General features: G+C 41.0%; 1 protein-coding gene across 1 annotated transcript; it reads right to left on the reverse strand.

Annotated features, from left to right (window-relative positions):
- Nucleotides 1-11,252: 11,252 nt before the first annotated feature.
- LOC147464534 (uncharacterized) lies at nucleotides 11,253-17,111 on the reverse strand. Its single transcript, XM_086509564.1, has 5 exons — nucleotides 16,778-17,111; nucleotides 16,406-16,552; nucleotides 12,248-12,389; nucleotides 11,781-11,863; nucleotides 11,253-11,708 (listed from the first exon to the last, which is right to left on the reverse strand). Exons 1-5 carry the CDS (start codon nucleotides 17,060-17,062, stop codon nucleotides 11,493-11,495), a joined length of 873 nt encoding a protein of 290 aa, XP_086365690.1. The 5' UTR covers nucleotides 17,063-17,111; the 3' UTR covers nucleotides 11,253-11,492.
- Nucleotides 17,112-72,089: the final 54,978 nt, after the last annotated feature.

Consider the following 72,089-nt stretch of genomic DNA (forward strand, 5'->3'; position numbering starts at 1 on the left):
TTGTCGTCCCCGACAAGACCCTATGTCTGCAGTGGCCTTGACGAGTGCTTCATGTTTTGGTGTTGGTTGAAGCTTTTGTTGTTGCAGTTGCTTCTACTAGATGCTTTGTATGTTGTAGAGTTACCTTTTTCTTGTACATGTAGTGTAGTTGAAGCCATAGCTCTCCCCCTCCAATTGGTTGTTGGATCGTGAATAGGTTGAGTGAGGTTTGTTGTTGCAGCAAGTCTTTATCTTGGCAGCTCTATATTGTTTGTTCTTTGGGAGTCACCCTTCATGTGTACCTGTAAACTTGAAGCCTTTTTTAATTTTTTCTGGGCCGATCCCCTTTGATTTTCTAGTTGATGAGCATGTAGTTGTTTGGGGATGTTGTTGGTCTGCTTTTCTGTGTTTATATAAAAAATAAAATAGTAAAAATAAAATGTGGTGTATATTACAAAATGAAGGTCTTGGATACCTGGATAGGACTAAAGGGAAAAACCCAGTGGGAAAAAAATGCCTTTAGTCACAATTAAATGTGAGGCTATATGTACTTATGTTTTGATGTAACCGAGTTTTGTTGAGTTAAAGTACTTACGGCCATATGGCTACTATTATTGACTGGATATACATTGGATAAGTGTTAGTAGCTTGAAGTCAGAGTCGTTGTTGTTGAGCAAATGCTTATGAAAACTGTTACCGCTTCGTCATCGTCATTTTGTTGTGTAAGTGCATGGGTGGAACACAAATCGTGTCAAATGCAAATGTCCAATGATGGGACATTATATATGCTTGCACAGATAGATGCATGGGAAACAATATGTTGTGTGAGAAGAGTTTGAATGTGTGCTTCCAGGAGTGAACGTAGCTATAGAAGCAAAAATATATTTGACTTCAAGAGCTGCCGTTACTCACAAGAAGGGTTTTTGATGCTCGAGGTTTTTTCACTCTCCTCACTGTTTACATGTGCGTGAGTTTTGTGGATTACTCCGCCTCTCCACCAAATAAAATTGTTAGACTTTGACTCTTCTGCTCACCTATCCAGCATAAGCGACTCAATTTTACAATATGCTCAACTCTTCCAGCGTGGTAGACTTAGTCTCAGAATTCCAAAATTTGTATAAACCCACATCCTCTTGATCTAAGTCAACCACATATAGCTCGCTTAACCTTCTACATTTGGCATTATGAATTTCCGGTGGTCTCTCCTCCGGCTTGGCATCTTCCAATGCTTCTTGAATTTCCACTTGGGCTCCTAAAAAGGACATTGCTTCTTGTATAACTGGACTTCTTAATCCCACTCTTGAAGAGATAGGGTCTCTTTGTTGAGTTTTAACTCCCCCCATCCGAGAGGGTTCCATATCTAATAATGGCCTTTGGTTATTGCCTGATGATATGACTTGTTGTGCTCTGTTAAGTAGCTCTTGAGACAGAGCTAGTTCTTTTTGAAGTTGTGCTATCTTCATAGCTGGTACTTTCGGTGTATTCCTTGTTTGTGCAATTTGGTGTGTTTGTGCTTTGTCTTGTGCTGGTATGGTGCACGAGACTTGTGCCATGTCTTTCCATGTGGTGTCTTCTGTTGTTCCTTGTTTTGTGTCATGTGGTGTGTCACTCATTTGTGTAGTGACAATTGTAGGTGTCAATTCTTCCAGGTGCGTAGTTAGAGGTAAACCCATGACGAGATGGTATACATTACCACCTTTAGACATGTAGTCTTCTCCTCTTGAGCCAAACGCTTCTGCTGCAAAATAATGATTGTTTTCTAGAGGAACTTCATGACTTGTGACAGCCCTGTAGTATCGACCGTCTTCGTCTCCATAGAGGGTACCGATTTTCCATTTTCCATCTTGTGCTTTGTACAAAAAACTACTTGGAGGATATGTGTAGATATCTATAAGTTGATCTTTGTACAACATTTCTATCTCATTGTCGATGTATTTTCCGTGCCTCATGTAAATTGATCCCAGACAGTCTTCCATGAAATCTAGATGTGGGTGTAGTGCATTCTTCGCTGTTTCAACTTCCACATATTGAGATGTCCGAGTTTCCTCTGTATCTTTCTTTGTCTTGATGTACAAATTCCGATTGACATCCTCATAGCATGGAAGTCCTTTGTAGTGGCCAATCAGATAGATCCAAATTTGCTCTCTTGTAATTTCTGCGGATGTACTTGAAGCTTCGTCTCAGCTAGTCTGATTCCTTTGAGACGCCATTGCTTTTGTCTTGACTCCCTTGTTACCTGTTCAGCGCTAGCTCTAATTGCTTACCTCAATGCTAATAAAAATTATTAGCACCCTTGTGTCAGTCTTTTTCGCTTGAGGTCCTTCAGCTTTTGTGGATGCCTTAATCTCTGAGTTTTCTGAACTGGGCTTTGCTTGCACTGCTTGAACTTCTTAGCTCCCTTGCTTTCCAAGGCTGATACTGACTTGTCTGGCTGCTTGCTTTGCCTAGAGCTTTTTAGCAGGTCTTGATCTATTGGAAGCACTGTGATAAGTCATGCAAATTATCACTATACTACAACGATTGCTCCCTTCGTAGCGATTCTTGAGTCGAGCTAACCTGTGTTCACTTTAGCACACAATCTGCAAAATTCTATTTAGCTGGCAAACTTTTTCACAATGAATACAAAAATTCTTGATGTGCCTTTGACGGCCACACTTGTTCCGTGGGCTCGGAAGTGAATTTCAAATTCGCTTTTAGCTGAACTAAACTTAAGCTAGCACAAGAGAATTATGCACAAGTTGCAGTGATTTGCTAGCAAAAATCTTGTGTTACATTTCTCCAAAACTTGCGACTATTATTGTAAAATCAAGAGTCCTTGTGTATGGTCTTACTGCTACCAGATTTGTGTATGGGCGCTCAAATTTTACACTGGGTCATAGTTAACTTTTACACCTTCCCGCGGGTGACCAATGGTTTTCCCAAGAGATAATTTCAATCTGCTAACTTAGCAGTCTTCAATGGTCAATTAGAAGGCCTAGAGACCAAATCTGGTTTCAAATTTCAGCTTTTCGATGATGAAAATCTCACATGCACTCGTGTCCGCTCTAGGTCGATTTGAGCGATCTGTTCCAGAGCCTGGGTTGACTCTAGCCGATGACCTCGCTTATGGCTCACTAGCCCCTCTCCTAGGGAAAAGTCAAAACTATGTTCAAAACCGTGATCGTTTTCTCACAATTCTTTCGAACTGTCGCTTTTAGACACACCTGACTTCCGGATGCATTTTGAGGCCTTTTTTTCAAAGTTGACCTAAATGGTTGCCAAAGTCATAACTTTAGTTCAAGTTTTGCTCTAAGATCTGTAGTGTCGCTCTCAGGCTACGTTTTGATATAAAAACTTTTCCAATCCAATACCGTTTGTGAAAGCTATGGACAAAATAGTGAAATGCAGTTTAAAATGGTCAAAATGAGTCCAAATTCAATTTTAAAAGAAGATTTGGGATCTTTGTGACACTTTGAACACCCCTGTATGGTCAAAATTACAGTTGGACCCTAAAACTGGCCTAGAGACATCCTACGCCCAAATTTTTTTCTGCTCAGAATTGAATAAAATTTGGTCTCCCCTTGGTGTGTTGAACCCATAGGTATCCTCACTTTTTGTTTCTGACACCTCTAGGATGGTCAAATGATCAAGTATCTGTTTAAGAAGCTAGATGTCCGATCTGGTGAATTTTCAAGTCAAATCAGCTCCAAATTGGACCAAACTTGACTAGCAGGCTTATAAAAGGCTATACAACACTATGGTATGCTCATAGTAGGGTTTTGGCCTCAAAATCATGCAAGAGACATCCTATGGGTAGGATATCTATTTGCTCAGAATTGGGCCAAATTTGAACCTAAGACTCTCCCTGTGTCCAGCAACCCAATGGTATGCTCAGATTTGGATTTGGATGCCAAAAGCTCCCAAGGCTGGCTATTCTTGCCTTTGTCTAGTACAAAACGCTAAAATTCGCTTAATCTTCAATTTTACTCATCCAACTGAGATGAAACTTGTCACATACACTCAATACAACATTTAGAACATGCATATGATGTCAACTTATGGTTTGGTCTCAAAATCACCCCTTGCACACAATTTGGGTAGGATGTCTGGTAATTCTCGTCTTTTGCCTTTAATCTATCAAAATAAGGTCAAATTCCTGGTTTGAGAGTGTAAATAGGTAAAACCTACCTTCTAAACACTCTGATGACCTCAGAATTGCAAAATTATGCCTAGATCACCCTGTAGACATCCTACGGGTAGGATGTCTACTGCCTATTTTTTCATATTGAAGTGCTCCTAATGCTTCCTTATGGTCACAGCAAGTGCTAGTAAGCTCCACAAATGAAAAAAAATGTGCAAAAATCACTCACTTCAAGCAATTTATGAATTTTTTGCTTTCTGACTTCGCCTTTTGACTTTGGGACATCAAAAACATCGGAAAACACTCAAGTCAACATGTTCCTCGGGTAAAACGTACTCTTTGAACACACTGATGGTCTCAGAATTCCCAAATTCCTGCCCAAAAACCCCCTCGAGACATACTGCGCCCAAATTTTGTTATGCTCAAAATGAAGCAAGATTTGGTTCAAAGGTTTCCCTTGAGTTTAACAACACCTTGGTATGCTCAAAATTTCATTTGAATGTCAAAATCACTCCAAACAAGCAATTTATGAATTTTTCTCTTTCTGACTTTGCCTTTTGACTTTTGGACATCAAAAACATGGGAAAACACTCAAGTCAACATGTTCCTAGGGTATACCTACCCTCTAAACACACTGGTGGTCTCAGAATTCCCAAATTCTTGCCCAAAAACCCCATGGAGACATACTACGCCCAATTTTTTTTCTGCTCAAAATGAAGCAAGATTTGGTTCAAAGGTTCCCCTTGAGTCTAACAACACCTTGGTATGCTCAGAATTTCATTTGAATGTCAAAATCACTCCAAACAAGCAATTTATGAATTTTTCCCTTTCGACTTCGCCTATTGACTTTTGGACATCAAAACATGGGAAAACACTCAAGTCAACATGTTCCTAGGATAAAACCTACCCTCTGAACACACTGGTGGTCTCAGAACTCCCAAAAACCCACTGGAGACATACTACGCCCAAATTTGTTTCTACTTAGAATGAAGCAAGATTTGGTTCAAAGGTTCCCCTTGAGTCTAGCAACACCTTGGTATGCTCAGGATTGCATTTGAATGTCAAAATCACGCCAAACCAAGAATTTATGAATTTTTCGCTATCTGACTTCGCCTGTTGACTTTTGGACATCAGAAACATGGGAAAACACTCAAGTCAACATGTTCCCAGGGTAAAACCTACCCTCTGAACACACTGGTGGTCCCAGAATTCCCAAATTCCTGCCCAAAAACCCCCTGGAGACATACTACGTCCAAAAATTTTTCTGCTCAGAATGAAGCAAGATTTGGTTCAAAGATTCTCCTCAAGTCTAGCAACACAGTGATATGCTCAGAAATTCAATTGGATGTCAAAATCATCCAAAACGAGCAATTTATGAGTTTTTCGCTTTCTAACTTCGTCTTTTGACTTTTGGTCATCAAAAACATGGGAAAACACTCAACTCAACACGAACTTAGGGTAAAACCTACCCTCTGAACACACTGGTGGTCTCAGAATTCCCAAATTCCTGCCCAAAAACCCCCTGGAGACATACTACGCCCAAATTTTTTTCTGCTCAGAATGAAGCAAGATTTGGTTCAAAGGTTTCCCTTGAGTCTAGCAACACCTTGGTATGCTCAGAATTTCATTTGAATGTCAAAAATCACTCCAAACAAGCAATTTATGAATTTTTCGCTTTCTGACTTCGTCTATTGATTTTTGGACATCAAAAACATTGGAAAACACTCAAGTCAACATGGTCCTAGAGTAAAACCTACCCTCTGAAGACACTGGTGGCCTCAGAATTCCCAAATTCCTGCCTAAAAACCCCCTACAGACATACTACGCCCAAATTTTTTTCTTCTCAAAATGAAGCAAGATTTGGTTCAAAGAGTTTCCTTAAGTCTAGCAACACAGTGATATGCTCAGAAATTCAATTGGATGTCAAAACCATCCAAAACGGCTCTTCCGGACACAATCTTTCCAAAAACGCTAAAGTCCACTTCACCCAAGTTTAAGTGCCCAAATGAGATGAAACTTGGTAGACACTCTTAGAAACACTTTTAGAACATGTGTATAAGGTCAACTTGTGGTTTGGTCTCCTTTCATTCATCAAACGTAAGATGGGTAGGATGTCTGATCTTCCCCTTCTTGTACTTTTTTGAGGTCAAAATAAGGTCAAAATTGTTGTTTTAAGGTGTACTTGGGGTAAAACCTACCCTTTGAACAATCTGGCAACCTCAGAATTATCAAATTCCTGCCCAAAATGGCCTTGGAGACATACTACGCCCAAATTTTCTTTTTCTCAGAATGAAGTAAGATCTGGTCCAGAGGTTCTCCTTGGTGTGTTGATTCCCAATATGTCCAAATTTGGTGATTTTGACAACTTTGAGCTAGTCAAACACTCAAGATTTTTCTTCAGATTCTAGGGTTTCCTCAAGCTGTTTACCCATTCAAATGATTTCCAATTTTGTCCAAACTTGGTGTGAAGGCTTCTTTTATGCTAAGAAACACTTTGGTTTGGTCAAAAATTGGTATGGGCCCCCAAATCTAGCCTTGAGACATACTACGGGTAGGATGTCTATCTGCTTCAAATGATCCAATTTTTGTCCCACTTAATCCCCTAGATCCTGGAAACACTCTGGTGATATCAGTTTTGTAAAATGTTGCCCCAAAATGGCCCTAGAGACATCCTACGTGTAGGATGTCTCTTGCATAATTTTCCTGACTGGAGTAGTTTTTATACTTCTTTATGGTCTTTACGCTTGATATCATTCACCAACGACACTCAAAAGCACAACAATCACTACAAACAAGCACTTTATGAATTTTTCTCGCTTTCTAGCTTCGCCTTTTGACTTTTGGACACCAAAAATATGTAAAAACACTCAACTCAACATGTGCTTAGAGTAAAACATACCCACTGAACACACTTGTGACCTCAAAATTTTTCAAATCTTCACAATTTTACCTCTAGAGACATACTACGCGTAAGATGTCTCCAATGACAGAATTGTGATTTTTTTAGTTCTAAATTTCTCTTAAGCTCTGCCAACCCCTTTGGACTACTCACAACATTTATCAATCATCAAGCAAGCATCCAAATGCAATTTTCCTTTTTCCTTGATTTTATGTTTTCACAACTTTGATGAGCCTAGTAGCAAATATGACATGCATGATATGCTCAAGATCAAAATCAGTACGTCCTACTTACTCTACTCCTACTCATCACATGGGATGGTGAAATTTTTTATGCTCAAGTCGCTTTCTAGTCTCACACGGACTCTCTAGCCGACTTTTCACCTTTTCCACCTCACCAACTCCCCATCAATTCACACCTATCTCCTACCTAATACTACCAAGTCGAAGGATCTAGGCCAGACACACGCTCCCTAGACTCCCTCTAAGACCAAAAGAGTCCACCACTCTCCGATCCTATCTAAAAGAATAAATATACTCTGGCAAGCCAGAGGGACCTCTATCCTCAAGGACTACTCTTGATCACCTACTTAGGGTCCTCTTCCCCGACAATGGCGCCAATGTTGGCGGATACGCCGCGACGGATGTCAGCATACCGAGAACTCACCTAACATATAATGTCAACTGAGGAAGAATTTCGACCCGCAGGCGCGTGGAAGCAAGCAAAGGGTGTCAACCTCTACTCGATCGACTAATGACTACTTCCTATAGAGATATCAAATCTGCATGCCATAGGTTCTGTGAATGTGAGAGTCTCCTATAATGCTACTGCAAGCCAAAAGCCCATCAAACGATCTCAAAACTTCACAAAACTCAAGGGAAGTCCTACACACACTGGAAGACCGCTATCCCTTAGGTCTTTGACCACAAATCCTAACCCAATACCTTCCGTGAAAAAAAACGCGTAGTATGTATGGCGGATTTTACAGGTCACTGTTTCTAACATCTAACATGCTTAATGCGTAGCTCTACTCGCTCTGATCACGTGGATATGATGAAATGCAAAAACGGACACCTTTTTTTCACCAAAACTCCCAAAGTAGCTCGCGAGTGAATCTGCCAAAACACAGACGAACGCACGTGATGTAAGCATCAACACGTAGCTCTCCTCGTGGGCAACACGTTGCTGCTCTCTGTTTGGGATTCCGACCACCGTAGCTCTTGTAGCACACACACACACTCTCTCTCACTCTCTCGCGGTCTCCCAATTGACATAGAAGATAAAAATTATTAGAAGTCTCCTTTACAACGCTTTAGGTTTTGGTTTATATACTAAGCCTTAAAAAACCTAATGTCCGGCCAAAATGATCTGATTTGTCCCTAGGCTTCTATAGAGCTTAATTACAACACCGTGAGCTGGCTTTGCTCATCCAACAAGCATCTGCGACCAAAATACAATTGCCGACTTAAAGTATGAAGTTCTTGTAAACATTACAAAAGTGACCGTAATGGCTCAAAATGATAATAACGGGATATTCGATGATGTCCATGAGCTTGTATCTTCACATTACAGCATCATTCTTCATCTTCATCACTTCATCAGCATCTTTATATGGAATCTTTAGAGAATCTTTGAGGAATCTTCATGGAATCTTTGTGGAAGCGTTGTTGAAAGGTTGGTCTGTCAACAAAGGGCTAGTGTGCATTTGATTTTGATAGACAATTTAATAAAATGAAAGTTCCCAACATTTAAAGATTCTTTGGCTTTAAACACTTTGATGGTTTTGCAAATAATGAATGTTGTTCATGTTCACCCAGGTATGAAGGTAGGGTTTTTAGAGTACTGACCTTGAAATTTATGATCTTTGTGAATCCCAATCTCCATACAATGACTGCATATTCACCTCCATGGGTGGATCTTTTAAATACAACTCTTCAAATTGAGAAACCCTAAAGTCTAACTTCCATCATTAGCATCTCTCACAGCATCCCAAACATGATTAAGCCAATCTTCCTACATGGGCCGAATTCTGTCCAAGCCACCTTTCATAATGCACAACAAGAATTGGTTCCCTTGTTAACTCTAGTTCTTTTTCACCTTCTTTGTTGGACACTTTCTCACTAGTATCTGTAGGGCGGTCCCTTTTCAAAGTGTGTATCATATCACATGAATGAACTAGAGTGGATTATTTTTAGTCCTAAATGTACACTTATATGTATACATTAGAGGGGTTGATGTAAATGTAGCATGTATAATGGGGTATTATTAATAATATCTTGAATGCATGTGATATAGACAGCTTTTGATGAGTGAACATCCCAGGCTAGTATATATTGGTCTCTTTGTTTTGTTTCTACTAATGTTGATGGTTCTCTCTTCTGCATTTCTAGGATTTCTTATGAAATTTGTACTAGCTTCTAATATGCTTCTACCCTATGTGATTCTAGCTAAGGGGTTGGGTGACTTTTCCCCTTGATTTCCAAATTCTACTTACCTTGTAACCTCACTTTCATTTTCCACTAAGACAGAACATCCAGATTTTTCAATGATTATTTTATCTTAGTTGAGATTATTTTGGCTCTCTTTTCTAGAAACTCTTCATATTTCTTAGCTATGGCATTCTTGGTTCCATTTTCTTGGAATGGTTTGTGTTTTTTTGGCTTCTCACTGAATGAAAAGACTGTTTGCTTTTGGAGCTTGGCTTGAGCTGTTGTTATGACTTTTATTGGTATTTTTGGTTCACTATCTAATGAAATAAAAGGAATTACTCCCACATGTTAATAGAAGATATACTCTTATTATTAGGACAATTCGTAGGAAATTCTCCACCCTTCTTACCACAATCATAACAATAAATTTTTGGTGGAACTAGGTTGTTGTTAGGACATTCTTTCTTCCACCAATGATCCCATGCTCCATAATTGTGGAAACCACTAGTGATTGGTCTTTTCTTAGGTTGTGGATATTTTTTAACCGTAGGTAGTCTAGCCCCTATATTTGCAATAAAATATACTAATAAAACCTCTAGGGGTGCATAGGAGGTAGGTTTCACCATAGGTATATGTTGTGGTACATACCATCCCTCTTGTATTGGTAGAGATGAACTACTTTCATATGTAGTTATGGGGACTAGGTTTTCTCATCCAAAGCTCTTCAAGTTGCAGTAATTCATCAAGAATGGCATTATCTCTTGGAAATGAAGGTTTTTGGCCCACAACAACTTGAGATATCTTCAATCCAACTACAGGTTTTTGCAAGTGAGCCATCTTTGTTGACGGATAACTATAGACAAGTTTCCCTTGATATCTCAATGGCATGCCCGTATTGCAACATTTCCTCATACTTAGGTATGTAATATCACACGTGTGTTATGATTTTTCCATTTATCTTCTACGACACCATTTTTTAAAACTTAGTTATCCCACTAGTTGAGCTACTAGTAGCTTTTGTTTTATTGCTCTCACTGGAAACAATCTTTTCAAACTGGTTACCATTCATTCAACTTTTTCATTAGTTCCTCATATTTAGATATAGGGTTGGAGTTGTAATTGTGGTCCCACTTGATTTGGCAATGTACCTACCATTCTATCACTCTTACTTTCATTATTGTTTGACCTCTTCCTCTTCGTAGATCTCACAATTGTTTACTAAGTCTATGGCATTTAGAATTCAATATTCCAAATGTTAAAAGCCCTTCCAAGAATATAAAAACCAACCTTTCTTCTTTTGGTTTTTCCATTTTAGGACATCTAACAACATATTGCCTCATACATCTAGCACAATCTCTCATTGTTTCCTCTTGTTTTTCAATCTCAAGACACGATACTCAACAATGGTATACTCAAAAATCTTACCTTATTAAAAGTGTGGGGTTCAAAGTTACAAGTTTGAACTTTATATATGGCCCATGAACAAGAAAATACAAGAGTCGAGATAACAAAATAATAAGGCTGATGTCATTATAATGAAAAATTAGAAAACATGTGTGACATGGTCTTCAATAGACTACTCTTGTTAGCCTGGTTGTAACATACATAGTATCAAAGTGTCTATGAATTGTGTATTGGAAAGATATACAAGAGCATAAGGAAATAAGTTGGTATGTCATAACTTTGTTCATTAATGCTATGGCACCTTGGCATCCTATGTGCAAGCTACATGCACATAGTAATGCATTGAACAGAGATAAGATACAAGAACACAAAGAAATAGGTTGATATGTTTACAACGTTGTCTCTCATAAACCAACAATGATGGTGCAACAAACTTAAAAAAATGTAGTGTATGCTTACAACCAAATTATAATGTTTAAACATGAACATTCATCGTCCTTGTATACGCGATACACCTAAAGATTGTCTAGCTTTGTAAGCCATTTCTCATTCATGGTTTTCATCACCTAGAGTGGTGGGTTTGAATACCTTTCATTTTAAAGGTGAAAATAAGTAGTTAATGACTAAAGTTAGCTTGTACTATACAATGAATGTCTAACAACTACAACACTCCACTATTTGTAATGACTATAGGATGCATTGGCTTTCCTGATTCATCCACAGTGACATTGTTGATTTTATAAACCACGTCCATTCCTTGTACCACCTCTCCAAACACCAAATTTAGCCCATTTAGCTCGGGAGCAATGTCCATTGTAATGAAAAATTCATATCCATTCTTAGATGGCCCTGAACCTACCAAGGATAACAACCCTACCTGCAAAAATTAGTATTCAAATTTTGAGTACTTTAGCTCCATCACAGAATGAAAAACATCAATAGTAATTACCTTGTCAAAAATGTCATGCTCACTTTCAAATTCTAAAGATGAGATATCAATGGCATCTATCTCTTCATTTGCATCTTTGCCTCCTGTGATACAAAGCATGATGTGAGGTCGTGTTATTCTCAAAGAAATGTGAAAAAGGAATTTTAAATATAAATATTGAATGTGTGTATGCAATAGTGTGTATGTGTGTGTTACAAACATACCATAAATCATATAGAGGTTTGTTATTTCTTAGTCTAGCTTTAAATGATCATCAATGAGATAAAAATCCCTTGTATCTTTTATCGATTTGTAAATATAGAGAATGCCACACAAAATGCATATGGATTTTGACAAGCCTATAAAACAATAATAGGTAAGTGTGACCATCCCGGGCCAAAATCTCTATGTCTTTCATGCATATTTGTATGGATATAGATGTAGGTGTTTTGCATGTAAATGCATGCATCAATGATCTTCAAAATTACCATATAAATCTCCACCCTGGATTAGAACTCCATGAACCACCCTATTGATTGTAGTGCCCTCGTAATGGAGACGTATCCCATCTGATGTATTCCCCTTCTCGCCAGTTGTAAGGGCTATAAAGTTTTGTACAGTATTTGGTGCCTAAGAGTATTACACATACAAAACTCCATGTGCATCAATTTGATAAGAAAATCCTCATAATTGTTATTGGTTGAACAAGTAATGGTTTTGTAACATTATCAATATTAAACACAAATACATATTTCATGATTTGAAGATTCTTAGACATAAAATGCCTCAATAAACAAGAAAACCATTCAAGATTATCGGCCAATATGCTCTCTCTCTCTCTCTCTCTCTCTCTCTCTCTCTCTCTCATACATATATATATAAGCCATGAACATACGCAATTTAATCAATAAATATATGTACGAGGCATAGAAGCACCTTCTAATGATGCATATACTTAATTTCAATCTTGATAGGTAGTGTAACAAGAAAAGTAGACGTATAATGTCCTTGCATGGGTTACGTCTTTGTGTTCGATGTGTAGACTCGTACACCTATCCACTATGCACTCAAACTAATGAATGCAAGCAAAATAAGTATTCCATGTTGAAATCAATGCTTATAAATAAAAGTAGAATTCCATTTTAAGACAAATTTAAAAGCTAAACAATGAATCAATAAAATCTTGTTAGATACATCACGAGTGCATAAGGTTCCTACATAATGACTTGGGACAAGCTTGGTTCACATTTACCTAAATGAGGGATATGAAAGTAATAAGGAGTAAACCAAAACACGTATTAAAACTTAACTTCCTAGAAACATTTGCAAGAGTTTGAGAAAATTGTGCACGTTGGAACGGTGGAGCAAATGGAAATAATGACTAATATTCACCATTAAGAAGAAATTTTTGTAAATATCTCTAACTTTAACAAAGATGTCACATGATAAGTAGCTGATGGCTAAGCAATGCAAGTTTAGATACGTCGTATTAACTTGTAGGTATCACTTACTGGCACAAAGAATCATAAATAGGTGCTCTGTTAAGTATGGATCCTGATTTACCCTTGTAATTTTCTGTGGTAAAAGAGCACATTTGTAAGGCCCCCATTATGAGGAGAAGCCATCGTGCATGAAGGAAAATCACTACCGGAAACCAAAATTTTCACGGATAAGAATCAAGGGCAACTTTAGAGGCCTCGGGGACGGAGGCCCCCGAGACTTTTTTTTCGCCGAAATATTATGGCCGGACGACGGCCGAAAAGTGGTCGGAAAACAACCGGTCGGTTGGCCGGTGGCCGGAAGTCAATGGCCGGTGGCCAATGATCGAAAGTCAATGACCGGCGGCCGGTGGCCGAATTCAAAAGCGGACTTGTCTTCTCAAGGCCGGCCACACATGGACGGATTGGAAGGTCCGATTTGGACTTATTCGCACAAGGACAGCTACACATGGCTGTCTCTCATAAGAGAGGGCAGCCCTTTTGGCCTATAAAAGGAGGCCATTTCTACACACATTTTATAGTGTGAAGTTAATGCAACAAGGTGAGTGTGAGGTGGTGAGAGTGAAGCAAGGCGGGAGCTCTATCAAGGTTTTAATCCCTTTGTAAACTACTTCTTCTTTTGAAGTGCTAAAGCCATTGAGTGACTGCTTTCCCGTGGACGTAGCCCGCATTGGGTGAACCACGTATATCGTGTGTACTCTCTCTCTCTCTCTCTCTCTACTCTATAATCTCTTGTGTGTGAAATCTATCTCTCTCCATTAAGTAATCTACTCAAAAATCTATTTAGCTACGTCTTATTTCCTAACATGCTCTACTTGTATAAAAAATGTGATTTGAGAACATGTATGATTCATAAAGTCTATCAATTGGTTATGTGAGCAACGATCAAAGTCATTGTTTTATAAATGCAATGTAGATGTTGCTTGAATGCAGAGTGAGTTGCTCATGCTTTGCATAGATTATGCACAATCCATGCCAAACTCCTATTAGACCAGTATTGTCATTTCTAAGAATCAACCTTTGCACGCTCATTCTAGAGTTATAGCTTACCATTAGAACTCTTCATTGAAGCTCCATATGTGGACCATATTGTACACTGTTGCTTAATGATGATGGTATTTTCTAATACAAAATATGTCACGTTAACAGGGTATATGAGAATGTGAACACATCGCCTAAATAAAAAACATGAGGAGAATATGTTTCAATAATAGATATTTCAAAGAAAGAGAACGTATGTTTGATTTAAAAATTTAGTGAAAAAAAGACTCTTTTTGGCTCATTAAATGCATTACTTTTGGCCAAAGATCGTTGAAATGTCCTCTCTCTCTCTCTCTCTCTCTCTCTCTCTCTCTCTCTCTCTCTCTCTCTCTCTCGTTTCTTTAGTTTACAAAATTATAACTCACTACTCATCTTACAATTATAGCCCCACCCTATTCTTTTTCAATTATTGCATCCCAAGTTTCCAACGGTCCATCCTGTTGAACCATTTAGTCATTATATATAACTTCCTTCGTAATCTATTCTAAAGTTATAATTTGAGACAATCGGGTTATGTGCACACACAAAAGAAGTCTCTAAAAAATTTGCCAAGTATTGGCATTTCTGCATTGGTAGCATTTCTTCAATGGTAGCAACTTCCAAGGAAACAATATAGAACCTCTTCTCACATCAATTTCTTTCACAATTTCATAAGATTGTACAATTTGTGCAAACATTTCTATACCAACGTCAATGATGAATAACCTTGTTATTACTTCAATATGTAAGTAGCCACAAGACACAAAAGGGACGCCTTAATTCCATACCTTGGATGAAGGACGTATTAGCTAATGCAAAAAAGCATTAGCTATTGGAGAAACATTTTCCTAGAGCAAGAGTGGAAAAAGAGAATCAATTTCATGGTGATTTACAAAGTACGCAAGGGTTGTGTGTATATCATGTTCTAAAAGAGAATGGACAATAAATAGTAAACAAAGAGTGATTTACATTAAAGTACGCAAGGGTTGGGTGTGTATATTGTCCATTTTCTGAAAGAGAAAATGGGCAATATCAAAGAGAGACTAGAAGTCGCACAATAGTCTCTAAGGTGCACAAGAAAAAAGAATAGTCAGAATAAGGCTCTCCTTACTTTGATGTTTTCTAATGAATAATATGTCGGGCTACATAGAGACACGAGGCACACAAAGAAAATTGAGGTGGTACAAGACTACTTAGAAGTATATTAGGTGGTACAAGACTACTACAAAGAATCATGATTCACATCAAAGGGTGGTAGGGAGAAGAGCAGATGATAAGACAAAAAGACAGTTGAATACAAGGTCTTGTGAATTACATATATAAGGCAAATGTCTTCTTGTTTAGAGCATTCACCCATAAAAGACAAGTAATCATGGTCCTCATATAGGAGAATACATTCGTGCAACCCTAAAATATATGTTTAGCCATCTTTTGAAGAAAGTTTTAAAGAGAGCTTCCATTTAACCATCTCTACACATTGAGTTAAGCCTAGTTTATTCTCAAAGACACCCTCTATAGACGTAGATGCCTAGATGACATACCCATGTAATACGCATGCACTCCCATGTGTTCAACTCCAATTAGAATGAATCACCCCATGATATATTCTATGATACAATTGAAGATTCCTCTATCTATATCTATATAAAAGGCAACAATATTAACTACTTTCATAGTAATGCAATCACCATTCTATCTTTACCTCTGAATAATCTTTTAGTTACCATAAGAGCTTTGTTAGAGTAGGGTGAGATAATTTCTTGGAGCCACTACCCACTTGAGTTTATTGGCTTTGAGTAGAGTATGTTTATGTCAATTTACTAGCAATTGATTAGCCCTTAATTTGTTTACATCCATCCTCTTTGCGTCAGTGTTTGCTTGCTCTTTTGTCCCAATTGCAAAACCCAGTTTGTATGTATAAAGAGTCTTTTGCACGAGCTTTCGAACAGTCCAACCTCACTCAATTTGGACTTCATGTGCACTAGTTACACTCTCGCTTGGAAATTTGCAAAAAAAGAACTAATTGAGAGCTTTTATTGGATCCCCAAATTGCCCTAATTGGATCAATAAAGAAAGATGAAAGATGTCTGTGAACCAGCAAAATGAAAGATGCATGCCCGTACATACCTTGTGATTGTAGAGCTGTAAGACAAGACGCTGCGACGGGGCCGATGCTATGGAGACCTCCAAGAAGGCGCAAGGGTTGAAGGTACAAGGCATGGATGCCAGCTTCGAGAGGCTCAAAAGGCTCTCATAGTTGGAGGCAAGGGCCCTCTGCACCGCCCAAAACAAGCCAAATCCCATCACTTGCAAACCCAACACAAACATCATCAAGGCGACCACCACGCACATCAGAGAGCGCTGGCTGCTTGTGAGCGCCATCAACCGAGGTATGCGTATGCTGTAATGTATGCCCTCTTGAAAAACTTTCTCAATCACAGTACTTTCTCATGCCGTTACGGTAGGCATGTCACTAGCATCAGAGCCCACCATAGGTACCTGGCAGTGCCCAACCCTTATAGTGCCCTCCAAAGCTGCCTCCAGATTTAGCTGGTGCCCACCAAAGCTACCTCCAAAGGAGAGCCAACGCTGAGCAGTGCCACCAGCATCCTCCTCCAAGCGTTCGCCCTGCGGGAGTAGCCAGTGGCTCTTACCAAATGTAGCGCTGAATGAGCAAGGAAGCCCCCATGTTGGCGAATCGACTCGCGTCGTCCACGAGATGATATTCTGCTGCACCTGTTTTTGCCCCTGGATCTGCGCTACCTTTCGCTTGGATTGTTGCATAGGCTACTAGAGACTAGAGTAGTGCATGCGAGTTCCAAAGCGAGAATCGTGCGCGTTGCCTGCATTTCGAAAGGAACGTGAAGAGGGCGTGAACGTGCTCTGTGCACGTCTTACAAGGCTTTAGAAACATCTGTTGGTAAGAGTGTGGTCACGCGAGGCTTAGTTATCAGTTATTGATAACTATGTAGACTGTGCACAGACAAATCATTAAATGAATAACTAAGCCTCTTGCATGGTCAGGTGAGGCTTATTTATTCATTCTTCCTCCCAACTATGCCTTGAACTTCACAACCATGCCAAAATCGGCATAGTTACAAAGGGTAGGCTTAGTAACTCATTTAATGCGCATGTGACCAAGAATGAGGCTTAGTTATTTGTTCAAATAACTGATAACTAAGCCTTGCGTGACCATTGCCTAAGCCTAAGGCCTGGTTGTCAACTCATTCCAGATGAGTCTCTTTATGGGTGGGTCAAATCCTCTAATGGGTGGGTCTCTTTATGTATCTCAAATGTTGGTTGTCAACTAATTCTAGATGGACAAATATTTAGACTACTTGGAATTCCTATGAGGTTTAACGTAAGCTTGGAACAAAGGTGGAAGTGGGTCCTTGATAGGTTCTGAAGAAAAGTGTTCTCCTGGAAAATTATGCGGCTCAATATTTTAGCTAAAACCTTTGTCTTGAATCATTATCTGCTACCTTCTCAAAATTACTTTTTGTCTTTCTGGCTACCTTCTAAATCTCAACTCAATCAAGCTTTCAAACTGTCAAGAAGGTTTCTCTAGATAGGTGATGATTTCTATGCTAAAGTGCCCAAGGTGTCCTGGAGGACCTGCTATCTACACAAACAAGAGGTGGACTGAGTACATTCAACCTAGAGAGCCTAGCAACAAAATTGACTGCAAAATGGGTGGTAAGGTCGCTATCTTCCACTGACTATTGGACCTACCTTATCAAGAGGCATACCAATAGATTCTTTCTTTCGGACTACACATCTTGGAAAAATCTCTCCAAATGGGACATGCTGATTGCTCCTACACCCATTAAAATTCCAAACTCTTCCATTTCAAGTAGATTCTAGATTTCTTGGTTTGAAATCAAGAAGCATTGGAAAGTCCTTTCTTCAAGTTTTTCCAAATTTGATTTCTTTGTGTAGGACTCAATTTGATATAAGCATGTGCCCTCCAAATTTGGTCTTAAACCTAGTATCAAAGTGCATAAATGTTTCAAACTCGAGGTTTAAACAAGGAATCAAAACTTGGAAGGACCTACTCATCAATGAAAGGTTGATGTCCTCTGAAGAGATATCTAACTCCTTTCACATATTTGCTGGTTGTTTGAAGGAAATCCTCTCCACAATAGAAAAGTTCCACCTTTTGACAAAGGGACCAGCTAGAAGAGGGAAATTTGATTTCATTCTTCTAAATTTTTCTCAAATAGTATACAAGAAGTTCTCTAATCTTCTTGACTTTGATGCCTTGCTCAAAGTTTGCCTCAATGCTAAGTGGAAGGTGCGATGGAGCACAAAGTAGTAGATTTACACGTTTAAATTTACGTTGAGTTTCCCAATCCCCTTCAAAGCACTCTTTCTTGAGTTGACTACTTCTCCACCAAGGGATATGGACAGGGGAAACAACTCCATGATCAGATATTGGCTCAGGAAAATATCCAAGATGTTCCCAACAAGAGGATGTTATCCATTTGTTTTTACAATGCCCCAAGGCCAAGGGCCTTCTCAATTATCTTTTGAAAACCTGCATGTCTGTCCATCCACAATCCTTTTCTATCAAAGACTTTTTGTTGGGAGAATGTAGATTCATGGATATTCTACTATGGAATATGTGGAGGTGCTCTTACCTATGGCTCCAAGCCCTATACATGACTACCCAAGTACATGTCGAATTCATTTTCTCTTATGAGCTCAAAAGAATTTCAGAGCTTTGTATTCATTCTATGAAAGAAGTCTCTCAGGTACCATTGTATCTTGTTTAAAAGTCTCAGCGTGGAAAAAATGGGGCATTAAACTTCTAGCATATTATGAAGAAAGACTTTTTATGAGCGAGGAGTGTATGAAGTTGTGATTTTTCTTTTTGGGACTGCTCTTTCCCTACCTGTGAGCTTATACTTTTTCCTTCTTTTAGTATATTTTTTTGTCTCATTGAAAAATTAAATGACCACTTGGCATGATCTAGGCCATGGCCCTCAAGCCCAGTCTTATGGCCAGCAACAAATTTAATTTAATTGTCAAAAAGTAGCTATTTTGACACGCAGACGCAGAAGGGTGACAATGAGAAATATATAGAGTACTTGTACCTTGTTTTGCAGTGTTCAACAAAGCTAGAACCAAGCATCATAGCAGAGTTCCTCATCGACCTTGCCAAGAAGAGATTGAGAAGCAAGTTCCAAACGTTTTCCAAAAGCCTTACTAAAGAGAATGCCACCTAGATTCCTGAGTACTTCGTCAAAACTTTCATCATCGTCATTCATGTTGCTTTTCCCAATTTTTGTGAGATTCAAGAATTTAGACCTATGCCCTTACGCTTTCCTTAATTGCCCTAATTTGCATTATGGAAATTGAGCCTTGCCCAATAGTAACGCCATCATGAATAGCTCTAGCCTTTGATATCCTACATCATTTCCCCCCAATATTTGATCAATGAATACAATGCTTTCTACAAATGTAAGCATTGAGATTCAGCCTTCCCTAAAGATATTAGAAAGGAGCTTCAACATGAGCCTAAGTTCAAAGAAGAGGAATAGCACATAAGGAGTGGGGATGGTAAACATGATAGCAGAAACAAACACGACATTTGACACAATGATAGAAGGCCCAGAAGGGATGATGGGGTGTATGCATGATAAGGTGTACCCACTTTCAGCAGTCTCCCTCAATAGAATTACCAAAAAACAGTATATTTTTTCAAACTATTATGTATATTTGACTTGCTTACACGTACTTTTTAGAGGCAAGATTTGGTGGCCACACAAAATACATAGTATCTAACATTATAAAAAGTTTTGATCTTCAATTTTTCAAACCAAAATGGAAATTCTATTGTGCAAGAACTACTCTGATCTAGCCTATCACGCCCTGTCACAACAATGTGACCTTGATGAACAATTGTCTATATTTTTAATATATTTTTATATGGATTTCTTTATTTAACTTTATATGGATTTCTTTGCAAATATATATATATATATATATATATATAGGCTTTTCTTTGTTAGAAAAGTTATTTAAAAAAGCCTTAATTTTTTACACCAGATCTCTAATGATGTATAGATTACTTTGTAGATATTATGACCCGAAGAATGTGACCATGCAAAAAAGTAGAATCTTTAACAGTTCATTTTTTTTAGATCTAGCTCGGAGGATAACAAAGACTACTTAGAGGACCTCGAAGGAGTTTTTAAGAAAAAATATAATAAATAATGTACATTGCCACTCAATTTGATTTTCATGTATCTTATGACTTCATCATAAACTACTCATGGGAAAAAAATAAAGTCAATTTGAGTTAGAGAAAGGCACTTTCCAATGTTCTAATTTTTTCCACTTGCACAATTCACTTAAGGTGTGTCTCCTTAGGTTTGGTAAAGTATCAAGCCTAGAAATTTTGACACTTGTCCATATACCATGGTTTGGTCTCTCTCTCCCAATCCTACTTGTCTATTCCACCTCATGCAAGGAGGCTGCCACATCACCAAAAGTCCATGTCATCACCCCATATATCTGTTACGGGTTTGACCATACGGGCATCCACCTGGCCGGACACTTAGGTGGACACCACATTTGTATTCTTAGTATTCTGTCAAGATAGTGTAGTGATACTCTGTGTAGATCCTTCATCCAGAGTAGTAGGTCAATTTTCTTGATTTGTAACGATGTCATGATAATTGTAAAGGTCCGTGTGAGGCGGTAACTGGCCATTTAGAATGCCCTAGGTATAAAGGTCAATAACTTTAATGTAAAAAGAGGCTTATCTTTGAGAGAAGAAAGAGCTCTAAAAATGTATGCTCAAGCTACGAAGTTGCTCCAATTTGTAATCATCGCAACTAATAATTGGGTAATCTACTTTCAGCTTTGAAACTTGCATTGTGTTCCTCTTTCCTTGCTCTTTCATTCAAGTGTAAGCATTGTCAGTTTTGATGTCGTTCATGACTACGCATCTTTGATCTTTGATTGAAAATTTGAGTACTTAAATCATTATTTTTTACGTTCTGACCATAGGAGAGTGTTCTTAGACCATAGGGCGACATTTCTGGATAGTTTTGTTGCACTTTTCAGGACATTTTTCATGATGGATTGTGATTTTGGTACCTTGTCGGATTGCAACATCTAGAGTTTGTAGGATAGTGCCTCTAGGTGTCCTAAACCTCCTCCTAAAGTTCCGTTGCATTTTGAGTCCATTTGAGTGCCCAAATGGCGTGATGACTTAGAGCGGTGAGAAAGGACATAGGCAAATTTCCTTGATCATTGAGTGTTGGTTTGCTTGTAGATTTGTTGTGTTAGCTTGTTAACGTTCACTTCTTGAGATTGACAACCTCCAAGAGTCTCCGTGCCCCATCCGAGTCACTTCCTTTGAGTATTGACATTATATTAGTGCCCAATAGCTATGCTTCAGACGTCCGTCGGTGACATGCCAACATTGTTGTCGTTGTTGGGGATATGATCCTTAGATGGTGAGTGACCTAGTGCATATTTAGAGTGCTCTTTTTCGAAGATTTGCCTTCCATTCCATTTACACCTTAGCAGTGAAGCAACTAGACACGGGGTTTAGTGATTCGTAGAGTTTAGGAGTCGAGGACTTGCTAGATCTATTCTCGAGACGTAAAGAGGATTGTGAGTGAGATAGCCAAAAGCATTTCATTCTTTGATTTTCTCTATGCTTTCAGAGTGCTGTATCATCAGTTTCGACTTTATTTTGTACCGTTTTGTTTGTTTTTGTTTCATGTTTCATTTCAGCACTTAGGAGTAGGGTAAGTAGGAACTATCACCATCAAATTTGGGCTAAAAGATTGAAAAAAAAGAAGCTCCACACATCCATAGATCATTTTTATGCCCTAACCATGCTGGCAGTTTGGACCTTCCAACGTAGCTGAATCAAAATCTTCCACTGGTGTCTGGTTCACATCTTTGTAACTATGGTCTTTTAGGTATATTTTGGTTGTAGTCTCCCTACGCCTGAGGTATATGTGGTCATAACCCCAATCTTGTACCATCTTTAATTGTCTCATGAACGGTCTTCCCAAGATGATCTCGTAATTGTTCTTTTTGACAAAATCAACTATTGCAAATGTATGCACATACTTGATTCCGCAAGAGGTGACAATTACTTTTTCTAAAAGTCCTAGAGGCTTTTCCATGAACCCATCTGCCAGTTGTAATTTCATTCTGGTTGCTCTCAAAGCCGGTTTTCCCCATTTTTTCCAGGTGGTGATAGCGACTCCTGCTCCACTATCGAGGATAGCCTTGGATACTACTCCCTGGAATTCTACTGGTAGTGTGGTATTCCATCTTCTCCCTCATAATATTCTCCAACTTTGTTTAAAGGTACATGCCTCGTGTTCAGTTGAGGCTTGTCCAATTCTCTGATCCCTTCTTGAATCCTCGAGGTAAGGTCTTTTACTCCAAAGTTTTCTAAGCATTTGCCTACGGTGGTCCACATGTTTGGTCGTAACCTCAGGAGTTCGGCTAACGTGATTGTGCATGCCACAGGGGTGGACAATAACTCAATCAACCCTTGTGAATCCATTACTCTGCTGGGAGAAAGTCTTTGAGATGGTATTGCTCTCACTTTAGACTTAGCTTCATACTCCCCTAGGTAAGAGGGTAGAGTTTTTAGCGAGTCAGGTTGTTGGCTGTGCCCCGAGCTAATTGACCCCTGGTCCCCCCCTTGTGAATGCATATCAAAGTTCATTTGTGATCTTGCCTCAAATTCTTCAATGGGAGGTAAGATCTCATTTTTCTCCTTCTCAGCGCAATTTAGTTGGTAGTTTAACCCATTAGCTTCATTTGCTTCCCCTATTTTCTTCCACAGGTCATCTAGACTGTCACACTCTTTACCCATCCCCGCCGATGTTTTGGGTTGGAAACCATCAAATGTCCATCTGTTGTATTTGACACTATGATAGTTTCCCACTTAGACTCTGAGGCGATTTAGTTGGTAGTTTACCCCATTAGCTTCATTTGCTTGCCAGATTTTCTTCCACAGGTCATCTAGACTGTCACACTCTTTACCTATCCCCATCGATTTTTTGGGTTGGAAACCATCAAATGTCTCATCTGTTGTATTTGACACTATGATAGGTTCCAGCTTAGACTCTAAGGCAGTCGTGAGTCCCTCCTTTGTGTCCGCTTGTTTCTCTAGAGTTGGTGTGGTAGGGGTTGGAGCTGGCACCTTGTGCCAACTTGCAGGTTTACTAGGTGGGTTTGCTTTCAAGGATTGGGTTGTTTCAATCATCTTCCGACACATTTCCAACCTCTATTTTTCTATTTCCGCATATGGATAAGTCATCCATATTTGCTCTTGGTTTTCGTTGTTTTTGAGTCTGGCTTCGTATGCTTTTAAAAGTGCGACAAGCTGCTCATTTACTTTTTCTACCAGTACTGATCCTCCCGATCCTACACTTTTGGGTTCCACTATTTCCTTGGGTCCTATAATCTATTCTTTGTGTGTTTTAGCTCCTCGGATAGAGCCGTTTGCTCTCGTTCCTTCCTGGCTTTCATACGAGCCTTTCTAGCTTTCCAAGTGCTTTATTGATTTCTCATTTTTGCACTAGGGGCATCGGTCTTTGCCTCTTCAATTATGAGTTCATTTGTCCTTCTTTGAGCTTGTGCCCGTGTGACTACCTGAATAGGTATTACTGTTTCATTTTCTAACCCCCCACTGGATGGCACTGCTTCCAGCATTGTTAAAGTGGTTTTTGCTCCTTTGCTCAGGTCTTAGGGCATTTGGGAATCAAGTGAGAAATTCCACATTTGGTGCAATACTCTTTGACTCTAATGATTTCATTGTGAGGACAATCCCTTAGCTAGTGATCTCCGCCACACTTGTAGCAGGGTCCCATAGGTTGTTGAGGTGCTCCTCTCTGTTGGTAAGCATGCCTCTGCCCACCCATGTCTCCGTTGGCTATGAACAATAGTGTTCGTTAATCCACGTTGTATTTTGTTTCTCCTGCAGCCTGGGCAGCTGTTGGTGGGCACGTACTTCCAATCATGCTCCAAATGATTCTTGTGTCTTAGGTTCTTTAGGTGGATAATAGACAGGATTTGCTGCATATCCATTGGAATCTTCGTAATATGCATACATGGGTACCAAATCCTTCTCTTCTGGTTCCTTTACCATCGGTGCATACCTTATGCCAACCGGTCTTACTCTTGGTAGGGGTGGTTGTTTCCCTAATACTGGTTGTGGTCTTTCAACTCCTATAGGTCTTGGTAGGTTACCTGATGATACCTAGGCATCGGTGGGATTTGAGGAGATGCTACTTGAGCTTGGGGAGCATAAGGTCACTCTCTCACATATCCCTTGTTATAATAACATTCCTCCGTCACATGGTTTGTCCATTTTTGTTCAATTGCACACCATTTCGGCTGGGCTGCTTAGCCTGAGGCTTGGCATACATACTAAATTTTTTTAGCACTTCTTCCACTAGCTGCTCCTAGCTTACAGCTACTTCTCCTTTCTGTGCTGACTTAGCGGACTTGCTTCCACTTTGTTGTGAAGATGAATCATCATCAAGATCCTTGAATTCACCCTCCTTGTAGACCACACAATTGTCTACAAGGTAAAGAGCTTCCTTAGTTAACTCATTTAACGTTGTGCTCCTCTTCATATGTAAGTCCTTCTAGAGATCTGCGTTTCTCAGTCCTTGAATAAATATAAGCATAAGTCTAGACTGGGTTGGTAGTTCTTCCACATGGTAGAACTTCACATATCTCTTTAGTCGTAGGCCTGCCTTTCGCACAGATTCCCCCTCCTTCTGTTTGAATTTATGGATTTGTGAGACTGTATTATGAGCTATCCCCCTTTGTGAGAATTTCTCAATAAACTCGTCAAAAGCCTCCTCCATAGACTCAAAATCTCTACGCTCCACAGAATCAAACCAAGTGGCTGCATCCTCTTCTAGGGTAAGTCCAAACCCTGCAAATTGAGTAGGAAAATCCAAAACTTCTTCAGTTCCAATTACACGCACGAAGGTTGCCTTTTGCATAGATTCCCCTTCCTTCTGTTTGAATTTATGGATTTGTGAGACTGTATTATGAGCTATCCCCCTTTGTGAAAATTCCTCAATAAACTTGTCAAAAGCCTCCTCCATAGACTCAAAATCTCTACGCTCCACAGAATCAAACCAAGTGGCTGCATCCTCTTCTAGGGTAAGTCCAAACCTTGCAAATCGAGTAGGAAAATCCAAAACTTCTTCAATTATAATTACACGCACGAAGGCTGCTACATGATCCCTAGGATCTCTGTTTCCCGAGTATTTCTTGTTTACCCATTTTTGCACCTGAGAAGGTCTAATTCTACGATGGTCTACAAATCTCATCATTGGTTCTCCTCGTCCTCTTCGATATGCCTCTTTTGGCCTTCGGTAGTGGGAGAATTCCTCTCCCAGAGGTGCTCCTAAGCCATAATTTCTGACGGTTCTTGCAAGAGGTGGTTCATCTCTCTGAACTGGTTCTCTTTGTTCTCGTTATATGGGTTGTCTTCCGGGCTCTGCCGACTCTTGAGTTTTCGGCTTACTCTTGCCTTGATAATGTGAATGGAGTGGTGGTTCTTGTAAATATCTTAGCCCTCGTGCGGTTGGATAACCACCTCTATTTAGGTCTTGTTCGGATGTTGCATTTTGTTGAAGCCATGCGTGCAATGATGGTTGGGTTGCCTGTTGGTTTTGATAGAAAGTCTGCTGCCATTTAGAATGTGATGTTGCATCGTACTCTTCTGAAAATGGATTTGTAGACTTGCTAGGGGTATAGGTGGACCTTGGTACTTCTTTGGGGGCATATGTTGATGTTTCTGGAACTGTTGCCTTATCTACCTCCTTTGGCAGAATTCGTTTGTATTCTCACCCATACTTGTCAACAAAAATGATATCCTTCCCAATAGCAATTTCATAAGAGAACTAGTAAAGAACCTTGTCATCGCTTAATTCATTTGGGTAGGGTTCTTTGCATGAAAAGTAAGAGACTACTCCCTTGCTCTCATGCTTGTAAATTACCACATTCTCATTATAGGTAGAGACTCTGGTTGTTTTTTTATCATACATAAAAAGAGCTCCAGGTCAATCAATTTTAGGAGGCGGCTCTTGAGTTTTTGAGACCATTTTTCCTTTTGCCACGTTATCTCCATACCTGTTGTAATCCTCAGGGTTTCTAACTATCAGATAATGGTTCCCCCTTTCATCTCAAAATCTATCTCCATCATCATAGACACAAATTATCTCCAGTCTCTGAGAAGGTCGTTCCTCTATACAAATACACTTGCATCCCCAATAGTCAGAATAAACTAGGGCTCCCCGAGAGTTTGTTCCTTCTAAGAAGCTTATAGTGAAATTGGCGTTGTTCAAAGGGTTTTGGGAGGTACTTCCTCCTAGCATTGGTCCTTCACTGGAGAAGCCTCCTGGCTGTTGACTAGCCATCATGAAGGACTTGTCTGATGAAGTGTCAGTATCACTACCTTCCTCAATGATTGGGGCTAATGGATCTAGACTTGCCTGAGTTACACTCTCCTCAGTGGGGATACTAAGCTATCCTGATCACATGCCACTTTTTGGTCTCTTGGAATGTGTCTTCCTAATCTTAAATTCATCAAACTTAGCAATGCAATTTATCACAAATCCAACCACTCACCTGGCAAGGGAGCAGTTTCTGCACAACTTCTTGCTTTACTGCTGAATATACCCGTACACAAGCGTTTAATTTCGGCAATCGAATCAAAGAATTTAACTGCTAGAGGTGGTCTTAGTAATGATTGGTATAACTGGAGTGTTAATCCCAACCACTATTGTACTCTATACACTTTTGACGTTTTTGATTAGGTCGACTAATCTTGAACTGTACACCACCTATGTGAGGTAACGTCTTAATTCTCGTCTTTGCTCCCTAAATAGGTCAAACAAAGTCCAATTTCACTTCTAAAAGAAGTTATGGAACCCTTAAGTCAACTAGAACCTCCTTGTATGTCCACAGTATAATATTATCCTAAAAATGATCCTATAGACATTCTACACGTAGGATGTCTAGTTGATCTATTTTAGATAAAATTTTCACTATAGCTTTCCCTTGATGTGATGAGCTCACAGATGTTCTCACTTTTTGGTTTGGACACTTATAAGTTGGTCAACTGATCAGAAATCTATTCCAGAAGCCTAATGTCCATTCTGATGAATTCACCAGTCAAATCAACTCCAAATTGGACCAAACTTGACTAGGGGGTTTGCCTAAGGCTATATGAGAGCCTGACATGTCTTAATTATAATTTTTGCCTTTTAATCATGCATTAGACATCCTACACGTAGGATGTCTTTTGCATCAAAATTTAACCCAACTTGGCCCACAAATTTTCCTTGATGTGCTGATCACCCTGGTGTGTTTAGATTTGTGTTTGAATGTCAAAAGACCCCAAACTTAGCTATTCTGGCCTTTTTTTCCCGCTAAAGTTTGTTTAAACCCCAAGTTTCTCACCCAATTGAAATGAAACCTTTCACATGCACTCAATCAATCATGCACATGAAGACATCCTATGGTTTTGGTCTCAACATTATGTCTTGGCACAATTTGGGTAGGATGTCTGGCAATTCCTGTCTTTTGGCCACAATCTATCAAAATATGGTCAATCTTCCACTTTCTAGGTAAAATAAGGTAAAACCTACCTTCTAAACACTCTGGTCAACTCAGATCCTCAAAATTCCGCCAGATCACCCTGTAGACATCCTACGCGTAGGATGTCTATTGTCTTAGAATTTAATTTTTTTCTGCCAGTGGACTTCCCTATGCTCTGTAGACCTCCCAACAATAATCACAAAAACTTTTGGACTTCAATTCAGCTTCTAAACACAATTTACCGTCTTTTATATTTCTTCGATGAGCCTAACAACAAATATAACATGCATGAATTGCTTCAGATCATAAATCATGATGTCCTACTAACCCTACTCCTACTCATCATGTGAGATGGTGATTTTGGTGCCTCGGTTGCTTCCTGGCCTCACACGGATTCTCAAGCTATCTTCTCACCGCATATACCACTCGAACTCCTACTCTCCACACCACAACCTAACTCCTATCTAACACTACCTAAGATGGACGATCCAGGCTAGCCCTACGCTGCCTAGACTCCTCCTAAGACCTAGAGAGTCCACCACCCTCTGATCCTATCTAAATGTAAAATAAGACTCTCGCAAGCCAGAGAATCCCTATCCTCGAGGACTAGTCTCGGACACCTACCTAGGGTTTTCGTCACCGACAGTGGCGCCAATGTTGGTGGATATGCCGTGACGGATGTTAGTACAACGAGAACTTACCTAACAAGAATTGTCAGTTAAGGACGAAGCTCGACCCATAGGCGCGTGGAAGTAAGCATAGGGTGGCAACCTACGCTCGACCAACTATTGACTACTTCCTATAGCGGTCTCTACCCAATGTCTAAGTTACAGCCTACTATTGTGCACAGGAGGAGATTTCCTAAAACGCTTCCATGAGCCAAATACCCATTAGACGTTCTCAAAACGCTACAAAACTTGAGGGATATCCTATTAACACCAATAGGCCACTCTCCCTAAGGTCTGTGACCCAAAACCCTACCCATAAACACCCAGTGCAGAATCATGTAGGATGTCTGACAGGTTTTTGCAGGTTGATGTTTCTAAAAACTAAGGTGCGTAATGTGTAGCTCTACTCAACACGAATGCGTGGATATGCTGAAACGCAAAAACAGACACCGTTTTCTTACCGGATCCCTAGAAATAGCTCGCAGATCAATCTTGCGAAGCCGGGCCAAACACGCACAGGTGCATATCTCTCTCCAGGGGCAATAGGCTGTACTTCTCCGTTCTCGATTCTGACCACTAGTGTGCGCGTAGCGTCAAGATAAGCTCTCACTCTCTCTCGTACACAGAATACGCTTCTCACAGATACTTCATAGAATAAACAAAAGGGTCCCTTTATTAAGGTTAGAATTTGGTATATATACCTTCTAAATACAAAACCTCATGTTCCAAGGTGAAATCCTACTTAGTCTAATGGAAAAAATAATATACAAAATTGGAAACTGCTGCAAGCCCCAAGTATTTACAAGTGAAATTACGGGTTTTCTTAATCAGGGAATGACTACATAGGATTTCCTTCTTTTATCATTTCATCAGTCTTCAGTTGAGTGTGGCCGCCAGTCTTCAGCTAACAACTATGCCTCTCTCATGCTTCTTGTGATTGCCTATGATGCTTTAATTAGCTAGATCTTAGCTAATTAGTGGTAAATCCCGCTCTAATCTTGTGTGATTGCCCTCTTTTGCTTGTGTGTGCATGTAGGTTTGATTGGAGTGTGGTACTTGATAGATCTATGTGTGTGTGCTTGTGATTAGTGTGTTGCATGATAGGATTAGTGTTGTGTGCGTCTTGCAATCGTTAGTGTGTGTGATTGGGTTGATTGGAGGTGAAGGGAAATGGATGTGGAGATTGCTGATCATTGTGGCTTAGCTCCTCCATGATAGGCCAATAAGATCACCTCATAGAGTCACCATTCGTGCTGCCATGATTAGCTCACTAATCGTGTGAGTGTTTCCATACCCTAGCCGGGTAGCTCATCGCTCCGGATTGATAATTTTGTTGGTCATTGGAGCCATGCAATGATAAGACCCCCAACATTTGGTGCCGTTTCCGGGGACGATGGCCTATGCTAGTGTAATTGTGGTATAATCGGATGTGTTGCCTCACTAATTTCAATACTAATTTCACTTGTGTGTTTATGTTTTTGTGGATTTTGGATGTGTGTGCATGAAGCAATGTGTTCATTCTTCCCTAATTTTTTACCGTATTCTGCCAATTATGTGTTTACACACTCTAATTTCACACTAACCCCTTGCTAATTTCACTAATTTTGCTAACTTACACACTAATTTTCTACGAAGGATTAGAGCTTTCAACCGTCAATCGATCTTCATTGGAAAGGTAATCAAGGTGGTACCTCCCTAGAATCTAAACATGTGTATAATTGTGTAGAGACTCCACAATGATGCAATGTAATGTCAATGCCACATTAATGCTATGTTAATTGCAATGCAATGTTGATGCTATGATGCTATGAAATTTTTTGAATTGCTCGTTTTCATGCCGTCGTAATGTCGAAATTTTCCAGATTTGGTGGCGTATAAAATTGATAAGTTCAATTGCTAATTGGTGAATGTGCATTGTTAATTGTGTGCCTAATTGATCTAATTGAATGCTTGAATGGTCAATTGCAAGTGTGTGTGCACTAAAATCAAGTGTGGGTGCATTCTAATTGAGTGTGTGTATGCCTAATTTTGTGTGTGTGCACTATTTTGCCTTTGATTGTGCACCTAAAAATCAATGGGTGCTTAATGATTTTTCAATTGTTATGATTGATTTGTGTTGTGGTCATGCCTAACTAGAGATTTGTGAAATCACATTGTAATTTTGACAAGATTAACCCTTTTGTGTGCGAAAATAAAGATTGGTAAAAACTGCCAATTATTAGTGTGTGTGTGTGTGTGTGTGTGTGTGTATGTATGTATGTGTGCTTAAAAAAGTACTTAATGTGCATGATTAATTCCATTTTTGATTGCATGTTTGGTGTATGTAATGGTTAATTTCCGCGTTTTTGAACTCGAAATAGGGATTTACACACTCCAAATGCGTCAACTTTTGACCTAATTTTGCTGATTTAATTACCTAGTGTGGATTTTTTTGATCAAATTATTTGGCAATTAAATTGATGTGCCTTTTGTGATTTTATTTGGTTGCACTAATTCCCTATGTGTGGAGAATTTGTTTTTCAAAAAGGGTATTTTTTGGATACTTTTTGTAAATTTTTGGCAATTGTTTTCTAATTTTTGCTTAATTCCATAAAAAATTGATATCGTGTGATCTTTGCGAGCTGTTTTAAATGCATGTTCACGGCATGATTTCGAGCGCATTTGTGCCCTCCTTGGTCAAGTTTTGAGCATTTCGTTATTTTTGGGGGTCGGGTTGATGATTTTGTCGTAAACGTCTTCTTGATAAAAACTGCTATTTTTGGTGTGTTTATGCGTGTTGAAAATGTTCTATTGTGATTGTCGATGATCTTTAGAGATTTTACAATTTTTTGAAATTTTTGGCAATTTTTGGGATTTTCAGATGATTTTTGTGTTCTCGGATGATTTTTGGCCTAATTTTGGCATTTTTGGACGTTTGGTTTTTTTTAATAAAGAAAAGCGATTTTTGAGCTTCGGTGCAAACCGGCGGGATTTTCCGAATCTTGGCATGTGGTTCGATACGGCATCGACATTCGTGGCAAAACTCGACGATGATTTTTGATTTTTTGCGGGCTCGCGTTGCCGCGCGGAAAAGTGTTGACTCTCTTTCTCGCTCCCTTGTCACTTCCTCCTGCACACCAACTGTAGCATACCACGTCAACGGAGACAAGTATCTCTCTCTCTAACTTCCTCTCTCTCTCTCTCTCTCTCATCTCCCTCCTCTATTCGCGTGAACGTCGTCAACCACCACACACACACATCGGTGAATGCACCGCTACACACACAACTCATTAAGCTACAAGAAGGCAAAAAAAAAGGGACCTCTCTTTTCAACTACTGCTTGTTGGCTGCTCTGCTGGAGTCTTTTGTCTTTTTCCTTTTTTTTGTGTCATTGACTTTTTATTGTATTCATTTCATTTTGTTCCTTTTCAATTTCATTTTCATTCCTTTAAATTTCATTTCATTTTAATTCAATTTCATTTTTTTCTCTCTCACTTTCATTTCATTTATTTGTATATTAGTTCAAAAACAAAAAAAAAAAAAAAATCACAAAAAACAATTAAAAAATCAAAAAAAGGTTTTGAAATTTACAAAAAATAGAAAAATTCATAAAAAATTAGTAAAAAATCAAAAACAAAAAAAAAAGCATAAAAAAACAAAAATCGATCTGATTATTCATGAGAAATATAAAAAACTCACAAAAAAATCATAATAATTCATAATTGCCCAACAAAAATTCCAATAAATAAAAACTTTTAGGAAAGCTTCAAAAGATTTTATAAAACTTACAAAATTCACAAAAAATTCTTTAAAAATCAAAACTTTTTCAAAAAATTTTAAAAAAATCATAAAAATTCCAAAATTTTTAGAAAATTCAAAATTTCACAAAAAATTTCGAAAGTCGGCGAAAGGGTCAGAAGAATGCAGAAAAGCAAAAAACACGCCGTCGAGAGAACCACACCGGACAAATCGCACAAAAAAGCAAAGATATTTCAGCCAAAGTACTCAAGAAAGCAAAGGAAAGTCAAGCAAGTGTTTGTTCAGAGAAATTTAGTCAAAGTCAATGATCCAGTTTGTATTGAAGACAAGAAATCGACACAGAAAGACAAACACATGGGATGGATAGCATCACAATGGATCCTAAAAGAACAGGAGTATTATGGAGGTAATAGACATCTAGATATAGGTGCCAAAACTGCAGGTTAGAGCATATGAAGTAACTTCAAGACACTCCCAAGTAAGAAGGCCCATAAGGTTTTTATCAACCTCGACAATATCCTAGGATACCTAAGAAGCAGGTATACAATAGAACAACATTGAGGTTTGCTAAAGTCTACCACAACTTTCAAGAGGATACAGAACAAAGACGGATCTCAAAGAATCTTCCTCTTAGACGAGGATTCTACGCAGGTTATATGAAGATTTGGCTACCAGTCAACCACAAGCCAACTGCAACTGCACCAGACCTGCATGAAGATCTCAAGAACTCAACAAGACCTAGAACAAGGCAAAGTCAACAAAAGAGATGCAAAGATCATCAAGGGATTTAAATTCCTAAGCCTTCCAATGCTTATAGTCAAAAGCCAGATGCCGACAATGAACAGAGGCCTACAAAAACATCAAAGACTCCTATCAACATGCCTAATTGGAGAATCAAACAGATAATGGAGGCTTCAAAGTCAATAAAGGACAACCCAACCAACATGAATGCATATTCAAAGATAATAAAAACACGTATGGCAAAAGAAACCTTCAATGCCAACTTGGTCCTTCACTAATCCTCTTTTTGATGATTCAAGCTTACCTTTACCTGAAGAAATGTTTGTAGTAAGCACAAGAATGTAAAAAGTTAGTGTTGCTAGGGTGCAAAAAACATTCTTTGGCATAGTCAAAGTCGGGCTGTTGAGCCATAAAATGAGCAAAGCATTAGTCCCAAAGCTTCAAGTCATATTCAACTCTGTGCTAAGATTCGTAGTTATTAGGCTTATGCTCAAGCTAGAAGAGTTGAGAATATCTAAGTCAGGTCTCTCATGTTGGATGAGATGAGCATAAGAGTCGAAGTCTATTAACTACAATTGGTGGAGCGTCGTAGAGTCCAACACTCACGCACAGTGCATAGTAAGAGGAGAGCACATATCCTCGTCAACAAAAACTATTCTTAAAGCAGGGTTTGGACTTACCCTAGAAGAGGATGCTGCTACTTGGTTTGACTCTGTGGAGCGTAGAGACTTTGAGTCTATGGAGGACGTGTTTGAGGAGTTTATTGAGGAATTATCACAAAGGGGGATAGCTCATAATACAATCTCACAAATCCATAAATTCAAGCAGAAAGCAGGGGAATCTGTGCAAAAGGTAGTCCTACGACTAAAAAGATAAGTGAAGTTCTGCACTGTGGAAGAACTGTCAACTCAGACTAGACTTATGCTTATATTTATTCAAGGACTAAGGAACGCAGATCTCTAGAAGGACTTACATATGAAGAGGAGCACAATGTTAAATGAGTTAACTAAGGAGGCTTTGAAGAATATCCATGAAGTTAGAAGCTTCTTGGGACTGTGTTCGTACTACAGGCGGTTCATTCAAAAGTTTGCAGATGTTGCTTCCCCTTTACATACCTTGACACAAAAAGGAGTCCCTTTCTCTTGGGGACCCATATAGGTGACTGCCTTTCAGACTTTGAAAGAGAAATTGACTACGGGACCAGTTTGACTCTGCCAGACTTGCAGAAGTCTTTTGAAGTATATTGTGATGCTTGTGGTAGTAGTCTGGGTGCGGTCTTAATGCAAGAAGTCCATGTCATTGCTTACAAGAGCCGATTGTTCTCAAGGCCGGAAATAACAACCCAAGAAGGGTGAGCCCTCTCTCTCAATCTCTAATCTAAGCAAGGCGAGGAGAAATGAGGAGGATAAGCAAGGGAGATCTCTCTCTCTCTCTCTCTCTCTCTCTCTCTCTCTCTCTCTCTCTCTCTCTCTCTCTCTCTCTCTCTCTCTCTATGTCGACCTCAAGGAGGATAATTGAAAGCACTCGAATGGTTTAGGGGATGAGCAAGAAAGCAACAAGGGTATCAAGCAGGGGATTTTGCCGGATACTTACGTACTAATCAGCTTATAAAGGCTCTAATGGCGAGCATAAGTGAAAATTTTAGAGTCTTGATCTAATTTGAGAGCATTAAACTCTCCTAACTCCATCAGTGCCATTAATGGCAACCATTTGTAATCGAAATCCACTTCGGCTAATCATTAGCAGTATAAACCATTTCGGTTGTGAAGTTTAAGTATTAAAGTGTTGATAGAATCTTTTGCCTTGTGTCGTGCGTCTTGTCTCTCTTTCACACCTCCCACAGCAAGCAGCCTGGTGCTGACTCGGCTCACCTCGCGAACCCATATCCCCCGACATCTTTGGTGAACCCGACGTGAAGCGAGCCGGGGTGGGAGATGCAGATGGAGTGAAGAAATTATTTGAAGAATTTATCACACATGTTTCTGCTGGCAAATCAGGAGTTCCAAATTTTTCCAAGATGATGCTACTTGATGCTATATGGAATCTGATGTTACCCTATGATGTAGGGGATTTTGAGCTAGCTTTTGACCCAGGAGGTGACAGATATATGCATGGTCCTTGGCAATTGACTTATATACCATATGATCCAGGCAGTTTGTATGAAGGTTTGTGGGCTAATTTATGTTTATGCTGTAATGATTGGAAATTATTGCATTTTCCCTATGATCCTGGAGGATGGTGCCAATTTTTTTAAAAGGGAATGCTCACAGTAGGACAGATGATTGGTTTCCCGTTTGATCCCGAGGGCTACTAAAGTGCCAGTTGTGCAGATTTGAAGAGTACCAGCTATCTGGTGAAGCAGGTTTCATGGTACAAAGTTTTGTTTTCTAGATTTATCCTTAGTCAGGAGAGTTTTGGTTATGCATTCAATAAGATTACATGGTTGGCTTCCAGTTGACTTCTTTGGACAATTGATGAAGTATCTTTACATCTTTTGAGTTGGTTCTGCTGCCAAAACTTGAGGTAAAGGACTTGACGACCATTCTGTGTGCAGACAGAGTAAGGCATACTTGAGCTTGACAGGGTTCCTTAAAGAGAGCTTAATGGTCAAGCCGTGTGCATCATTAACTGGAGCACTTGAGTTTGGCGGGGTTCTCTAAACAAGTTATCCATGATTGAATGCTTTGAAGATACGGAAGATACAGTTCATAGATTTTTGATGGACAGCTATTGAATGATTAAGCTAAAACATTGATGATAGGGTATAAGCCTTATTTCATTTTTATATGTTTACCAGTTACGTGAGTCTGATGATGGGTAAGGAGCTTAACGTACCTGTAGCAGATGCATATTGAAGTGTTGTTGGCACAGACCGGAGGCTGTGAAGGTTCAGAGGGGGTGGATGTCGTGCAGCTCCGCTGCCATGATGAGAAAAAGAGCAGATAAATGCAAGCTAAGCTTCTTTGAAGCCTACACATTTAGTGAGCAGTGATCAAGGCTTGATAACAGGTCAAGTTTAATGATTAATGTATGCCAGATGCGGCTTAAAAGGGCCAACAGATACCTCAATGATTCCAAAAATGATTATGCTTGAAGTGAGCACAGATGAGAGTTTATGGTCTAGAACTATAGTGCTTGAATTTCTCTACCGGCTTGTCTTTATGGCTCGTTGATTGGAGCCACGGTGAAGAAATTATGGCACTTTGAAGTTTAAGTTGATTGTAGATCCGTACCGGATTGGGCAACTGCAGCTGATGTGACATAATTGAAATGAATTCACGGGGCTGAAGTGCTCAATTTCTAGAGCCGTCGGTCTTTTCAGATCGATGATCGGGTTTACGGTTGCCAAGTTATTGGCCCCGTTAAAGATTTACCAGGGGCCGGTTTCGTACCAGTCCGGTCCGCTCGATCGGAGTGCTATATGATAGTTTTTGGGGTTTAACCGGGCTGCTCTAGAATAGAGTACAATTAAAAGATCCATAAGTGCTTCAGGAGCATTGTGTTCGGAATGTCGTCTCTTGGAATGCAATGATTGCGGGATAAACCCAACAGAAGTAGGGCAAGGAAGCTGGCTATTTTCAAAGACAAGGTCTCCCTCAAAATGCAACTACCTATATTAGCATCTTGAAGCATGTGGCATTGTGCAAGATGCTGATACGAGAAGTTAAACCCTTGATGAGATTGTTCGATAGGCGCTGCTAGGGAAGATGAAGTGTTTGGCAGTTCCTTAATCGATAAGTACGCCCAAATGTAATGCCCTTAGTAAGTGGCCGCCTGCCCAAATGAAATTTATGGCCGATATGTATGCCAAATGTGGTTCCCTACAAGGGCGCCGCCCAAATAAATAAAAGAATAAGCCGCCCAATATAAGGAGCAAAGGGTCTTCCACTATGAGCCCAAAGGTAAGTGAGTGTAAAAACAAAAGAAAAGAAGGAAAGCATGGACGTTCAGCAGCGAGAATGAAGGCGCAGGGCAGAGAAATCGATCGTAGCGGCCACGGACCTCCAAAAATGAGCGCGATGGAGAGACGAGAGTTGCTCAGCTAGCAGGGGCGATGCCGTTCGGAGCCAATTGTGGCGCATTTCATGCTGGTCACCGTTCGGGCTTGCCACATCATAGTGCCCGTTCCTGTGCCACGTCAGGAGCGGCAGCGCTATTGAAGGGAAGGGGCACACTAATAATAGGGGATTTTGCATGAGATTCAGAAGGGAAGCAAATGAAGATTGAGGAGGAAGGGCCTTTGGAATGAGAAGGATGGCAAGTCAACGAGAACTGGGAGAAAACCAAGGGGATGGCATGCAAGTGAAAAAATGAGGGCAGGAAGGCAAGGAAGCAAAAAGGCAAGGAAGGAGCTCTCTCTCGATCTCCGCCTCAGGCAAGGAGCTAAGGGCCAAGAAGGGAGAGCCCTCTCTCTCAATCTCTAATCTAAGCAAGGCGAGGAGAAATGAGGAGGATAAGCAAGGGAGATCATTCCCCGAGCCTGAGCCTTGGCCCAGGCCTCATCCCTCAGTCTTATGATATAGTATAGAACTACTATATATATAAAGACTAGACCCTCAAATGAAGGGAGGCCATGTGGGACAAGTCCTTCAAGTCCTCCACCCTTCTCATCACACTTACCCCTTGAACTTACTAATTTTAGCCTACTTTTCGACTAGAAAAAGACTATTTTTAGTATATTGACGGCTTTACGTAACCGAAGTGGGGGCTGTAAATCATGAAACTCCCTCTAACCAAGACTTTTATTTTGAGCTATGACACACTATATTCTGCGGCTTGGTTAGAAAAAAAGACAAGAAAAATTAAATCGAGAGTAAATCCGGGTTGCAAAATACCCAAAAAACTAGGTGAGCGGCCTTTACAGGTACTCACCAACACTTCTAGAGTGTTGAAGTCACATGTACCTATGCTTTGGGCGTGTGCTAGAGGATGATCAAATAGAGATTGCTCCCTTTACGCAGGCAACCATTATTCCTTCACATTACCCAAGGTAGTACCACTAAGGACCCACATATTGCATCTAGTGACTCTTCCTCTGACTACGACATCATGGAAGGTTACTCGATGTCCAATCCCGATAGTCCAAGCCAAGACATGCATTCCATGGGTCCACGGTCCGGGATGAGTGTGTTTAGCCGCTTGAAAGAGACTCTTAGTAGAGCCACTCCCTCTAAACATGGAGCTAGCGATGTAAATGAAGCGGGTGGGGAAGTAAATTCACCATTCATGACCAATGTAGACCCCATGCTCCTGGAGAGTGTGCATGTGAATACTCCATTCACTGCACCCCCTGACTCTTTAGAGCTATTCTCCTTCGAGGTTATATTACCTGATGGTAGAAGCCTTGCAAAAGTGCAAGAGGTTGACTAATATATCCTTGCAGCTAGGAAAAGGAGATTGAAAGCTTACACAAGGCAGAGAAACGGAGAGAGCTAAAGGCAAAGGCCCCTATATCATCATCCATGCTAGTCAGCAATCAAGTGCTCTTGAATTAGCAACCACTAAGGGTCAAACCATAGGGAACCACATTGCATCTAGTTGAAAGGACACCCCTAGCACCTCAATCCTAGATGGAGTGTTTCTAAATGAAAACTAGGAGTATGAACTACAAACAAAGACTTGAACTGACCTATACACAGGTCATACCTGGATTTTTTAGATGTCTTACAATCCACATTGGGTGCTATGAGCATAGAGGAGCAACAACAAAGAGTTTGTGATGTCATTCATAGGGTTATTGAGCTGGAGAGGCAGAACAAAGGGATCCACATGCCTTCAACGGGTCTCATGAGATTCTTGGATACAGGGAAGGCTAAGCAACCAACTTTATCACAAATGGAGACTCCCTAGGTAGCTCAATGGATCCTCCATAGGTTATTTCACCCTCAGGGAGTTCACTATGTGTAAAACTACCAGATCACGTGCGTACGAGACATGTTTGTAAAACCCCTTATCTATGAATTTTGTTAAGAATATAATGTACCCTTTTCTTTTAAAATCTATAAGTTTTTTTCAAATTTGAAAAAATAATTCCCTTTTCTATATATATTTTTGTAAGTTTCAAGAACTTTAAATACCCTTCTCTTGAACTCACGTGATAGGTTATATTTTTATTAGGTGACCTCCCCGGGATTTCACCGGGGGTCTCAATACAATCTGAGCCCACGAGTGATAGCTTTACTTTTCCAAGTTTATCTCACCTTTCTCTTGATGACACCATGGCTACCATGCCTACCCCAGTGATGGGCATGACAAAAAACACACCATGGACCTCATTTATTAGTAAGGAACCACTACATGGTGGCCCAATGCCTACAACAATACCTACAAGTGTCTATCAATCATATACACCTATGTACCCTCGTGCTCATGTAGCTCCTCACCCTCCCATTATTTCAAAAACTTATACTCCACGACCACAACATCCAAGAGCTTATTTCAAAGAGATCATACCAGCTGGCATTAGCATGTCACATCCCACGTCTGTTATGCCCAAGGCTACACATATGATCTTTGGGGCGCCACATGGCACAACATGTACCCAACGTGGAACCCAAGGGCTTCATATATTCCAAACCTAATGCCAAACCCCATTCCACATGCAGTCCCAAGAGTGCTTGTCCCCATTATACCTGCTCACTTGGGTAACTTGGCAATATTTTCTCAAGCTATCGGTCAATCCATTGCGGAAAATATGCGTAACACACCTAATAGAGAGCCTAGAAGTAAGGTAGTACAAATAGCCAAGCTCACACAAGAATTTAGTGGAGACGAGGATGTAATAAAGCATATCAAAGTATTTAAACAAAATATGCAATTCTCTAGGAGAACACAATGATCTACATAAGAGTAATGCTTTAAGCCCGACCTTGAGTGGGAAGGCTGGGGATTGGTATAGGATCCTAAGGGTGGAACAAAAAGCGATTTACCCTACTCCTAGGAGATTGTTCTTGAAAGAGTACATACTAGAGGGAGTGCTTTGGGGTGTAGCCTCTCAGCTCCAAAAAACCCAACGAGAGGAAGGAGAGTCCGTGAGAGACTTTATTAGTAGTTTGAAGCATTTGAATTCTTGTTGTAATCCAAAGGAGCGCTTCAATAATAACCAATTGTTTTATAGATTCATTAGGGGACTACGACATGAGGATATATACAATGGCCTAGTCATTAGAGGTATCACCACTTGGGAAGCAGTCACCACCAATGCGATCCAATTGGAGGATAATTTAATGATTCAAGGAGAAAGAGTGTTTGTTGAGCCTAAATCTACTAGCTTGCAAGCAATGAGGCATGAGCCAATGACCATAAAGCCTATTACTAAAGAGCCAAAGATATCTGAGATGACTTTAGCAGATCTCACCAAGGACATTCAAGAAATAGACAATTGTGCTCCACAAAACAACCATATGTATCTAAAAAGGGAGCAACAATGGTGCTCAGTTTTCTATGGTCCACATAGTACCAATGAATGCCCTATGTTTAGAGTAAAATCTAATGGGAATTGAAATGCATGTGGGAGGTATGGTCATCAAGTCAAGGATTGCATAGTATTTAAACGCACGATGGCTAATAGACCAACCTTAGCATGGACGAACACACCTTGAGTGCCTGCATTGATGTCAGCCCCACCTTTGAACAACCATCACAACACATGGTCCCTAGGGCCCAAAATGTTGTTCAAACAACACCATTACCACCTCCTGTGTTAGGACCGCAACCCCCACATCCAAGAATCACTTCTATGAATCAAGTGGACTGTGAGTGATCTATTGCTTGTGTCAATTACAAGGATGAGTTAGACCCTAATATTGCCTATGGGATTGATGCACTTAAAGAAAGTACACAATACTACATGGAGGACTATTGGGGACAATACTACATGGAAGCCTATTGGGGACAAGTCAAGCCTGTCTATCAAGTAGGTGCTCTTGCGGCAAGAGGCTAAAATATCAATATCACTGCCAAGAGACCACCTCTTCAATGCTACGAGTGTGGGGGTCCACATCGTGTAGCCAAGTGTCCTATTAGATTACAAAAAAATTCCACACTAATGCAAACCAATCAAGCAAGCACATCTACAATGCGGATACTCATGTGTAATCAATGTGGCATAGATCATTTGATTGCCCAATGTTCTAATAATCCAAATGCGCCAAAGATCACTCCACTGAACTTAATTGAGGTTACCAAGGAGCCATCACAAAGCACACCTGTGGTACCAATAAATGTACTCACACGATCGATGCTCCAAAATCAAAATTATATTCTTGAAGAAAGAGGCACATCATATTTCCCAATCTGAGAAGAAGGAGAAAACACAAAGGACGAGATCGCAAAAAGCAACGAAGTCAGACCCTAGTTCAAAGACCAACATAGAGAGTGGTGACAATTCCGTATATATGAACGACGCTGAAGAGGATTCTAATTTAGGTGAGACCATGGAGACTAAACGACCATTAACAAAGAAACAAACAAGGAAGATTGTCATGAGCCACAATGGCCAGGACCCAAGAAGAAGATAGGAACTTACCCAAACCCTATAGAGGAGATCGAGAGATTCAAGCAATTAATGGGTTTGGTAGAAGAGACCCAAAGGGATCTAGAGCCAACACCTAGGAAGATCCAAATTATCGACACAGTGTTCCCTACGCAAAATCAACCTCACAAAGACCATAGACCACTAGCCATACCTAGTGTCATCCAAGAAGAAAGTGACTTTAAGTCATTGGGAGGTGGGCGTACTCCATTCTTGTTGGAGAGAATGTTTACAGAGGGATTACTTGACCCTATCAAAGAAATGGAGATCCCATCTTCCCCATGTCAAGGGACTGAAGCCCAAAAAGTGCCATTAAATATTACCAAATTGATGGATTTGAGATTTCCTCAATGGAGAAATGAAAGTTGAGCTACCACAATTTGCACAAATGGATGGAGCTAGGGAGGTGCCAATAGAGGAGGAACACTTAGATATACAACCCAACCTAGATGAGAAATCTGATGTTGAAATACCTGTTAACAAGTTGGGACAATACTTTGAAGGCAATGAATCCAATGCGACCATACCAATCATAACCAAGGGATTAACTATTGGAAGTGTGTCGCTATGGGGGGTGATGTCGTGCAGTCATGGTGATGCAGAATTGCAGAACAAGAGAGAGAGAGAGAGAGAGAGAGAGAGAGAGAGAGAGAGAGAGAGAGAGAGAGAGAGAGAGAGAGGAGACACAATTGGAAAAACAACTACACAATATGCTTGATTGATTTCTTTGTAAAAACAAAACTTACATAATATGTCAATACTTGCCATGCAAACTCAAAAGGTAACTAAGTCTCATCTGCATGCTTTAAGCGATGTTCCCATAGGCAGATACCACTAAACCCAGGCTTGAATACCCAACAACCCCCCTTCTCAAGCCCAAACCACTAACTATGGACTTGATACAGACCATGGTAGAGTCCAATCACCTGAAACTATGAGTAGAAGTCCCCCCCTTGACAATAACATAGGTGTGTGTGTGCACTTCCCTCAAACAACTATCAGTATGAGACAAACCAGAACTCAAACTAAACATAAGGGTGGTCTTACCACTCCTATTTTCATGGCAGTGTCTATAACTCATACATTTTTTTGATAAATGACTGACATAAAGGAAACATAAAGACAAACTGAAAACTACAAGACATCACTTTCTACGAGAAGCATTGGTGCTTCATCATCTTCATCACCTTCAACCATATTGATTTGTCGCTTATTCTTCTTAAAGAATTTATCCGAAGTATGATTGGTATTTCCACAGTGGATGCAAGGATTTTTGTTGAAACAATCCTTGGTTTGATGATTGTTGCGTCCACATATCGCACAAGGTCTAGTGCTGGTAGTAGGCCTGGTTGAAGCTGTTATCCTAGTCGAATTTGTGGTCGAAGTGCCACCATGAGCTACATATGCAGTCCGTACGGAAGAACTAATACGTGGTACTCGTTTCTCTTCTTCTTCCAATGAATTAACAATACCATCGAAAGGAGGTAGTGGATCCTTCTCCTTTAAAATAGTGACAATTTGACAAAATTGTGTAGGTAGGCTATTCAGAAAAATGGCTGTAAGATCTTCATCTGGGATAGGAGCTTCCACATAAATTAGCTGGGTGCGGATGCTTTTTAGTATGTTAGCTAAAGCTGCAATATTTTCATCATCACACATTGAAAGAGAATACAGCTCCATTTTAAGGCTCATTTTGGAATATTTGGCTTGAGGACCAAACACTTTCTCTAGCTCCATCCAAGCAACATTTGCAGATTTTATGTCATCCACATAATGAATAAAATCATCTTCTAGAGATGTCAAAATAATACCTAGTGCCTGTTCGTCCTTAGATTGTTTCTCGGCAAATAAAACTCTGGTAACTGCAGCGGATGTGCCTACTTTGTCATCTGATAGTGGCTTGAAGACGTTCCACAGATTCTTGGGCATCAGATATCCCTTCACTTTGATTTTGCCAGGTGTGGAAGGTGAATTTATCCACCTTTGATGCCATATTTGATATGCCAATGATAGCTTGGTCCTTTTGCTATGTTGGCGAAGGTAAGTAATGTCCGTCGACCTTCAGCACCACTTTGAAGAGTCGAAAACAATTGAATTTAATTCAATAGCCAACTTGCAGTAGTCGAATCTTTGAGAAGCAACTTTGATGATGCCACACCCTTGCTGATAAGCTGTAAATCTAAAAGTTTCATTTTGTGAGCCTTTTCAATGGACACCAAGCACGAGCACCAAGCCGAGGGTGGGAATCCCTGCTTGACAGATTAAATGGGTAGCCTTTTTATTAAAGTGTGAACACAAAAGGCAAAAATCGAGCGTTCTCTGTAGTAACCAAAATAGAGTGATGGCATGGATGACAGCTTTGCTTGCAGCGGGCTAAGAAGACCGAACGAGAAGAGCATCCAGTGTCAAAAATTGCTCCTTAGGCCAAGGCAATCCTATTGCTACTGATTACGGGCAAAAACTTGCATTCAATCTTCTCTCTGCATAAGAAAATGCTCCCGCACCGTGTCGACTCAAGCCAAGACCGGGTGGCTCTGATATCAGATGTTGGAACTGTGTGGCTATGGGGGGTGATGGCGTGCAGCCATGGTGATGCAGAATTGTAGAGAGAGAGAGAGAGAGAGAGAGAGAGAGAGAGAGAGAGAGAGAGAGAGAGAGAGAGAGAGACTCGACACAGTAGGAAAAACAACTACACGCTATGCTTGATTGATTTATTTGTAAAAACAAAACTTACAATATATGTCAATACTTGCCATGCAAACTCAAAAGGTAACTAAAGTTTCATCTGCATGCTATAAGCGGTGTTCCCACAGGCAGATATCACTAAACCCGGGCTTGAATACCCAACATTAACTATGAATGGAATCCTTGATGGTGGCACTGGGGTTAGCATTGTAACTAAAAGTTGTTGGGAAACCATGGGAAGACCTCCCCTTGGGACTACAAACATAGTGGTAAATATGGCCAATGGGACTATTGTTAAACCTATTGGGATGCTAGAAGATCTCAAGATCAAGGTCTTTGGACACAAAAAAGGTATACCTTCATTGTTATGGATTTTTCCAAGCACACTATGTCATCTGAGATGATCTTAGGATGTCCTTTCACGAGGGAAGAAAAAATGGTGCATGGCTGGTCTAAAGACCATGTCTACTTGCAGTTCCAAGACTCTGTCATTTGAGTTGATCTTGTAACTAGTCGATCATAGATCTGACACCACAATTCACTCAGCCCCATTGCAGTTCCAAGACTCTGTCATTTGAGTTGATCATAGATCTGACACCACAATTCACTCAGCCCCATTGCAGTATTGTTACACGTGTAAAAAGGACACGGATGTTGGGGAAGATTCCCATTATATGGATGTTCTACCTAGGATGACTGAGTCTGACAATGTGGATTGGGTCCACCTAGCAACAACCATTGACACTTGGGGAAATGGGGAGATGACATAGGTAACACCTGAGGGGGATGAAATGCCACCACTTGTACCTTTAAATATGATAGGAGCAATGCATATAGCTTCTGATGACCTACCGGATGAAGACTTGGCTGACATTGGAACCGGTAGTGTCTCATAGGACTATAGCCCACATGATTTGGAGTCAGAATCATCAATTGAAATTGACTCTGGTGCAAAGCTTGATGTAAATCTGGAGACAAACCATTCAAGGCTCAGTGGTACCTAGATGACAATCTATCCGGGAGAGAAGAAGACACAAGTAGAGATTCATCTAGTGACGCTTCACTGGAGGAAGTCCATAATCAAAAATTAGACAAGAGGACTAGGAATATAAGTGGCAACTATTCGAGCCAATGTACATGCTAGGATAAATAAAAAGAAATCTACTACAAAATGGCTCAGTTATATGGGGGCATGGGATGCTCATTGAAAGTTGGTAGATAATTGGGGTGAATACCTTCAAAGCGTCATGTCGTGTAGCCCACAACCCATTGACATTGCATAGCTAGAAGCTATAGAGAAACCAAAGTTGATCCATACTGTAAGAGATGACAAAATTGAGAGCTAGCTCAACAACAAAAGGAAGCAGAAGAGAAGTCACAGTCCACATAGCAAACAAACCCCACAAAGTTACACCCTACACTTGATCATTTCAAATCCTACACCACGGAGGAGCGTAAGGTTGTGTATACAAAGGCCCAGAGAATTACACCTATAGATGGAAGTAAGGGAGTCTATGGTGGTCCAACCATAGTTAAGGAAATAGAGTTAGTAGACCCAAGTGAGGAGTCCAAACCTATTTTCATTGCCCAGGATTTGACAGAGACTGAGGAATATGTACTTAAGGAGCTTCTCAAGGAATTTAAGGATATATTTTCTTGGACATATCATGTTATGAAAGGTGTTCCACCTTCTGTGGTGCAACACACAAATTTCGTGAATAGCATGCTTAAACCAGTCCAGCAACGACCCTACCCAATGAATCCTAAGTATACCAAGGTTGTTCAAGAAGAGATTGAAAAGCTTATCAAATGCGGATTCATATACCCTATTGATCACTCATAATGGGTATGTCCAATAGTTATTGTGCCAAAAAAGAATGAGAAACTCAGAGTGTGTGTGGATCTCAAAGAGGTCAATGCCACCACTAGGAGAGACCATTACCCCTTACCATATTCGGAACATGTGCTTGAAAGAGTTGTTGAAGTAAGCTTATAGCTTTTTAGATGGGTACTCTGGATACAATCAAATTACAATTTCACTAGAGGACCAAGCTAAAACTTCTTTTATAACTGAATTTTGAGTGTTCGCATTTCGTGTTATGGCTTTTGGCTTAACCAATGCCCCTGCTACCTTCCAAAGATTAATAAACATTGCTTTTAGAAAATATTTGAGGGAGCTTTGTGAAGCTTTCTTAGATGACCTTTGTGTTTATTCCTCTTGGAAAGAACACTATCATGTTTACAAAAAGTAAAAAGTGTAGATTTAGTATCGCATCTCATTAAACCCTTTCAACTGTCAATTTTGGGTTTAAACATGGAGTCATTTTAGGGCACATAGTGTCCAAAAATGGAATTTCCACAAATGAGAGAAAAATTAAAGCCATTTCCAATTTGCCACCACCTACAAACTATAAAGAAGTGCAAAGGATGGGCCATCTTGGTTATTATCGATAGTTTATTTTAAACTTTATCGAGATAGCTCGCCCATTGTACAAGCTTCTTATTGAGTTCCACTAGACCGCGGAATGTGACCATGCTTATGAGTCATTAAAAAAGGCCTTGACAAGCGCTCCCATCCTATCAGTGCCCGATTGGAATGTAATTTTCCATGTGCATTTCTCACAACTCTAGGTGATCACGTCATTTTGGGACTTGAACGGACTCGAAATGCAACAAAACTTTAGGAGGAGGTCTAGGACACCTAGGGGCACTATCCTACCAAGTCTGGTCGTAATCCGACAAGGTAACAAAATCACAATCCATCATGTAAAAGGCCCTGAAAATTGTAATAGATCAGTCTCCTGAAAGGTCGCCCTATGGTCTAGGAACACTCTCCTATGGTCAGAATGTCAGAAAACAATGATTCAAGTACTTAAATATGCAATTAAGACTCACAGACGTGTAGTCACAAACCAGAGCAAAACTGACAATGCTTACACTTGAATGAAAGAGAAAGGAAAGAGGAATACAATGCAAGTCTCAAAATTGAAAATAGATTACGAAATCATTAGTTGCATTGGAGTAGCTTTGTAGCTTGAGCGTACGTTTTTAGATCTCTTTCTTCTCTCAAAGATAAGCCTATTTTTACATTAAAGTTATTGACCTTCATACCTAGGTCATTCTAAATGGATAGTGGCCAGCTCACATGAACCTTTACAATTATCATGACATCATTACAACTCAGGGAATTGACCTCGTGAGTCTGGAATCAAGATTTACACAGAGTATCACCACAGTAGCTTGACAAAATAATAAGAGTACAAATGTGGTGTCCGGCTACGTGTCCGGCCAGGAAGATGTCCATACAATAAATCTCGTAACAATGTCTCCTTGCACATCACCATAGTCATAAGTTTGACCTTACACTTGACTTGCCATGTCACCCTAAATGGCACCTCATCCACCACCCTCAACTACCACCTTGCATGCCACCTCACATTGGATGCCATGTCATCCACCACCTCGCATGCCACTTGTCCATGGTGATGGCATGGCTTGCCATGTCACTCACCAACTCACAATCCACTAAGCATGCCACATCAGCAACTCTCCAACTCACCACCTACCCTTTTTCCACCTAAACATTCCATGTCACCATTTTGCCAAGTCACATGATGACATGGCAGGTGAGGAGGATTCTGATCGCCACATCATCTTGCCACCTTTGCACTCCATGTCATCAATCATCCACATCACCCTGCCATATAGATGACCATGTTATCCATGTATGGCCACCTCAAGAGCCATGTCATTTATTTTTAACTTTAATATTTTTTGCAAATGAATGAAATATATAGTAATATGGCATAATTTTTAAAGTGCTACTCAAAGTAAATTTATTTATTTATTATTTATTATTATTTTATATATATTATGATTATTAATAAATTTCTATTTATGTAAATTATTATTGGATGAGAACTTAGGCATTATGATTTTTTTCCAAACAACTATCAATGCGGCCAGCTCATTCCATGTGAATGTGACACAACTCTCCCTGATATTATGGGTGGCTACAGTTGTCTCTTTTGAGGAAAAGTCTAATGGTCATTGCTGCACAAAATGTACATACAACATTTTTGCAAAATATAACACACAATTTGCATTATGATTTGGATGGCCAAAAACTTCCAAGTAGATCCTCTCAGTGTTATCTTTGATCGCTTTGTGAAGGCCCTTTGATACTTTCCGCCATCTTTTCTTTATCTTTGCATCCTCACATGGCCATATTGTTTTAATCATTTCCTTGGTCACATCTTTATTGATATCTTTTCATTGTGAATGGTTTGGATTTGCCCATTTTGATAGTCGTCAAGCAATGCGCGTCGCTTGTTGTGCCAACATACCATGCACTGGAACGCATTAACAACCACTTGTTGTTGATCATATGGCACTCTTTGGGTACCACAAGCTTGTTCTTCATTAGCCATAGTATCTTAGAATTGAGATGGAAAAATAGACAAATATTCAATATCTTTGATAAAAGTTTATTCTCATGATTCAATTTCTCAAAGACCACAACATGTCGTATCTTAGTTCAGTCAAATAGTTTTCAATTGATGTAAAAATAAAATCACAAATGATCCAATCGAACCTCAAGACAAGTGACTAAAGACATAAATATTCAAATATACTTCAAATGAGTCAATGAGGTGAACCAGCCCAAACCCAAATAATACGACTTCAATGCAAATAAAATACCCAAACAACAAGACAAAGTACAAAGTACAAAATGTTCAGACCAGGTAAAAAGACGGCGCAAGTTCAACAAGCAATCGGTGGAGAAGATTAGGGTCTCTCTTTACATGCTCTTTGAAAAAGATCAAAACATTCGATGTGTTTCTTCTAGCTTCCCGCTCTCTTACCTTTATCCAACATTCCACTTTTATCTGAATAGCGCTCATGGCATCTTGATCGAGGTGGTAAAATACTTCTTCTAAGAAATAGACTTTCCTAGCTACACTTCAAAAGTCTATCAACATGTCAAATAGAAAACCTAATGCATAAATGTTGCTTGCTTTTGTGTATGCATATGTGCACTGTGGATCATATATTTATGGAGAAATCCACATATGCTTTGCAATCTCTACTTACCCTGCTGATTATTCCTCCAAAACTACAAAGTTCAATTAAGATCTCGGATGCAAACAATTATTTGATACGCGCTTAGATGGCATTCTAAGCATCTTTCCTCAATCAATGATGCTAACGTGGGGTTTATTTGCGCGAGTAAAGTGTAACATTATGTTGAAAGGGTGTAGGTCACTGTGCACTATACCAGTTGAGTGAGCAGCCACAACATCATCAATTAAAGCGTGTAAGATTGCTGGCATCTTCTCAATCACTGCTTTGATCCGTGAAGTCTCTATCTTTGGTAAGTGATGATTTGCTGGTGGCATAGACCTATAGCCATGTTGTAGCCTGTGCATGTAGCATTTGAACGTCCGTGGATGAATGGAAGGTGGCACATTATGTCCCCCAAGATGCCCCCATTGTAGTATGGAAAGATTGTGATCCAAGGAGCCTTGGTGGTAAAGCCAATGCATCTTACAATGGAGGGGTTAAATGTTTGCATTCCTTGCTCTATCTGAAAGCTATCAAATTTTGCCTCACTCTCTCCCTTGTAGAATTTTCCTACATATGTAACGTGCTCTGGAAAGAAAGAGATTCCTTTAATGGTGTATAATGTATAAACACCAAAAGAGCCTGCTCCAACCCTTGCACCTTCCACCAGGGCCTCATGGGGAATGCCAATCAAATGAGCACACTTGGCATTCAATTCCGTGCGCATGATTGTGCCGGTATTGCTGGCATCTGATTGACCACCACAGCCGCTTGCGCATCTCGGGCCATCCTCAATCTCTTGAGTAAGGAATATTGATCTTGAGATTTTTCTTGCTTCATCTTGACCTTCTGCTCCTCCCATAGTTTGTCCCACACCTCTATTTTGGCCATATCACAGATGGAAGGAAGATCTTCTTTTAAGTATCTGTAGAAGACATTCATATTGCCCAACACTGTCCTGCCCTTGTGGTGGCGGTCAAATTCTTGGATCCTTGTAGGAATCAGCAACTCATAATGGCCTTCACCTGCATCATGCGCTTTGTGTTCTCCCATATAGTGCTAGTGAGGTCTTTAATGAAGACGTCACTTTCATTAATATGTTGTATGCGACCATCTGCACATTATGATGATATTGACAAAATACAATCTTTTTGAATGGCACGCATAATAATTTTCTTTGATCTGGCGTCATTTTTTCACTGGACAAAAAAAAACCAAATACAGGTTCATGGGTGCACTAACACTCTCACTCTAGTTCAGACAAACCATAACCGTGACTTGAAGACTTCAAAAAAATGTGCATGATTATATTGGTACAAATTAAAAACCGTTTTCACTTTAAAAAACAAGTGACTCTTAAGAAAACTATCCAACATATTGTATGGAAATCATAAGACATGAGTTCATATTTTGCACATTGCACTCTCACACTAGTTCAAACAAACCATACCCTAACTTAAAGACTTCAAAAAATTGTGCAAGATTATATTCATTCAGGTTGATAATCATTTTCACTGTATAATGCTATGCTTAGTTGTGTATATCACGTGACAGTGACTAATTTAGAGATGCTAGACAAGTTGTGGAGTGGTGCTCACAGCACATGGCATGTTGAAGTTTGAGTCGATTGCATATCTGTACCGGTTTGGGAAACTACAAATGAGGGATCAAGGAGGAAGTGAATGCATGGGCTTGTATTGCTCAACTTGTGGAGCATGTCGGTCTGTTCAAATCGACAATTAGAGCTTTGGTTGCTGTAATAAAACTATGATATCTAACTTTACCAAATGATATTCTCATATTAAATTGATCATTTAATATGGGAAGATAAAAGGGGAACAAGAGTTAGGATATAAATATGTGCTTCTAGACCTATCTCAACAGGGGACAAAAAGGAGAAATGGTTACATCTCAATAGGGGTCCAAAAGGAGATGGTCTACCAAAGAGCAATGTGCAATAAGTGCTTCTAGATTTACCTCAACAAGGGACCAAGAGGAGAGATGTTCAATAGGGTTCCAAAAGGAGGTAGTCTATAAAACAACAATGTGCATCTAATGGAGCTCAAAAGACCTTAGGGTTAGCTTCATTAAAGACCTCCAAAAGTTGACCCATCTTCAGGTAGTGGACGCTCAGTGAGGAGGTTCTTTTGGTGTGTCGATAGTCAGGATATTGATCTCATCAGCAGAGCTGGGACTGTGACACTCTAGTAGGTATGCACTAGTTGCACATCATTTGGAGAAAATTTTCATGGACATTGCAATCCTTCTCGATGGTCTAGAGTGGCACAATTCCCAATTTTTTGCCTTTGGTCTTTCCAAGGTCCAAATGGCCAAAAGTTAGTGAATATGCTGCCCTAGATGGTCAAGACGGTGTCGTGCACAGCTTCGCTTTCATAAAGAGAAAAAGAGTACAGAAATGCAAGCTAATCTTCTTTGAAGACTACACATTTACTGAGCAGTGATCAGGGCTTGTTAACAGTCCAAGCTTAATGATTAATGTATGCCAGATGCCTCTTAAAAGGGCCAATAGGTGCCTTAATGATGCCAAAAATGAGTATGCTTGAAGTGAGCACAGATGGGAGATTATGACCTAGAACTGCAGTGCTGAAGTTCTCTATCGGCTTGTCTTTACGGCTCATTGATTGGAGCTATGGTAAAGAAGTTATGGCAGTTTGAAGTTTAAATCGATTGCAGATTCGTACCGGATTGGGCAACTGTAGGTGAGGGGACAAAGCGAAATGAATGCAAGGGATTGAAGTGCTCACTTTGTGGAGCGCATTGGTCTTTTCAGATCAATGTCGATTTACAATTGCCAAGGTATTGGCTGTTAAAGATTCACTGGGGGCTGGTTCCGTACCAGTCCAGTCCACTTGATCGGTGTGCCATCTGGGAATTTTACAGCCTCGGTAGGGTTTGTATGCATTTTATGCAATTTGAGAGGTCTAAAGGGATTTACGGGTTGTCAGGCAGAGGCCAATGTCAGTTGTCGGCACTGCTAAGCTAGGTAATTTTGACATTATTCGAGATGCTGGTATGGACAATAAAATTCACGAAGATATTGTTAGTCAAGGACTGCTCGAGAGAGATGTCATGCTTGGCATTGCCTTGGCTGGCATGTGTACCAAATATGGTGCCTTCTTTTTTTTGGAGAGCAAATCCTTAGTAGATGTGTTTGCCAAATGGGATGCCCTTTAAGGGCCGCCTGCCCGAAAGAAATAAAGGGCCAATGCCCGCTCAATGTGGCCGCCCAATGGAGGAAGATATAATGCTTGGCAATGCCTTGGTCAATATGTATGCTACATGTGCCGCCCTATAAAGCAATGGCCGCCCAATGTGGCACAAAGGCCGCCCATAAACCATGGGGTGTCCCACATATAAAAAAGGGGGTTTTAGTGTGAAGCTAAGGAAGAAAAGGGAGCTAGGGCGTGGCAGCAACGGGCAGTGAACTGTGCACGCAAAGAAGGGCTCGCAAGGGCCACACGTGAGCTCGGACAAGCACGCAACTGAGGGGAAAAATGTGGAGAATCACCTCGCACAGCAGTTCGGCACCAGTTGTGACAGTTTTGGCGAGGTCGAAATCTTGCCTGCCACATCATTATGCCTGCTTCCCACGGCCCTAGCAACGACGGCGCCATCGTTGCTTAGGGAGGGCTAATAATAGGGGAATAGGAAAGGAGCTGCAGAGAGAGAAGAAAAGCATAAGGTGGGGAGGGTTACGGGGGAAGAAGCTCAGAGCAAGAAAAGCTCCCTCTCTCTCACTCTTGGCTCGTCTCATCGGCTAACAATTCAAGCAAAGCTTGAAGCGACGAGAAGAAAGGTCTCGCAACAACAGGTTTAGGTAAGCTCGGACAAGTGTGCAACTGAGGGGAAAACTGTGGAGAATCGCCTCGTGCAGAAATTTGGCACTAGTTGCGACAGTTTTGGTAGAGGTCAAAATCTTGCCTGCCATGTCATCATGCCCGCTTTCCACGGCCCTAGGAACGACAACGCCGTCATTTCTTAGGGAGGGCTAATAATAGGGGAATAGGAAACGAGTTGAAGAGAGAGAAGAAAAGCATAAGGCGAGGAGGGTTACGGGGGAAGAAGCTTGGAGCAAGCAAAGCTCCCTCTCTCTCGCTCTTGGCTCGTCATTGGCTAACAATTCAAGCAAAGCTTGAAGCGGGGGAAAGAAGGGCAATAAAAGAGAGTTTCGGGGAGTGGTAGCGAGCAAGGAGGCTCGGTCTCTCCCTCTCGTAAGCAAGTGAGGCTTGTACTCTCTCTCTCTCTCTCTCTCTCTCTCTCTCTCTCTCTCTCTCTCTCTCGCTTGTTCTCGGAAAGGCAAAGAAGTGGAAGGGCTTGCTATGTTTCTCTCAAGCCAAAGCAAGGAGGGGGAGCATAGGTAATCTGAAGGGAGAAGGCCTCGATTTTCCTGCTCTCTCTCACTCTTGACCTCAGTTGGAAGAGCAATCTCTCTCTTTATCTCTGTTTGACGGCACAACAGACAAGCAAGGAGAGAAGTAACTCTCTCTCTCTCTCTCGTTCTCAGACGAGCAAGGAACAAAAGAAAGTGACAATCTCTCTCTCTTGTGCTTGAGCAAGAAGGGGAAGAACACAAGGCAGAAAGAAGCGATAGAGGGTGGAACTACAGCTGCAGCCTAAGGAGGAGTTGGGGTGGAAGTCATAGATGAAGCCGGAGCCGGAGTTTAAGAAGAAGTGTAAACAGAAGTCTGAAACTTGATTTTGGCAATTAAGGCAGTGCAAAGCGCACAAAGCAGGAAGTTGCAGAATAGCTAGCAATAATTGAATCATGGTGATCGACACAGTAAACTTAAATAAATCTTGGAGAATCTAATGGAACTTGAATCATATAAAGCAACAAGAGATCATTACCATCATCGTCATCGACTAGAGATGGATTAAACATTTTATTAAGTTTCGGTGTCGTTAATGACCCGGTTAATCATGGGAGCTTAAACTCCTAGTTAGCAGATGATTCAAGGGACAATGCTGTTAACAACCTGCCTTAGCTAAGGAGTAAGTTGTACTCAAAGCATTAATCAATTAATGATGATTACAACGATTGCTAGCTGTCAGTGTCTCTTGTTCTCTCTCTTTCACACCTCTCACAACTAGAGGCCCCCGACGTCTGCCCGGCTCACATTTTTAACACATATCCCCCGACATCTTTGGTGAACCTGACGCAAAACAAGCTGGGGTGGAAGGTAAAGATGGAGAATTAAGAGCAGATGATGAAGATGATTACAGAGTTAAGTGCAAACGGTTTTGATGATAAGTCAATAGTTCCAGATTTTTCCAAGATGCTTCAATTGGTTCAAGGATCTCTGCTTGAAAGGGAGACCGCAAAGAAGAAAAATCAAATAGATGAAGCTTTGGATGCAGCTTTAGATGCGGTATACGACGAGAGGCGAGTCTTTGATGGTTATGATCCAGAGGGCTACCTAGAGTGCTATGAGCTAGAAACCAAGTTGAGAGGCGTACCTAAAGAGTTAATGGTCATATCTTTTGAGCAATTAGTGAGTTCAGATTTGAAGGAGCAGATTCAAGAGGTTACCAAATCCTGCAACGACAACTGGGAGTATTTCAAAGAAGCTATTGTACAGGTAAGTTATGAGCATTTTGAAAGCTATGAGGAACAGAGTCCAAGTCTACCAAACTACACAGATATCCGAGGACAAGTACGATCAAAATTAGAAGTTGTAATTGATGAATGTATTGTACAAGATGCTACCTTTTTATAGGCTAATGATGAAGACATAGTTAAAGCTATGTATGAAAAGTTGGGTTTTTCATATGTTTTGCATGAAGTAGAAGTCTTTGAGGGTGAGGATTTACAACTTCAGGATACACAAGGTGAATTTTGCAAAGAACCTATACATGCAGTACAGGAGGAAAAGAGATCAGTGATTCACAACAATGAAGTGGCTAAAGCTCAAAAGGAAATTTTGCAGGTGAATGAGTGCAGACATATTCAAGTAGACATGCAAGAAGATTTGGTTTCAACTGATACTTTTGCTACTGACTCAGAATTAGAGAAAAATTTTTCTAGTACAGATTCTACCATAGAGTTGATTGATGATACTGGTACATATTCTACCATAGAGTTGATTGATGATACTGGTACAAATTCTACCATAGAGTTGAATGATGATATAGATGCTATAGGTCAAAGCAAGGCTGCTGCTGTTGAGAGCAGCATGATCATGGATTTTGGTATACCAGATTTACCAAATTTGGATGTACCAAATTTTGAGGACTTGGTTAAGCAAGAGTATGTGCTTGAAGATATGCAAAATGTTGATTCAAAGGGGGTGCAGACTCCTTCATTGAAAAGCTGTTGTGAAGCCGAACTACTAAAGTGGGAAACTGAACTTGATGATGCTGATTCACAGGGGGTGCATAGTGAAGTGCAATCTCTTGTTGATGAATATGATTGTTTTCATTGTGCCGATGATATAGACAGGGCAATAGATGAAATTTTCAATGTGCATGCTGAACTTTGTGCTACAAAAGTGCAAAGATATTTGGATGAGGGTGAAAGACTTGAAGAGAAGTTTACAGCAGATGCATTTAGTATGCATGTCATATGTGGAGATCTTAGTTTACAGCATCCTAAGATGTGCAAGATGGAGGAACCTTCTGAAGCGGTGGACCAAGATCTTATGTGCTTATTGGATGAAGCTTTGGAAGGGTTCTCAAATACAGATGCTAAGGATACAAATTACTCTAGATTCATGCATGAGAAAACTTGTTCAGATGCAACAGATGATGAACTTATGCAGTTTTTGGATGATGCTCTACTTGATTTTGAGCCTCTACAAGATAGAGAATTGTTTTCAGATGCATCTTGCGAGCTTAATGAAGAGATTTTTTCCAGAGACTTGATGTATCCAGATATGCATGATTGGAATTCCAATACTAGTGAGAGTGAAGGTGCACTACCAATGCTTTTACCTATGATTGATGATTGACAACTGGATGAGCCAGTTGCACAGGGGATATGGCAGTATCTAGTGCCATCTAATGTTATATGGAATCTGATGTTACCCTATGATGTAGGGGATTTTGAGCTAGCTTTTAACCCAAGAGGTGACAGTTATATGCCTGATCCGGGGAAATTGACTTATATGCCATATGATCCAGGCGGTTTTCATGAAGATTTGTGGGTTAATTTATGTTATGCTATCCTGATTGGAAATTCTTGTATTTTCCCTATGATCCTGGAGGATGCTACAAAACTTTTAAAGGAATGCTCACGGTTGGGCAAATGATTAGTTTCCCATTTGATCCTGTGGGCTACTAAGGTGCAAAGTTGCAGATTTGAAGAGTACCAGTTATCTGTTGTAGCAGGTTACATGGTACAAGGTTTTAGTTTCTATATTATGTTAAGTCAGAAGAGTTTTTGGTTATGTGTTCAATAAGATTACATGGCTGGCTTCCAATTGACTTCTCTGGACAATTGATGAAGTATCTTCACATCTTTTGAGTTATTTCTGCTACCAGAACTTAAGGTAAAGGACTTGACGGCCATTCCGTGTGCAGACAGAGTAAGGCATACTTGAGTTTGACAAGGTTCCCTAAAGTGAGCTTAATGGTCAAGTTGTGTGCATCATTAACTCGCGCACTTGAGTCTGGCGGGGTTCACTAAACAATTTTTCATAATTCAATGCTTCGGAGATAGGGCAGATACGGTTCAAAGATTTTTGATGGGAAGCTACCTAATGATTAAGCTAAAAAATTGATGATAGGGTAGAAGCCTTATTTTATTTTTCATATATTTACCAGTTATGTGAGTCTGATGATGGCAAAGAGCATAAGGTACCTTTAGCAAATGCAGATTCAACTGCATTTAGCACAGACTGGAGGTTGTGCAGGTTTAGAGGGGGTGGACGTTGTGCAGCTTCGCTTTCATGAAGAGAAAAAGAGCAGAGAAATGCAAGCTAAGCTTCTTTGAAGCCTACACATTTACTAAGCAGTGATCACGGCTTGTTAACAGGCCAAGCTTAATGATTAATGTATTCTGGATGCCGCTTAAAAGGGCCAACAAATTCCATTAATGATGCCAAAAATGAGTATGCTTGAAGTGAGAACATATGGGAGATTATGATCTAGAACTTTAGTGCTTGAATTGATCTACTGGCCTGTCTTTATGGCTCGTCGATTGGAGCTACGGTGAAGAAGTTATGGCAGTTTGAAGTTTAAGTCGATTGCAGATCCGTACCAAATTGGGAAACTGCAGCTGAGGGGAAAAAATTGAAATGAATGCATGGGTTGGAAGTGCTCACTTTGTGGAGCACATTGGTCTTTTCAGACCAGTGATCGGATTTACGGTTGCCAAGGTATTGGCCGTTAAAGATTCACCGGGGGCCGGTTCCGTACCAGCCCGGTCCGCTCGGTCAGTGTGCCATCTGGGAATTTTACAGCCTCGGCAGGGTTTGTATGTATTTTATGCAGTTTGAGAAGTCTAAAGGAATTTACAGCTTGTCAAGCAGAGGCCGGTGTCAGTTGTCGGCACTACTGAGCTGGGTAATTTTGGCCTTATTCCACATGCTAGTATGGATAATAAAATTCACGAAGATATTGTTAATCAAGGACTGCTCAAGAGAGATTTCTTGCTTGGCATTGCCTTGGCCGGCATGTGTACCAAATATGATGCCTTCTCTTTTTTGCGGAGAAAATCCTTAGTAGATGTGTTTGCCAAATGGGATGCCCTTTAAGGGCCGCCCACCCAAAAGAATCAAAGGGCCAATTCCCGCTCGATGTGGCCGCCCAGTGGAGGAAGATATACTACTTGGCAATGCCTTGGTCGATATGTATGCTAAATGTGCCGCCCAATAAAGAAATGGCTGACCAATGTGGCACAAATGCCGCCCATAAAGCATGGGGTGTTCCACAAATAAAAAAGCGGGTTTTAGTGTGAAGCTAAGGAAAAAAAGGGAGCCAGGCCGCGGTGGAAGCAGGTAGTGAACTGCGCACAGGAAGAAGGGCTTGCATCGGCCATAGGTGATCTCGGACAAGCGTGCGACTGAGGGGAAAACTGTGAATTATCACCTCACGCAGCAGTTCGGCACCAGTTGCGACAGTTTTGGTGGAGGTCAAAATCTTGCCTGCCATGTCATCATGTCCGCTTCCCACGGCCCTAGCAACGACGGCGCCGTCGTTACTTTGTTAGCATAGAAAGCAAAATCTCAATTATGGCTCCACGTTCGTCCACGTGGCTGCATGTATCGGGATGCCTTCAAGATGCCTACATAGGTGATTACATCAGGAGAGAGGCTCTCACTGGATTCTGTGCGACATAGCCGCATGCCTTAAAGATGCTTGCGACGATTAGAAAAGCTCAACCAATATAATACCGTTTGAGAAGCGATGTCAGATGGACAAACGTGCCAGATTTTTAAATCCCGATACATGCAGCCATGTGGACGAACGTGGAGCTAGAATTGAGATTCTGTGCGACATAGCCGCATGCCTTAAAGATGCTTGCGACGATTAGAAAAGCTCAACAAGCGAAGGGCCAATAATTTTTGGGCTGTTTTCAGAAGATGAAAGCTAGGGCATGGAATCACATCTGCTTGGATCTTGAAGGCATGTGGCACTACGTAGGACTCGGTTGTCATCTCGTGGGGCACATGAATTGCAAGATATGCCCCTCATGGCTGTGGCAAGAAAGTTGTGGGCTGATATGGCCTGGAAGTCAAAATCCAAATGCAAAGTGAGTGACTCTCTCCAACTGCAATCACCTACGCACGCATCTGGAAGGCATGTGGTTCTGTCACGCTTTTTTAGTCAAAATCCAAATGCGAAGTGAGGGCCTCTCTTCAGATGCAATCACCTACACAAGCATCACATGTCGCAAGCTTTTTTAATCACACGTCGATCACAGGCGTTGACGACTTTCAAAACTATCATGCTCTGTGTCAGGTGTTCTATTCGCAATGTCAACAGATGCGAAGCGAGGGCCTCTATTTAGATGCAATCACCTATGCATGCATCTTGAAGGCATGTGGCTCTATGCAAGAAAAAAGATGTCGTGCTCGGCATTGTCTTCGTCAATATGTATGCTAAATGTGGTGCGCTTGAGAAAGCACAAAAAGTGCTTGAGGAGTTTCCTATCCGGAATGTTTCTCCAGATGCAATCACCTACACAAACATCACATGTCGCAAGATTTTTTAATCACACGTTGATCACAGTCGTTGACGACTTTCAAATCTATCATGCTCCTTGTCAGGTGTTCTATTCGCAATGTCAACTGATGCGAAGCGAGGGCCTCTATTTAGATGCAATCACCTATCCATGCATCTTGAAGACATGTGGCTCTACGCAAGAAAAACGATGTCGTGCTTGGCAATGTCTTGGTCGATATGTATGCTTAATGTGGTGCGCTTGAGAAAGCACAAAAAGTGCTTAAGGAGCTTCCTGTCTAGAATGTCACCTCTTGGAATGCACTAATTGCAGGATGTGTCCAACAAGAGCAGTGGCAAAAATCTTTAGGCTATTTTCAGCGGATGCAAAAGTAAGTGTATCTCTCAAAATTGAGTCACCTATACTTTTGTCTTGAATGTTACGCTTACATCTTAATGGCATGTGGCTCTACGCAAGTGCTTGAGCAGCTTCCTGTCTGGAGTGTGGACTCTTGGAATGCACTAATTGCAAGATTTGTCCCACGTTGGAAGGGACTGAAAGCTCTAGTTTTTTTTCAGTAGATGCAAAGTGAGGGCCTCTCTACAAATGTAATCACCTACGCGTGCATCTTGAAGGCATGTCGTTCTAAGCAAGATGTTGATATGGGCACAAAAATTCACAATTGTAGTGTTAGTCAAAGTCTGTTGAGAAAAGATGTCGTGCTTGGCATTGTCTTGGTCGATAAGTATGCAAAGTGAGGGTCTCTCTCCAGATGCAATTACCTTTGCACATATCTTGAAGGCATGTGGCTCTACAAAAGATGCTGATATGGGCACAAAAACTCAGAAGTATATTGTGAGTCGGAGGCTATTGAAGAAAGATGTCGTGCTTGGCAGTATTGTCTTGGTCGATATGTATGTCAAATGTGGTACGCTTGAGAAAGCACAAAATGTGCTTGAGGAGCTTCCTATCTTGAATGTCGTCTCTTGGAATGCACTGATTCAAGATGTGCACAACAAGAGCAGGGCCGAAAAGCCCTAGGTTGTTTCCAACGGATGCAAAGCAAGAATCCTTAATCCATGTAGCATCGACCATCCGGCAGCTTAATCGCTTTTTTTATGGCCTTCATCGATCGACTTGTCAAGACGTATGATCAAGAACATTGAGCTTGACAAAATTCTAACCCTCCTTGCGGTTTTTTGCGAGCTACCCCTTTGAAGCACTACGATCGGTATCCCATTTTTGCAAAGAACGCCTCTGAACCGCGACAATCGGTATCCCAAACACTCTCAGGTAAAAAAATCTAACACGCTTTGATGAAATCTCTCTCTGTGCTTCATTTTCTCTTGGATAAAACTCTCTCTCTCTCTCTCTCTCTCTCTCTCTGTCCACTTTGTTTTGAAGTCTCTCCCCCCATTTAATAAATATCTTAGACATAAATTAATAGCATCAAATAAACTTTTTTTTTTCATTTGCGAGGTGTTGAAATGGCATATATAGTTTCCAATATTTTACTTAATTTTAATTCGATACGAATGTAGCTAACGAAGCACTCTAGTTGCTTAGGGAGGGCTAGTAATAGGGGAATAGGAAACGAGTTGCAGAGAGAGAAGAAAAGCATAAGGGGAGGAGGGTTATGCGGGAAGAAGCTCGGAGCAAGCAAAGCTCTGTCTCTCTCGCTCTCGGCTCGTCATCGGCTCGCTCTCGGCTCGTCATCGGCTAACAATTCAAAGCAAAGCTTGAAGCGAGGGGAAGAAGGGCTTGCACCGGCCATAGGTGAGCTCAAACAAGCGTGCGACTTAGGGGAAAACTGTGGAGAATTTCCTCGCGCAGCAGTTTGGCACCAGTTGCGATAGTTTTGGTGGATGTCGAAATCTTGCCTGCCACATCATCATGCTCGCTTCCCACCGCCCTAGCAATGACGGCACTGTCGCTGCTTAGGGAGGGCTAATAATAGGGGAATAGGAAACGAGTTTTAGAGAGAGAAGAAAAGCATAAGGCAAGTAGAGTTTAGGGGGAATAAGCTTGGAGCAAGCAAAGCTCCCTCTCTCTTGCTCTCGGCTCATCATTGGCTAACAATTCAAGCAAAGCTTGAAGCAGGGGAAAGAGAGTTGCATGGAGTCGTAGCGAGCAAGGAGGCTCGGTCTCTCCCTCTCGTAAGCAAGTGAGGTTTGTGCTCTCTCTCTCTCTCTCTCTCTCGCTTGTTCTTGGCAAGGCAAAGAAGCGAGCAAGGAGGAAGGGCTTGCTATCTTTCTGTCAAGCCAAAGCAAGGATGGGAAGCATAGGTAGTCCGAAGGGAGGAGGCCTCCATTTTCCTGCTCTGTCTCGCTCTTGACCTCAGTTGGAAGAGCAATCTCTCTCTTTATCTCTCTTTGATGGCACAACAGACACGCAAAGAGAGAAGCAACTCTCTCTTTCTCTCGTTCTCAAATGAGCAAGGAAGAAAAGAAAGTGACAATCTCTCTCTCTCTCTCTCTCTCTCTCTCTCTCTCTCTCTCTCTCTCTCTCTTGCTTGAGCAAGAAGGGGAGGAACGGCAAGGAAGAAAGAAGAGATAGAGGGTGAAACTACAGTTGCAGCCCAAGGAGGAGTTGGGGTGGAAGTCATAGCTGAAGCCTGAGCCGGAGTTTAAGCAAGCAGAAGTGTAAACAGAAGTCTGAAACTTGTTGTTGGCAATTAAGGCAGTGCAAAGCGCACAAAGCAAAAAGTTGTAGAACAGCTGGCAATAAATGAAGCATGATGATCGACACAATAAACTTAAATAAAGCTTGCAGAATCTAATGGAACTTGAAGTAGATAAAGAGACAAGAGATAATTACCATCGTCATCGACTAGAGATTGATTAAGCATTTTGTTAAGTCTTGGTGTCATTAACAACCCGGCTAATCATGGGAGCTTAAACTCCTAGTTAGCAGATGATTCAAGTGACGGTGCTGTTAATAGCCCGCCTTGGCTAGGGATTAAGTTGTACTCAAAGCATTAATCAATTAATTGATGATTATGGCGATTGCCAGAGCTATCAATGTCTCTTGTTCTCTCTCTTTCACTCCTCTCATAGCAAGAGGCCCGGCGCCTGCTGAGCTCACGTTTTGAACACATATCCCCCGACAACGGATTATGCTGCCTGTGAAACTTTGCAAGTGTAGGAACTAGTGTACTTCCCCCATCCCACAAAGTTGCATGGATATCGATTGCCATCTTGTTAGTCCAAGGTGGCTCAAGCGCCAATTTTTTGGCTTTGGGTTCACCAAGGACCGAAAGGCCAAAAGTTGGTAATTGTACCACCGTAGACTGCGTGAAGGATTGCGATTCCCATGAAGCTTTGCAAGGAATGGGGATAAGTATGATTCCCTTGCCCCTGAAAAGTTTCATGGCCGGTCTCGTTGGTCAAGGACAAAGCATTCCGCCAATTGAGCTGGTGCCTTTAACTTTCAACCTGATTCACTGCCTACGTGCCCTTTATGCCCAGTCATTCCAAATAACACTAGCCCCTGCCGTCTTACCACGGCATAATTACCAATTTTTTTGGCTTTGGGCTTGCCAAGGGCCCAATGACCAAAAGTTGGCGATTATGACGCCCTAGACCATTAAGACGGATTGTGATGCCAATGTAACTTTGCAACAGTGGGGATTAGTGTGCTTCCCCACTGCCACAAATCTTATGGCCATCGGTTGCCGTCTCTTTGGTCCAAGGTGGCACCATCGCTAATTTTTTGGCATTGGGTTCTCCAAAGGCCGAATGGCCAAAATTTGGCGATTGTGCCATCCTAGACCATTGTGATGAATTGACATGCCCAACCATGAAACTTTGCAGGGGTGGATACTAGTGTCCTTTTACTACCATGGAAAAGTTTCATGGCCATCCTCTCTCGTCGGTTCAGGGTGGCACGAGCGCCAAGTTTTTTGCTTTGGGCTCGCCAAGGACCCAATGGACAGAAGTTGGTGATTGTGCCGTCCTAAATTGTTCAGATGGATAACGATGCCCTTAAAACTTTGCAAGGATGGGAATTAGTGTGCTTACAACACCTTTGCAAAGTTTCATGGCCATATATTGTTGTCTGCGGGTCCAAGATGGCACAATTGCCAATTTTTTGGCTTTGGGCTCGCCAAACGCCAAATGGCCAGAAGTTAGCAATTGTGCTGCCTTAGACTGTCGAGACGGATTGCGATGCCCATCAAATTTTGTAGGGATATGGATTAGTGTTCTTCCCTAGACCTTGAAAAGTATCATGGCCATACTCTCCCGTCTCATCGGTCCAAGGTAGCACAATCACCAATTTTTTGCCTTTGGGCTTGCCAAAGGACCAAATCGCCAAAGGTTGGCCATTGTGCCACCCTACATCGTAGAGACAGATTGTGATGCACATGGAAATTTGAATGAGTAGGGATTAGTGTGGTTTCCCTCCCACAAAGTTTCATGGCCATCTGTTGCCGTCTCATCGGTCCATGGTGGCACATTTGCCACATTTTTTTCTTTGGGCTTGCCAAAGGCCCAATGGCCAAATGTTGGTGATTGTGCCACCCTAAACCATCGTGATAGATTATGATGCCCATTAAACTTTTCATGGGTTGTGATTAGTATGTTTCCCCTACATCCAGAGATTTTCATGGTCATCCACTCTTGTCTCGTCGGCCCAGGGTTGCACAATTGCCATTTGTTTTGCTTTGGGCTCGCCAAGGGCCCAATGGACAAAAGTTGACGATTGTGCCACCCTAAACCGTCATGATGGATTGTGATGCCGATGAAACTTTGCAAGGGTGGGTACTTGTGTGCATCCCATTCCCTTGCAAAGTTTCATGGCCATCCGTTGATGTCTCATTGATTTAGGATGGCACAATCGTCAAATTTTTTCTCTGGCCTCGCCACACGCCCAATGGCCAAAAGTTGGTGATAGGGACATCCTAAACTGCCAAGAGGAATTGTACTGCCCATCAAACTGTACTTCCCTAGCCAAGAATAGTGTACTTCCCCATCCCTTCGCTGGTTGAGCGTGGCACATTCGCCAATTTTTTGCCTTTGGGCTCGATAAGGACCCAATGGTCAAAAGTTGGCCATTGTGCCGCCCTATAATATCGAGATGGATTGCAATGCACATGAAAATTTGAACGGGTGGGGATTAGTGTGCTTCCCCTACACCCATAATGTTTCATGGCCATCCGATATGCTGTCTCGTTGGTCCATGGTGGCACATTTGCCACATCTTTTGCTTTGGGCTTGCAAAAGGCCCAATGGCCAAAAGTTCGGGATTGTGCCACTCTAAATAATCATAATCGATTGAGATGCCCATGAAACTTTGCACTGGTTGCGATTATTATGCTTCCCCTACCTTAATAGATTTTCATGGCCATCCGCTCTTTTCTCATCGGTTCAGATTTTCACAAATCGCCATTTTTTGCTTTGGGCTCGCCAAGGACCCATTCGACAAAAGGTGGCAATTGTGCCACCCTAGATCATCGCAACGGATAGCGATGACATTGAAACTTTGTAGGGGTGGGTATCTATATGGATCACATGCCCCTACAAAAATTTCATGGCCATCTACTATTGTCTCGTTGGTCTAGGATGACACAATCACCATGTTTTGCCTCTAGGCTTGCCAAAAGCCCAATGGCCAAAATTTTGGTGATTGTGACGTCCTAAACCGTCGAGAGGAATTGTGATTTCCATGAGACTTTGCAAGGGTAATGAATAGTGTGCTTCCCCATCCCTTAAAAAGTTTCATGGCTATACTTTCCCCTCTCACCGGTTGAGGGTGGCACAATTGCCAATTTTTTGCCTTTGGGCTCGCCAAGGACCTAATGGGCAAAGTTGGCCCTTGTGCCACCCTACAACGTCGAGACAAATTTTGATGCACATGAAACTTTGGACCAGCAAGGGTTAATGTGCTCTACCCCCACAAAGTCTCATGGCAATTTTTTTTCATCTTGTCGATCCATGGTGGCACATTTGCCACATTTTTTGCTTTGGACTCTCCAAACACTCAATGGACAAGAGTTGGTGATTGTGCCACCCTAAACCATCATGATGGATTGCGATGCCCATGAAATTTTTCACGGGTTGGTTGTGGGATGCATGTCTAACCTCACTATCCTATCTTATTGGAGTATTAGCGAGAACCACGATTAAATTGTCAATCCATGGGATGAAGCTGACTCGACTAGTGCATAGAGGCTACAGGAGGGTGTCAATCTCTCGGACAACAACTAACAACTTGCATCTAACTCATGCTACACTGAAGTGACTAAAATCACTAAATGCCAATCGCTCCTCGGCAAACAAATCACATCCGTTGCAACATCAAATGACATCCAAACATAACGAAACTTCTAGGACATGTAAAGCACACATGCTTATGGTCTCAAACCCCACTTTAGGTCAAGTGCCAAAATCGTGATTAATAACAACAGTAAATTTTTGACCTAGTCATTTTCGATCCAGAATGCATGTAAATGCTTAGCAATGATGCCCCAATACCCCGCCTATGCTTAGTTTTTTATTTTGAAGTGTAAATTCCTAGCTATGATGAAATTAGGCCGTGGGTTGGCGTTACGAATTAATGTGATGTGCTCACGTCAATGCGTAGAGCTCTTATCTACGGTTGCAATACAACAAACATGACTGCAATGTGACAACAGGGGAGGGAGTAGGAAGCACGAGAAGGAGAGGAGTGAGCTCCGTTAGCTCACGCTGTGTATTTCATTATCCAAAACTTAATAATAACTTTAAAAAAATGTCTTTTATACCTTAGCCAAGGTTTCTGATGGTTAAAACTAATAATCTGGGAGTTCTACCAAAGATGGGTAATGACAGGTTGATACAATCTGGAAGCTTGTAGCCCCAGCTCATCAATTACAAGGTTTATCCAAAAAATAAGAGTTATAATATTCCCGATTTATCAAAATAATAAGTGTTTTTACAATGAGAACTCCGAAAAATGGTATCCGTGGTATCTGTGTTAGCTTTCTGCTAACATTCCCCCCCTCCTCGCCTGTCTCGTCCCTTGACACACCTTTATGGGCTGAAGTAGTCTTCGGGTTGACGACTGGCAAGGGGGTCTTCAAGCGCATTGAGTGCCTTTTGGTATCTGATTTTTCGCTCTTTATCGGACACTTTCATAAACTGCATGGTGACTTTGTTCTTCAACTCCACTGCTGAGTAGCCTACAAACCTTGATGTTAGGTTACTGATCACACTGGCCCAAAAATTTTCGTGTGCCAAGTGAAGAAACCTGTGTAAAATGCTTCCTCGAACGCCAGCATATTGTGAAAAGGTAGAAACATACACCTGGTGTAGAATCCATAGAGGACTTCTTCGAAAGGTTGTCCACTGAGATCATAGTACAACCCTTTGTTACCCTTGAGGAATGACATCCAAGGGGCGCCTGCTTGCTCTGGCTCATTGAACTTCGATGTAGGTGAGTAGCATTGGGCAAATTTTGTATAACATAGCACATGAAAAATCTGGTAGACCTTTAAAGAATGACAATGGCGCTCTTTAGGGTTTTCACCTTGTACGGCTGTCCCTTTTCGGGAGCAGGCAATCTAGGGTAATCCAACCAAGTTGACCGCTTCTTTAGTCGTGTCTCATGTGCTCTTGGTACAAGACAGAAGGTAGGATCCTTTTACAGGGCCGCAAGTGCTCTTATGAACGGAATCAAGTACCTTGGATTCTTGTTCAGCCAGCTCAACCTCCACTTTGGGTGGTCTTGATCTATGCCCTCAACTTTCATGTCGGTGTAAAGATATTCTTTTACTTGCAGCAACTCCACTTTAATCAGAGGATAGGGCAAGGATTGTTGGTGCCATTGTGCATTTATTTGATTGGGAGTGAGTTGTGTGACATTGACGGAATAAAGTACTCTCAGCTCTCAATCCATTGCTGCCTTCCACTGCTTATCTACCTCTTGTGTAATTTTTTCCTTCAGTGTATCTTCTTTAGCCTTTGAGAGCTGGACCATTGGCACTGTGTCTGCTTCGGTAATTGGTACTTGAAACTCCTCCTTGCCACTTAGCTCTATTGGTGGCTGTGTTTCCATGTCGGCAAATGAGATTGAGGAGATTTCTATTTGAGGTTGCTCTGAAGTGCCTGCCTCTTCTTGTGTTTTCGGGCGTCCCTCTCTCAGTAGTAGCTAGTTGACTCTTCTTTTGAGTTCAGCTATCTCCTTCAGCAACTCGTCTTCTCTTTGGACCCACATCAAGGCCAGGTCTCTGCAGTGAGACTACTCTAGTTTTAGCTCCAGCTCGAGGTATTTATTTTTCTTTTCTAACGCCTTATAGACCTCCTCCGTTCCCTTGATCGAGGCGACGGCTGGATTTTCTTGTATTCACCGCAAGAATATTGCCTGATCATTGATACTTTGTTCTGAGTACTGTAGGGAAGAATTGGCTACATCTAACTGTACCTGGATCTTTTGAGCTGATAGGGTTGTAGTTAGAAGTTCATTTGTAACTTTTGTAAGTTGATCATCCTTTGCTTTGCATGAATTTGACAGTTTTGTCAGAAACTCTCCTAGTTCCTCCATTTCTTTATGTTGCTTATCTCTTGCGAGCTGATGTTGTTCAGATTCCGCTCTCAACTCCTGCACTTGCCTTTGTAGATCAGTGATGACATTGATTCTGTCGTCCAGCTCTCCTTTGAGTGCGTCAATGACCATCTATAACTCTTTGGCCCTTGTGCTACGGCCAAGTGCTGCTGAGCAAAGCCGTTCTCTCATCTCTTGCATTTGCTTAGCATATTCATTAACTTGCAGGATGACTTCGTCATTTGACTGCCAGTCTTCAGTTCGGGCGAACAGTCTTGATGTTTCTGCAGATTGGTTATCTTTTGGCTGCATCATGACGGCTGGTTGTTATTGTTGTCAGTCTTCAGTTCGGGCGAACAGTCTTGATGTTTCTGCAGATTGGTTATCTTTTGGCTGCATCATAACGGCTGGTTGTTATTGTTGCCCTTGTAGTAGCTGATGATCTTTTTCCGTTGAGGTAGAGGGTGGTGCCTCAGCCTTCTTTTGTTGTGTTGAGGTAGAGGGTGTTTCCTCGGCCTCTTGTTCTCTTGTGTGCTCAAAGTTTGTGGTGTCCTCTTATGGTGCAAGACTGGCTTCCTTTTTTGTCTCTGTCTCTTTCTCTATTTGCTGCTCTTGAGTAGATACAACTACTTGTTGTGCTGATTCCACTGCTACTTGCTATTTAGGTTCTTGTGTAGGTTCAGCTGCTTTTAAATTTCCTGTTCAGGTTCTTGTGTAGATTCAACTGCTTTTTCCTGTTCAGGTTCTACTTCTTTTGTTGGCTCAGTTGTTGTGGTTCTAACTGCTAGTGATGGTGGTGGGCTCGGCATTGGGTGATCTTGGTGTGCATAGACAGGGAAGAGATGCGGGGAGACACGTCATCTTGAGCATGTTGTTCTCCTCCTTGTGCAGCGGCTTCCTCTACTTGCTCTAGATGTTCTGCCGCCTCTTTCGCTTTTCTCACCGCTTCTTGGGCTTCCTTTAGCTTCAAAGATTTTTCTTTTTGGTACATCTTCAAACTGCTTCCTGGTGTGATGCTTGGTTCTAGGCCCTTTAAGCCCAATAATCACCCACTTTTTCGGGTCCTTTCCTTGTGCTTGGTGGCTGCGTTGGTATGAGTGTTTCTCTCTTTCAAACCGGGCTTGATTTTTAACAGGCTCTTCCTGGTATGTTGCCACAACGTTTCTCTTCATTTCCTCCCGTCCTGCTCTTTTTTCTTCATTATCTGAGCTATCACTATTTTGCCGTTCTGGCGAGCTCTCAGCCGATTCTTCATCAGACTTGTAGGATCTCTTGGTAGATCTTGTAGCTCGAGGAGATGGTTGAGCTGACACTATCCAAGTGTTTTGATCTGGGGCCGGTGGCAGGTTGTCGGCCATGCCGATGGAATGGTATGTAATTGTGGTCAAAACTTCTGGTGCACCCAGGTATGTGATCTTTCCTTTCTTCTTTGTCCCTTTTAATGTGGACAAAACATATTGTGCGTGGTCAATCGGCTGCCTGGTTGTTGACTTGGGGACTTGCGTAAAGGTGGTAGCAACCGCATGATTGGGCGTGGTATACCATGGCGGCCTCTTAGCAATGAAATGGAAATGATGATGGTATAACCTTGCGGGTTCCTCCACCTATTTGTAAATAAGGTGTGCAAAGGTGGTTGCGACGGTTCTTTAGTGGAAGTTCCAACCGTTTTCCTATCCCTTGCCATCATTGTCATTCCTTCTGTGGGCAATTTGAGTGCTTCTACCACTATCTCCTTGGTAATTACCACTTCAACTTTATTACCTTGGGGGTCAGAAATTTGAGCGGTTCCATCTTCTTTGATCGTGGACAAAAGCTCGTAAGCTTTCTAGAAGTCCACTCCGCATGGCTCTCATTCACAGAAATCTCTGAGCCCTAGACTTCGGTTGGCTTCTTTGGTCTCGGGCTTTGCATTGAGGCTTCTTTGGTCTCGAGCTTTGCATTGACATCATACACTTCTTTTCATAGAAGCTGCAGCTCTACTTGATGTCCCTCCTCGCTCTTGAATCGGCCAGTGAACACTACGGTGTTGTGCTCTTCAAGATGTTCCTTTGAAAGATAAGTTGCCTTGGCGGTTTTGATTGAATTAGGGTCCAGTTGGTATGCGGGTAGCTCTTGCAACTTTTCTTTCTGGTTGAGCTTCTTCTTGGCCCTCTCTACTGCTTGCATGGCTCCTGTTCAATGAATAGAGTGTCAAACTTAGGAGATTTGACAGATTTTTTTTTGAAGTGTCCTTCAGACTGAAATGATGACAATTTTGGTCCAATTTGCTTCAAATTAATTTTTGAACAAGCATAGATGCATAAAAACATGCAAGGAACAAAATTGTAAAGTCAAAACAAAAAATTGCAACAAAAGTAAATAATCGTGATTATTTACAACTGAGTAATTTTTCAACTTTTTGCAAATTTGGCATTACAGGCTTGAAGTATATACCAAATACATACTCTGAGTGAAATATGGGCTCCTTTGGATGCATAAAAAATGGTACCAGATTTTGGCTTAGTTCTCTGAAACAGTAGATATAAAGAAAATTTGGGATTTTAAGTCCCAAATTGGTTCAAACTTGGCTAGTGGGCTTAACACATCATGTACTTTGGATGTATGATGGCAAAATAGCAAAATTCTCCCATTTGGTATGAAAGTAAATAATTGCGATTATTAACTTTTTTACCAAAATCAACATGTTTTGGTACAACTTGGTTCTAGGCATCGTATAGACCCCGCGTATGTGATATGAGGTGACTTGGATCATAAAAAGTGGTCCATAACTCAAAATTTGGCTTGCAAAGACTTCCTTGCATTTTTTGGCAATTTTCCAAGTTACATGTGATCATTTTGTCTCATACTTGATTTTTGGCATGGAATAGGTGTGTATAAATGATAGGTGAGGTGATGATACAATTTTCAAGCAAAAATAGTGCAAAAGTAAATAATCACGATTGTTTACAACAGTCACATTTTTCTTGCAAAACTTAAATTTTTTTGACCTAAACACATTCTATACACCTAAAACAAGACATAAATTGAATTTGGTAAAGTTTGGTCTTGCCAGCATCACTTTGTGCTTTGTCGACTCTGAAATCTTTGATTTCTGTGATTACGCTGCCTATTGAGTTGGCCATTCGCTTTTGAGGCTTTGGACTTGTCTGCAACATAGTTGTGAAGCAACTCATCCACTTGCTCATTTGGAGTTAGTTTGACCTCGTATGTCGAATTTGATGCTTTGTAGCCTTCAAGCCGTTTTCTGCTTTTTGAGGACTTTGTTTGATTGATTTCACAAAACCAATCATATACATTGTATATAAGCCTTGTAGGCAAGTTGTCTATGGAGTCGGAACCAAATTTTGGCACCTGCCAAAAACCTAGCTTTTCTACTGGGGACCCCCTTGACCCCTGCCCAATGGTCAACTGATGATATAGAAAGGTTCTAATATGTTAGGGCATGCTACAATTCAAATCCCATCTGATTTGGTCGAGTTGACAGGCCGCTATGCTCAGTTTTTGTTCGTAGATCTTCGTGCACTGCTCGGATTCTAGGGTTTTTTCTAGGGGTTTAGACTAGCTACCGGCCATACAAAATGGATCATTGATGAGTAAAGAACTTACCCCTCATGTTTCGTGTGAGACGGCGCTGGAAACGGGCAACTATAGACTCCGGAAAGTACGCACGAAAGAGGTCGAAAAGCTCTCTCTGCAAAGGTAACAAGTGGAAATGAGGTGGTTTTAGCGTACCTGGGATATCTATACCTGGGCTTCCCGAACCATTTTTCCTCAGCTTCCCCCGTTAGTCCTACTAGGCCGTGAAATCTATGTTAGACTAAAAAATTTCCCCGATCGGATTCTTGTAGCTCATTCTGCGAGAATTTTGCAAAAGTAGGTCTAGCCGCCTAATTTAGCTTCCCGCTTCCATCTTTCGATTCCTATGAAAATTTTTATGCTTATCTGCCTTGTCTTTCTGATCAACACCGTGCCTTCCATTTTTCCATCTAAGCTCCTTTGCTATTTATTATTAATTTATGACATGTTTATTGAAAAATCCAAAGAAAATACAAAATGCACTAAAAAAGCAGTGAAAATCCAATAATTAAGAAAATCCATTGGAAAACACAGATTTTTTTTTTTTGGATT

This window comes from Adiantum capillus-veneris, chromosome 1, assembly GCF_014529385.1.
Source record: "Adiantum capillus-veneris isolate H3 chromosome 1, ASM1452938v2, whole genome shotgun sequence".
Taxonomy (NCBI): Eukaryota; Viridiplantae; Streptophyta; class Polypodiopsida; order Polypodiales; family Pteridaceae; genus Adiantum; species Adiantum capillus-veneris.

Excerpts from the sequence above, each read along its gene's own strand:
- LOC147464534 (XM_086509564.1), bottom strand. The coding sequence starts at position 17,062 with ATGCAACAATCCAAGCGAAAGGTAGCGCAGATCCAGGGGCAAAAACAG. Across the intron at positions 12,390-16,405 it reads TACAGCTCTACAATCACAAG|GCACCAAATACTGTACAAAA; the intron begins GTATGTACGGGC and ends TAATACTCTTAG. Across the intron at positions 11,709-11,780 it reads AGCATGACATTTTTGACAAG|GTAGGGTTGTTATCCTTGGT; the intron begins GTAATTACTATT and ends TAATTTTTGCAG.